A 72,089-nucleotide genomic window follows, 5' to 3' on the forward strand; every position below is an offset into this window, starting at 1 on the left:
GACAAACAACACCGGAGAACCTCACGGAGAAATACTAGGGCGAATAAATCCTCTGTCCAATAGTTCCTGGAGTTGGACCTTTAGCTCGTCCAGCTCTTTCGTTGCCATACGATATGGAGCTTTCGATGCTAGCGCGGTCCCCTTAAGCAGCTCAATAGCAAATTCCACTTGCCTTCGGGGAGACAAGTCTGGTAGCTCATCTGGAAATGTATCCGGATATTCTCGGACCACTACCCGAAGTGACTAAGGGCATTGCAGGATACAAGATTGCAACAGGCCTAGCATATATGTGCTGGATACACCAGGTGTCCTGGTGCCTAGCATTCCAGATATAGAGACAGGTTTGAGACTTGCTTTAACAGGGGAAATCAAATACTCAGTAATTGGTGAAGAACGAATTGCACAATATTTATTAGCAGTTTTCAACAGTAGAAGAACACCTTTATATTGGGATCACTTGGCTAATGAACGAATTCGATCAGCACCTGAGTTGGATAAAACCCATGCGGATGTTTTTCCTGATTCAACTGCAAGGAAGAGACGACAATTGGATACGTCTGATGTGTTGTACATCAAGGTGTTTTCTCTTTCAATCCTATGACATTTTAGTTGATTTTAGTGCAACGTTTATGACTCATCTCTGAAACTCTTAAATATCTGTTAAAACATATTACTTTTCGTTTTGTTGAAAGATCTCATTATGTGATCTATCCTCAATCTACCCATGTCATGTGTCGTCATTGTCGTCTTGTAATAACTATGTCAAAGTTAGACCACCCTCTATAGCCTCAAATCTGATTTTGTTCATCTCTGTGTCTCTTCTTGGATATTATGCCATTCTCCAAATCTTTAGTGTCAAATTAAATTTCTAAAATTTGCTTGTACATAAACCACGAAGATCAACCTAACCCTAAATTGAACTAACGTATCTAGATTATTATTATTATTATATATATATATATAAAAGGCAGTGCCAACGCCAATTCAACTGATAGAAATATATGATCCTAGGGGATTTGCAATTTTTTTTACCATGGTTACAAATTCTAAAGGGCAGGTTAGATGTAACATTTAAACCTTTTCTAGACTAGAGTCATCTAATAATTTGGTAGTGTTGATGATTAAATGAACAAGTAGTTGAACCATTGCAAACTATGAGTCAAAAATTTTGGAATAACGACTCTCATGCATAGAACCTTATGACTAGAAGGCATCAAGAAATCATGAATAACAGTGATAGGAAAATTTCAATACCTAGTTAAGAGTTTGGTAGTCAGTCAGCACAAGCGTTATGTAAGTTGTGTACTAAAACTTAGGGCAACTAACATTAGCCCAATTTTTACTTCCTCCAAGCATCTATATGCACCTCCTGTGTTGCCCTTAGAGCAGGTGAAGATTTGAACAATTCCTACGCTCTATCATTCTAGAAAAACTACTATCCTAAAGTTAAGATCAGATTAAGCGTGCGGTAAAATCCACTAAAAATATCTGTTAAATTATTACGTAAATATTACTACAAATATCAAAATTCTAAAAATTAACATTTTACTTATTTGCCATCAGGAGAAGTTCCGTCGCTGTCCAGTCCCCAGTTATGACCTCGGAACTCCGAAATGAGAAAATTGATGGAAATCCATACAAATCCAAAACGGAATTATGAAACATGAATATAACGGAAATCCGTATAAATTTGAAAAATACCCAAATTGACTCGCAAACTGGGCTTTGATACCAAAAATATTGGTATTAGATTAACTCAAAAATCCAAAATGAAAAGCAAGGATCGTATATCTCGCTCTGATACCAAATAAATTATCACGCCCCGGGTAGTTCCTGCCAGAAGAAATTTCAACAGCATCTCCCCTGTACGGATGACAATATGAAACTTCTCTACAAAGCCTCTGGGGCCACATATACCTCGGCCAACATGGCCGGAATAATAATAATAAAATACAACAAAGCAACCACGCAGTTTATATATTTCAGCCTCTGGCTGACACAACCACGCAGTTTATATTTGAAAACCACCTACTACACTACTACGACGAAAAATTTAAAACCACAACAGAAAAAACAGCGCAGCGGAAAACATAAGTAGTAGACCAAAACTCGATAAAAGATCCTCGAGTACAATTCTACATCACCATTATATATAAATACATAACAAGGAACCAAAAGTCCAAAGAGTATAAAACCGTCGCGAAGCAAAATGGTGGGGGACTAGCGACTGGAACCTCCCAACGACATCAACCTGAAATGGTAATATCAACGGGGGTGAGTCAACTCCTCAGCGGATACCAAGTTAACATGCATACCAAACTATAACTAATAGTAATAAATATGCATACAGTCTCCTGAGATAATATACAATGCAAAACTGAAAAAAAAAAAAAAAAAAAAAAAAGGAGAAGTTGTACTCACCAGGGCCTCCTATCAGGATAGGTCATCTGACCGAAAATAACATATCCCTGTATGCATGTCAATCATATGCATCCATCCAATATGCAGCAAATAAGTACAGCAAACACAAGCAATAAATGCAATAATGCATATGATGCAAATGACATGGTCACCCTTAATGCCAGTCAGCCATCTCACACACGATGGTGAGACCGAGTAGGTAGGGCTATGACAACCATGCACTCTGCCATCACTGCTCCTGATGAGTGACCGAGTGGACGGGATGCTGTCCGATTACACCTATCCTCCTACCCCAAATCATAAGTGGGGGAGCTCAATGTTCTAATTGTTGGAACCCCAAGGTGTTTTGATGTGATCAAACAAGCTAAGTTAGGTCCTGCGTTTTTTTAACCCTTGTGTCTAAGTGTGCAGGAGCTTAGGAACACAGGAAGTCGAGCGGAAGACGCGGCTAACGAGAAAGACGGCACGGGGAGAGAGCCGACGGGCTCGGTGCGTCCGAGGGACGAGGTGACCGCGGAAGAGTACACCGGCGGACGAGAAGAACGTGCGCGGCGTTCGAGGGACGAGAAACCGGGAAGGAAGGCTGCTCGAGGAGAAGGCCGGAACATGGGTTCGGGTGAGCCCTATTCCGGAAGGCCGAGATCACCCAAGCAAGCGGAGCCGGAGCAGAAGACTCGGGCTGGAAAAAGTCAACTTATGTTGACCTTAGAGGGGCGCCGGAACTTCTAGGGCGCCCGGACCCTCCGAGGCGCCGGAACCCTTCCGGGCGCCTGAATCGACTTTTTCAACAGGATCGAGTTTTGACTCGATCCGACCGTTGGGATAAAATTTATCCCCAGGCGCCCGGAACCCTTCAGGCGCCGGACCAAGACTATAAATATAGCCTTGGTCCAGAACTTGTAATCCAGTGCTTTCATTTGTGTTATTTCTTTCTGTGCTTTCAACGCTGTAAGAGGCTACTCCGCCCAGAGGAGAATCAATTAGTGCGCCTTCTTTGCCTTGGATTAGCAATCCTCTGATTGCAAACCAAGTAATTCCTCTGTGTCTACTTTCTGTCTTAATTAGTCTCTGCCGTTTTAATTACAAGTTCTTTTAAGTTAGTTGAATATCCGAGAAGGGTTTTTGGTTTTAGTTTTGTAGGGCAATTCACCCCTCCCCTCTTGTCGGCCTTCAAAGGGACCTACAAGTGGTATCAGAGTCAGGCGCTTCAGGAGGACTAACCGCCGATCGAAGCAACAAGATGGCCGGACCAAGCATCGTTCCACCAAAATTCGAGGGGAACTTCGCAGACTGGAAGCGTCGTATGGAGGTATTCCTAAAAACAGATTTTGAAATTCGGTTTATTATGAAATATGATTTTGTAGCTCCAATAGATAAAGATGGAAAAGAAAAAGAAGAGAGCGATTGGACAAAGAAGGAGCAGAATGAGTCGGTAGCAAACAGCCGTGCGACCTCACTGAGTGTATTCCACCTCAAGAGGTCAACCGCATCGATGTATACTATCGCTAAAGAACTTTGGGAGAAGTTCTTGGAACTCCACGAAGGAACGTCTGAAGCAAAGCTCGCTAGAAGGGACATCCTCCGCAACAAACTGATGAACATCCATCTGGAGAAAGGTGAGAAAGTAGCCGGTCTACATGCAAAGGTAAAAGAACTAGTTACTAGTCTCGAAAACCTTGGTGAAACGGTAACAAACCGGGACACAATACGCTACGCGCTCAACGCGTTTCCAAGAACTCCGGAGTGGATATCAATCGTCGATGCTTACTACATCTCAAAAGACCTGAAGGTAAGTACTTTAGAAGAGTTGTTTTCTACCCTTGAATTACACGAAGCTAGATGTGCAGAGATATCAAAGGACACAACCCAGACTATGGCGCTGAACGCAACCAATAAGGATGAACCCGAGTCAGACTCTGAAGACGATCAAGAAGCGTACATGGTAAGAAACTTTAAAAAGTTTTTTAGATATAATAAATTTAAAATGCAGAATAAAATGAATCAAAAAGGTAGAAGAAAGGTGCGGTGCTACCAGTGTCAGAAGGAGGGACACCTAAGGGAAGACTGCCCAGAACTCAAGAAGGTCAAAATGAAGACACCCAAGAAACACAACCTAAAAGCAACTTGGGATGACACTTCTTCATCTGAATCAGAAGCTCAAGAATATGCGGGGATTGCACTGATGGCAAGCCACGAAGGACAAAGTACATCAGAACCCAGCATCGATGAAGGGGGAGCGACCTCAGATGGAAGTAGCGAAGCAGGGGGAGATTCAGGCTTCAAGTCTGATATGGTAAGTGAGGTATGCCTCTTACCCCCTGATGAACTTTACTTTGGTATCAAAGCTATGACTAAATCCATGTATAAATTAGAAAATAAAAATGCCAAATTAGAAAATGAAATTTTAGAAACAAAGAGAATTTTGGCAAAATCATGTCTTATAGAGGATTTTGAAAAATTGAAAATGAAAAACTAAAAGAAGAAATAGAAAGATTGAAAAAATCTAATGGTTCAAATATTTCTACTTTTAGAAATTATAGAGGTTTAAATTGGTATTATAGATTTCATCAAAGTCAAATTAGAAATATATCAAAAATCTATATACCTAGGAAATACTTGGTTAATCCTGTAGGTAGGAACCTCTATTGGGTTCCAAAAACCTATTTAATTTAAAATTAAAATCAGACTTAGCATTTTCAGCAAGGAAATTAGACAACTAATTTCTTTATGAGGCTTTGTCTAAGGAAGTGATTGTTGCTCCAATAACCAAGAAGGCCTAGTGCCTCGCCACGACCTGGGAGCCAAGTATCGAAATGAAGAGTTTAATTGACTAACTAAAAAAGCATTAATTTAAATTACTTAATGTTTTAAAAGAGTTATTCAAAACTGACTAACTGAAAAATAAAAAATTTAAATTTTTTTTTAACTTAGAATTTTTTTCTTAGAAATTTTTATGAAAATTGACTTAGAATTTTTTAATTAGAATTTTTTTTTTTGAATGTTGAGATAAGTTTCAAAACTTAAAATTTTTTTTAACACTTATGACTATTTTATCTGAAAAATATTTTACTTAAATTCTGAAAAAAAAAATATTTAAATGTCTTTCGAAAAAAAAAAATTCTGAAGAGTGTCTTTCAATGTTTTACATTAACCCCAATTTTTATGTGATCAAAGGGGGAGAAGTATGTTAAGTCTAGGGGGAGGTACTATAATTTTTCAATTGAAAAATATTTGGACTTATTGGAATAAAAATCGTTTTTATTGCATATGGTTACCCTAACTTAACTTGGGTTGCTCACATCAAAAAGGGGGAGATTGTTGGAACCCCAAGGTGTTTTGATGTGATCAAACAAGCTAAGTTAGGTCCTGCGTTTGTTTAACCCTTGTGTCTAAGTGTGCAGGAGCTTAGGAACACATGAAGTCGAGCGGAAGACACGGCTAACGAGAAGGACGGCACGGGGAGAGAGCCGACGGGCTCGGTGCGTCCGAGGGACGAGGTGACCGCGGAAGAGTACACCACGTTCGAGGGACGAGAAACCGGGAAGGAAGGCTGCTCGAGGAGAAGGCCGGAACATGGGTTCGGGTGAGCCCTATTCCGGAAGGTCGAGATCACCCAAGCAAACGGAGCCGGAGCGAACATACCCGGACCGAGATGAGTTGGATCGAGACGAGCTGAACCGGAGTCGAAAAGTCAACTTATGTTGACCTTAGGGCTCCGGGCGCCCGGAACCGACCAGGGCGCCCGGAACCCTTCCGGGCGCCCGGAACCCTGTTTTGACTCGATCCGACCGTTGGGGGATAAAATTTATCCCCCCCAGGGCGCCCGGAACCCTTCCAGGCGCCCGGACCAAGACTATAAATATAGCCTTGGTCTAGAAGCTTAAACGTAACTACTTGTAATCCAGTGCTTTCATTTGTGTTATTTCTTTCTGTGCTTTCAACGCTGTAAGAGGCTACTCCGCCCAGAGGAGAATCAATTAGTGCGCCTTCTTTGCCTTGGATTAGCAGTCCTCTGATTGCAAACCAAGTAATTCCTCTGTGTCTACTTTCTGTCTTAATTAGTCTCTGCCGTTTTAATTACAAGTTCTTTTAAGTTAGTTGAATATCCGAGAAGGGTTTTTGGTTTTAGTTTTGTAGGGCAATTCACTCCCTCCCCTCTTGCCGGCCTTCAAAGGGACCTACACTAATCTCCTTAAGATAGTCTAGAGGAGGGATCCCTGATGTGCTACCACGCCGCGTCACGCAACCCATGAGTGGACCAGCGGAGCACTGACAGAGCAAATTGCCACACACCCTGCCTGATATACCACTAACCCATGAGTGGTTGTGTGTGCAAATCCATGTAACTGGCAATGAGCTCAACAATAATAGGGCTACCAATTGCACAGCATGTAATCATGCAAGATGGTGCATGACACTAAGCATGCAAATCCTGACTATATCTACCTCCATAAAACATGTACCAAAAATAAATGAATCAAATAAACAGATTTAGGTACACGGGTCAGATATGATAACTAACTAGTCCTATATATCATAAGGCATGGTATGTCACTACCTCTATAACATAAATAATAAATAGGGCATGTATGCAAAATAAGTAGGTAACAAACAAAGCATGCTCAGGAAACAAATAGTGACATATCGATGCAGATATAAACATAATTATTACTACTGGTTAAAATCTACTATGCATATCAAATGACAATATCTAAAGGATAAGTCAACGTACCCGCCTCAAAAAGTGATGATAGTATCCGAAATAGACCCCACTTCGAGATGTCGTCTCGAATCAAAGTCCTGCAATGCATGATAGACAGATTTAGCTAATTACATAAATTAATTAGCTAAATCAAATCCCCACCTAAAATCTAATCCATTGAACAACTAGGGTTAACTTCGTTAAATCTAATCGTTCCACTAATCGATTAGATTAAAATCAACCAAAATCATCCTAAACTCACCTAAATATGAATCTATCATCTAACCACTCATTAACAACCAATTCATCCCTAATTCAATGCATTTACCTAAATTATCATCTATTACTAATTCTATTAACAAATTCCAGATCACATAACAAAACCTCACCTACTGAAACCAATCGAATCAAGAAGGAAATCAAGGATCAACGTGTCCTACACCTTACCTCAATCTCACAACCCTAATTGATCCACAGCTCGATGAGTTTGCTGCCAGAAAAAGATGTAGCTACCGATACCTGTGGCTTCTGTGGCAGTAACACAAACGATTTCCAACTTCAGATCAGCAAACATCAGGAACTAGGGCAGATGACAAATCAAAAGGAAAGGTGATTGAGGTTGGCTTACCCTCGAATCCCCGAACACCTCCTCACGCCGACAATCTAGGGCACGACGTCGACAGGCGTGGAGCCGCACAGGACAGAGGGACGGTGGCGCTGCTCTGGTCGAGAGACGGTAGCGGCGTTAGGGACGACGAGCTCCTCCTCACCTCGATTAGTGATCCAAAAAGGGGACGGGGAACACAGGCCGGCGGAGGAGGAGAGAAGCTTCGGCGTCAAGTTGGCTAGGGCACGGGACAGAGGGGAGGTAGCGGTCAGCAGTGGCTCGAGCTCTAGGGCAGAGGAGCGAAATCGGGCAGAGGCGAAGAGGAAGAGGCTCGGGAGAAGAAGTGCCCTACTTCTCCTTGGCTACTGCTTTTGTTCGCGTGGGAGATGAGTCATCGAGGCGGCGCCGTCGGCTGGAAACAGAAGAGAAGAAGAAGCAGCGCGGGTCGGGGGAGTCGGCGAATGCACGGGTGAGAAAACGGAGGAAAAGAAAGAAAAACAAAAGAAAAAGAAAAAGAAAAAGAAAATTCAACTTTTCCTTGTTAAAATGGGATAGCTCAAACAGGCTTCTCGTGGCCCAATATTTATCCCCATAATCTAAGTCATACGACCTTCAAAAAATTCTCAAAAAATTTTTAAAAATTTCTGAAAATTCCCTTATAGTTATTCGTTCTTTTTCGATATTTTACAGTAATAGTATAATAAAAATAAATAATACAAAAACTAAAAGAAGTGACTCAAATTTTACTTGGTTACAACCGGGGTGGTTGTTAATCCAAGACAATGACAACACTAGAAAACTTATTCATGTAGGCGGAGAAGCCTCTTACAATCTTTGAACGTTCGGACTATTGCTAGGAATTGAATGCTTGAGTTGATTGATTATTTTCTAGCTCCAGGGGCCTTTTTATAAATCCTAGAAATTCTATCTATAGCTTGAGGGCGCCTCCCAAAGGTATGGAGGGCACCTCCAGCGAGGCAGCACGGATAAAACTTTATCCGCTGCGAACGATCAACTTTGGCCAGGTCGAGGGTGCCCTCAAGGCTATGGAGGGCACCCTCAATGCTATGGAGGGTGCCCTCAATCATGGAGTGCCCTTAATCATGGAGGGCGCCCTCTACCTGCAGCGTATAAATAGCTCCAACTTTCCTTTGGATCTTCTGCTACTCCGTTCACTTGGGTGATTGCGGCCAACCGAAATAGGGCTCACCTGAACCTAATTTCCAGTCATCTCCTCGAGCAGGCTTCCACTCCAACTTCTCATCCCTCGAACGTCGCGTACGTTCTTCTCGTCCACTGGTGTACTCTTCCATGGCATCTCGTCCCTCAGACCCACCGAGCCCGTCAACTCTCTCCCGTGTCGTCCTTCTCACTAGTCGCGTCTTCTGCTCGACTTCTTGTGCTCCTAAGTTCCTGCACACCTGGACACAGGGATTAAATCAAAACAGGACTTAACATAACTTAGTTGATCATACCAAAAATAACCTTGGGGATCCAACACCCATTACCAACATCTCCCACTCGCCCAAGTCAAGCCACAAAGACTAGTTCATTCAGGTAAGTCATTAAAACTAGTTAGTCATAAAGATTAAATAAGTCACATTGACTATATAAGAGTTTAGTCACAAATACCATATAAAAACATCCAATCCATATTTAAAGAAAATGGTTTGTGCGACAGCAAGCACACTGAGCGATAGTTGCTAAGAAGATTGTTACACCTTACATAGCTACTCTCAGAGCGATCAATGCTAACAAAGTTGTTATATTTTACTTAGCTGCTCTTCTAAATGAATTAGAGACATACTCATCATGGCACATAACCTCTTTCCTAGCGGTACATATCCATTATCCAAGAAACATCCAATCTCCCGGTGGCACACAACCATTATCTTAGAGATATTCATGTCTTGCTATTTATCCAGATTAAATAATCTTCATTTACATCAATATAAACATCTCTAATCCCCTATCATGACTATTATGTTAAGAGCATATTCCATATTCAATATTCATAATCATTTCTATACATAAAAAAAATGGGCCGACCAGTGAATAACATCAAAAGATATAAATCTATTTAATTTTTCTTTTTTAGCTAGAATCTATTCATTCTAATCAGTTACTTTCCTAGTTATGCTCTATAGACTAAATCATCTATAGTCATAGGATACATGCCAAAGTAGTAGACACTGATTAAAACTTCAAGTAAACAGCTAATTAAATAGTCACTAAGAGTAAAAATTGAGATTAATTTATAATCTCAAATGTCTCATATAATAGAGAAATATGGATTCATTCTCCTACTACTCTTATTGTCGCAATAGCACATGTGGTATGAATCACATGCTACAATGTTATTCTCTTTACTAAAAAGAGTGCATGTTTTTCTCAAATTTAATATTGTATAGATTTTGATCTAAACATACATAGTGTCTAATCCTAAATTCAACATATGAATTCCAATCTGGCTTTCAACAAGTTTAGTAATGGTGAGTTCATTTACTTCGATTATTATTCAACATAAATGGTCTTATATTGACACAACTATAAAAACGACATTAACTTATGGATCTATCTCTATTCACAGCTACATAAGCTGTCAAATAAGTAATGGTCTTATCTCTATTTGTACCTAATAAACAGAGATGATTGTCTATGTAAGTAGACTAATCTCAACTTGTTAACATGCTCACTGAGATCTTATATGAATGTAATAAAATCATATATACTAAATAAATTATGACAAATTACACAATCAAATCACAATATCTAATTGTTATTATAATATTGTTACATTCTACGAAGTCCCAAAGACTTTACATGTTCTTTAAATGACTCTCTAATCATTAGCTTAGTAAAAAGATCTACAAGCATAGTACGTGTAGGGATATACTCAAGAATTAATTTTCTTTTAGCCACAATATCTCTCACAGAGTTATATTTTATGGCTATAAGCTTGCCTTTACTGTGATATTTGAGATTATTGGAAAATGTTATTACAGCTTGACTGCCACAGTAGACAGTTACTGGACTCCCAATATCCTCAGCAATTTTCAAATGCTTCAGAAACCTTCTCAACCATACTGCTTCTTGCATAGCCACTGAACATACAACATATTCAGCTTCTATAGTCGACAAAGCTACACAAGCTTATTTCTTATTATTCCATGAGATGACGCTACCATTTAGCAAAAACACATAGCCTAATGTGAGTTTTCTATCATCCAAGTCTCCAGCCCAATCTGTATCTGAATAACCTTTCAGACTCATATTCAATCCTTGAAAATGGAAACAATAATCTGTTGTCACCTTCAAACATCTGAATATCCTTTTTACCATCTTCTAGTGTCTCGGTCATGGGTTTGACTAGAAGCGATTGACTAAGCCAATAGTATAGCTAATATCGGGACGTGTACATAACATAGTGTACATCAAACTACCAATAGCATTGACATATAGTTTTTTTATTCATCTCAGCTATTTTCTCTAGAGTTTTGGGACATATACTCTTACTTAAAATAGTACATTTCACAATATGTGTATGTTCTACGTTGCAATTAGACATACTAAAATGATGTAACATCTTATTTATGTAAGACTCTTGTGACAGACCCAAAAGTCTTTTAGGACTATCTCTAATGATCTTCACCCCTAAGATGTACTCAGCTTCTGTCATATCCATTGTATTAAATTGTGATGACAACCACTCTTTAACTTCATTCACATACCCTATGTCATTTCCAACTATGAGCATATCATCAACATATAATGATAAAATGACATATTTTCCTTTTTCTCATTTAAGAAAATGCAATGATACTCATTGATCATCTTGAAATCATAAGATAAAATGACTTCGTTAAATCTTATGTTCCATTGTCTTGACACTTGCTTTAGCCCATAAATAGACTTTTTAAGTCTACATACTTTCTCCTCTTGGCCTTCAACAATGAAACTTTCTGACTGAACCATATAAATTTTCTCGTCAAGCTCACCATTAAGGAGAGTGATTTTTACATTCATTTAATGTAATTCCAAGTCATAATGTGCCATAAAGGCCAAAATAACTTATATTGATATAAATTTTATTATGGAAGAAAATGTCTCTTCAAAGTCAATACCCTCCATTTAAATATATCCTTTTACAACTAAGCTTTGTATCTATTAATTGATCCATTAGCTTTCCTCTTTTTTTTTTAGAATTCACTTATTCCCAATAACCTTTTAGCCCAGAGGAAGATCGACTAAGTCCCAAACATGATTTTGATTCATAGACTCCATCTCTTCAAGCATTAGAGCTTTCCACTTTTCTCTACCTCTATATCCTAATGCTTCCTCAATGGATTGAGGTTTGTCATCATCAACTAGAAGTGTTATCAATGCTTCATTCTCAATATTAAACCTCTTCTTAGGTTTGATTTTACTAACACTTCTTCGTAAATTGGGTTGTTGAGAAGTCAACTCATGACTTGGCATATCACTCCCACTTGATTGACTAGACTCAGGCATCCCTTTTGGCACATCTCTTGTTGATAATATCTCATCCTCCTTCAATAGAGGAACTCCTTTATCAACATCACCTCTAGTTGGAAACTCTATTTCGAGAAAAGTCGCATATGTCGAATCTATTTCGGAGATAGTTCCATCAAGTTACTTACCTATGAAAATATAACCTTTAGAGGTCTCATAATATCTAATAAAGATACATTTCTTACCCCTAGGTCCTAATTTTTCATACTTGTGAGAACTATCATGAACATAAGAAGTTAACCCCCAGGTTATCAGATTACTCAAATCCAATTTCTGCTTGTCCAACATTCATATGAGGTAGATGGAATTGCCTTTGAAGGTACTTTGTTAAGTATATAGGTTGTAGTTAGTAATGCATTTCCCCAATAAGAGATAAACAAATTAGCCTGCGCCATCATAAACCTAACCATTTCAAGAAGAGTCTTATTTTTTATTTTAACTACCTCATTTTGCTGTAGAGTTCCAGGAATTGTCAGTTGTCTAATAATCTCTTTATCATTACATATTGTCTTGAATATATCAGACAAAGATTCCGCTCCACGATCAGTACGTAAAGTCTTAACTTTACATTTTGTTTGATTTTCAACTTGATTTATATAACGAATAAAGTAATCCAACGCTTTAGATTTATGAGAAATCAAATACACATGACCGAAACGAGAGAAATAGTCAATAATGTAATGAAATAGGAAGCTCCATGTTTAACCTTCATATTCATTGGACTACAAATATCCAAATAAATTAACTGCAATAGGAAGTTCCAAATAGTTTCCTAGTTGCTTTTCTAATAAGATAATGCTCACATATTGATAAGTGAATCTTAGCCCAAGTGCCCAATAGACCCTTTCTAGCCAACCGAATCATACATTCTTCTCTTATATGTCCTAATCTAACATGTCAAACCTCATCAGTTATATCTGCATCACTAGTTAGAGCAATATTTGAAAAACAACCTTCAATAGTAGAATTGACATCTTGTTCTACATTAAGAATCATAAAACTATTTGTCAAAAAATCATATCTGATTAACACTGATTTAATCTTAAGTTCAGCACATCAACTATAAAAATTAATACAATACCCTAAATCAAGAAGACATGTAACAAAAACAAGATTCTATAGAATTTTAGGAGCATACAAGACATCATGTAGAAACAAAATACTATCACCATGGAGGTTGAGTTTGCAAGTGTCGACTCCTTTGACCTCAATTCTTGTATTGTTTCCTACATAGATCCATTTGTTGCCAGTTGGTACCCGACGGAACTCTACAAATGTAACTCACTCCTAAGTTACATGGTTTGTTGCTCCCAAATCTATAATCCACAAAGGATAAGAATCAACTAACAACACTGAACTAGCAACAAAATGCTCAGAAAAAAGAAAACACACTTGAATTTACCTTTTTCAGCTTAGTGCACTCTCGAGCGAAATGATCCTTTTTGTCGTAGTTAAAGCAAGTCAACTTGCTTTTAGGTTTCATTCCAGTCTTCTTTCCTTTCTTCTTAATTGGGCCCTGTCCCACAGCAGCAGTTTCTCTCTTCTTTCCCTTCTCTTTCTTGAACCATTTCCTTTTCATGGATCTAGATGATTCAATAGAACCAATAATCACATAGGCCAGTCCATAAATCCTTACAGATTCAACTCTCTCTGCCTCCAATTCTACATGGCGTGAAGCATCAGTGAAAGTCTTGATACTTTCACTGTGAGTTAGGGTTTGCTTCATTATCTCCCAAAAATCTGGAAGGGAACGAATAACTATTTGAACTTGTTGTTCATCAGTCAACTCATGACCAACAGTTTTAAGCTCCCAAATCATGTTCGACATCTTCTTGAGGTGTTGAACTATTAAAACATTCGAATGCTTCTTATAGCTGCCAAACTTGATCGTCAGCTTTTGAAGCTTGCTCAGACTTACTCCATTGTATTTTTCTTTAAGGGCTACCCATACTGCATGAGCTGTAAGATACGACTCATACTCAAAAGTTAGGTCATCTGCCATTAAACTAATCAATATGCCCTTTACAGTGGAATCTTTTTTCTTCCATGCCTTGTAGACATCAAGATCTCATTTATTCTGTGTAGTGGGATCATCTACAGGTTCTACTATAATCTGATTTGCAATCTCCAGAACTTATTGTCCTCGAGTACATACTGTATCCTAAGGTGCCTGATCTTATATTTATCCCCTTTAAGTTTTTCACACTTGTTGAGTTCAGCTATGATATTTTTTGGTTGTCATAATCTATCATAAATAAACACATTATTTAATATTCAGTATAATTCATATACATGTAATTTATGATTGACTCAATATTAATTTGAGTTGATTTACAAAATTAAGTATAACTATATTTTCACTCATCATTTGTATGTCCAATCAAATCAACATTGATCAATTCTATTACACACATCCCAATAAATGAATTAATCATTTATTATATCATGATTTCTTTAATTAAATGAACTAATCATTTAATAAAATAAACTAATCATTTATCATGCACCATGTAGAGTAAACAGAATAAATAAACATATGAATGAACATATCATTAACATAAAAATATACTGCATATTGTTAGCATATAACAAACTGACATGAACTAAATGGACTAATACTGTTCATACATAATGACAGTAACAATAACAAAATTCTAATAAACTAGATAGACTAACACCATTCCCACTAGGATAAACACTAGTGCAGTGGCCCACATTATCCCTTTCAACCTAGACTTATTTAAGGCAATCTCAGGTGGAACAGCTTCAGGATTCTCCCAATGCTAACACAAGGATTTACTTGGTATCCACTTCAAGAAGTGACTAATCCAAGGATCCACACGGTGCGCACTCTCCACTATGAACACAAACACCTTCTCGGAACAACCGGAGGTATAGAAACCTCGTACAAGACTCTCACAAGCATACAACTCAAAACAAGAAGTAAATACACGATAATACAAATGAAAACCTTCTGGTTTGATCTCTTGTAGCTTGTAGATGTCTCTTGACTCTGGGAAGTGTAGCAACACTTGTCCCTAAGATGCTTCAAGAACTGGCTGAAGAATCATGAGCTCGGTGGAGAAGATCTCTGTAACCACTGCCTCATTTGAACTCGTTGTTGCCTTAATATTCTGCGATCTAGGGCTCCCAATCGATTGAGCCTCCTCCCAATTGATTACCATATCATATCTCAGTGATCCTAGTCGTCGAAAACCTGCATCCTGCACAACAGTCATATCCCAATCGATTGGGTGTAGATGAATCAATCAGCTGATCGATCTAGAGGCTTTCTGTGCTTTCACAGAAAGCCCCAGAATCGATTGACCAATCGATTCTGACTTTTCCTTGCATCACTATGAGAAATCAAGCCCTAATCGATCGACCGATTGATTGGATCAGCCCAATCGATTAGCTGATCAATTGGGGAGTACCCTACTCTCTTACACGAATAACTTCCAATCGATTGGATGATCGATTGGTGTGACCCCAGTCGATCGGTTGATCGATTAGGAAGAACACTGCTCTCCTGAACGAATAACATCCAATAGATTGGCTAATCGATTGGCGTGACCCCAGTCTACCGGCTGATTGATTGAGCTTTGGTTCAATCGATCAGCTGATCGATTGGCCAACCCTAACTTGACTAACTCAAGTTTAGGGTTCTCATACCCAACATCCGGTCAACTGTGACCTATTGGGTCTGGCCCATGCCTAGCATCTGGTCAACCTTGACCTGTTGGGACTTCGTCACCAAGTGTCCGGTCAATCCTTTGACCCACTTGGACTTTTCTCCTCATGCCAAGTGTTCAGTCAATCCTTTGACCCACTTGGACTTACCATCTTATGTCAAGTGTCTGGTTCTCCATGACCCACTTAGACTTCCAAATACCAGGTGTCCGATCACCCTAGACCCACCTAGATTTCTACGCGCTTGATTTCACTCACCAGGACTTCCTCACTACATAACTTCACTCACTAGGGTTTTCACCTGGCTTCACTCACCAGGATTTCTATCTGCCTAGCTTCATCTAATAGGTCTTTCACCTGACTTCACTCACCAGGATTTCCATCTACCTAACCTCCAATTAGGACTTCCCAATCAAGTATCCAGTCAACCTTGACCTACTTGACTATTCTTCACATTAAACTGGTTAACCTTGACCAATTTCCCCAAACAGATGATTACTCCTGTAATCTCCATACATTGTCAAAACAATCTTCATATATTGTCAAACATCGAAACTCACACATTACGACTCAAGCTTGAGCCAAATCAAGCTTAGTCAACCTGGTCAACCTTGACCTAGGGAAATTGCACTAACAATCTCCCCCCTTTTGATATTTGACAATACATTTAAGTTAGGCTAATCTCATAGTCTCAACTTCTTCTTTATGTCAAAGCATGAATGAGGGTTTTCCTTCATTCTCTCTCTTTCCTAGAAGGCAAACTCCCCCTTTGGGTAATGAAGGCCTAACTTAAACCCTACATTCTCCCCCTTTGGCACACATCAAAAACTCTCCCCCATGTAGAGTTATTCATACGTGTTCACAACCTCACATGTTGTTCACAACATCACAATGAAGATCTCATACCTTTCATTGTCTCCAATGCTCACCCTTGAGCATTAACCCATTTCACAATGCCCATCCTAGAGTATTCACACTTCACAATGAAGATATCCAATCTTCCATTGTTTTCTAATGCTCAACCTTGAACATTTACTATAACAAAGGTTTTACAACCTTCCATGGTTTCATAAATTATTTTTATGTCTTTAAGGAGTAGCTCCCCCTCAAAACATACTCTAAATTTTTATCATTGCACCAACAATGACTTGGAATTTCTAAAAATTTAGGAACCTCAAAATTTAAAGTTTTGAGGTCTAAAATCCAATAATGAAACTAAACTTCATCCTAAACTTCAACTTAGTCTTTTTTTAACCAATCCAGTCTTATTTTCATTAAGAAAACTATCCTTAAATGTTCTAAAAAGAATTTCATAGGGTTTAAGATGGTTAATATGACTAAAAATGGCTTAATGGGATGAAATCAGACCCTTTCAGTCAAAATCAGTCTTTCAATCGATTGACCAATCGATGGGAGCCTTTCAATCGATCCATTGATCGATTCCACGAGCTTCTGTTCGCGAAAAATGCCCTTGAATCGATCACCTGATTGATCCAGGCAAGGTCAATCAATCGACTGATCGATTACGTGAGCTTCTGCTCACGAGAAAACCTAGTTCAATCGATCAGTTGATCGATCGAACTCTCCCAATCGATCGGTTGATTGATTGGGTTTTTGATTTCCTGAAATCAAATTTCAGCCAAAATTTAGAAATGTCTCAATAATTCTATAAAATTCTAAAAATCATGAAAATTCTTATAGACATTATTTAAGACATATACTATCAAGAAAAAATAGTTTTCTAAGAAAACAATTTCTATTTTCAAAGATTGATCCAAAATTGGAAACTCTTGAAAACTTCATTTTCTCTAGTTTGTGTCAAACTTTTCAATGATGATTACTATCAAAAGATAGTCTCCACTAAGGTTTTCTAAAAGTATTTTGAAATAATTTTCAAAACTAATTTCTAAACATGTTCTTTGGGCTAAATGCACATGAGTTGTAAATTAACTTTCCCAATGATTAGATAACACATAACTATGTGTTTTGATGAAGTTAAAACTCAAATGGATGCACTAAATCAACATCTTGAGTCTAGTTCATCATTCTAACATCTCACTTGTATCTAATGTGCACTAAAATACATACAAGTCACGTTATAGTCTTTGTGAGATGTAGACTTTAATTTTGTCCTAAACTAAGGGAGCATGCATATCTATCTAGGCATTATAATCTTGATCATCCACATAGGATGTCACTTGTTGATAAATTCTGTTACCACACTTTTTGGTAAATGTCATTATCCTTAATTACAATAGAATTTTAAAATAATGCATGATGACTTATGATATACATCAAAATGAGTAATTTTTGAAAGAAAAATATACTATAGTTGCATGATGTATGTATGACATGACATGATATGATATTTTTTTTTATATTTTTTATAATAAAATAAATATGAAATATAATGTCATGATATATGATGGGTAAATAATCATGGTAATTTAGCATAAATAAATATACCTAGATTATCTATCTAAGTATCTCTAGATCTTTGCTAACTTGAAATTAATCCTAGATTGTCCTTATTTTCCTAAGAAAATGTCAAAATCTCAACTTGGCATCTTGACTCTTTCCTATTTGTGCCAATTTTAATTAAGTCTAATTCCTCAAAGTTTGACACATTTTACTCTTTTAAGGAGTAATCATTTAATTCTTTTCATTTTCAAGGTGTAACAATACCTTGAAAATGACTTTCAAGTATCAACTTTTTCAAGGTTAGGTTAACTACCCTTCTAATTAAAGTTGACACTCTCTAAACTCATCTAGGGTGTAAAGAATATACTCCTAGGAACCCAAAATCTATTGGTTCTCCTTGAGTATTCTAGGTATTCACTAGGGATAACTTTCCTAGTTACCTTCTTAATAACCTTTCTTGGCTTCTTAGAAGCTTTGGTCATGCTCCTCTCCTGTAGGTCAACTCTAGGGATAGCTTCCCTTATGACCTTCTTAGTGACTTTCTTAGGCTTCTTAGAAGCCTTAGTCACGTTGTTCTTCTCAAGGTTAGTTCTAGAGATGACCTCCCTTGTAACCAAGTCAAGGCTCCTAGACCTAGGGTTAGTTCCATAACTCGTCCTTACTCGCACAACCTAGACCTAGCATTCTAACTTCTTCCGTTAGCCTCGCGTCCCTTGGATGCCTCCCCATCCTTCACACCTTGTCTTCTGGAGCTTCCATCAGTTTTGTCATTATTGTCGGGCCTTCCTTTGCCAAGAGACTGCGCCTCCAGGACTTCATCCATTGTCAAATCAAACTTGGACTTATGTTACCAAGACTACATACTTGGACTTACACCGCCAAGACTTACCCTTGGACTTTTCCTCCTTTGCCAAGATCACACTTGGACTTTCCTAGTTGTACCTATATCCCGCACACTCACAATGCATATCAAATACAATAATAAACCTAACTTAAATATTTACCCAAATATTAAAACCTAGGGTACCCAGATTGCTCCAACAATCTCCCCCTTTTTGATGTTTGGCAATCCGTTTAAGTTAGAGAAATATAAATGTAATAACAATACAAATAAACATGCATATCTACTCATGCATAAGTCATGGAACCTAACCCTAGGCTCCTCCTTCACCTAAGATCCCCTTTGAGTTAGGATTTCTTGCAAAGTTAAACTTCTCCCCCTTTGCCAACAAGTGAGCAATTGCTCCCCCCTTCACCTAAGCTCCCCCTTAAGCTAGGTTTTCTTGCAAGGGTATGTAGGTTTCCCACTTAAACCCAATACTTCTCCCCTTTACCATTCATCAAAAAAGAGCTCTAATAATAACCCAATTATTGGACTCTTTAACCTCTAATGATCATAAACATCATGTATTAATCCCCCATAAGATTATATAAATGTTCACCATCCTTTTGGTCATTTCCTATTGCTAAAGCACATTTTCAGACTGTATCAATCGACTGTCATTAACCCCAGTTGACTGCCCTCTTCAAAACAAACTCACAGAGACATTCTGTGCTCATGAACAGTGTTACCAATCGACTAGTAATTGTATCAGTCGTCTGATACACTATTTCAGCTAAAAAAAATATTTTTGACCCAACTTCAGAAATGCACTAGAAATTCCACAGACCTCAAAAAAATTTCAAATTTTATGGAGATGTTTGTTTTACCAAATCTACTTGGAAAAAATATAAAAAAAATATATTTATCACAAATTCTAAGATTGAAACAAAACTCAAAACTACCTAAATGGTTCAATTGAATCTTGACCTAAAGTCCTAGTTTTGATTTCCTCTTGAGGTATCTGCCTATACTAAATCATAATGCATCTCTGGCATTAGTTTATATGTCATCTATACTTCAAAAACTAATTTTCATACAATATGAACCCAAATCATATTTATATGCATGAAACTCAACCCAATTGTGCTAATTTCTTATATTTGAGACTCAAATCCGTCTCCAAATCACTTTGGCACATTTGATGACCCATCTTGAGTCCCAAGCATGGTTTGCTTGAGATTCATTTACCATATATTCCAAGGACTCTTTGAGCTCCCCCTAGAGCTCTTATTCTTAACCACCTCCCTAGGTGACTTATTCATTATGGCTAGGCCACTTTAGTGCACCTCGAGTGATACTTAGCCTACAAACTTGATTTTTTTTTTAACCTTAGACACCTTATCTTTAATTAATTTCTTCTTGTCCTTAACCTTGGATACCTTATCTTTGTCATAATTATATGCAACCCTAGCATATTTCTTCTCATTGGTTTTGAATAGCACTCCCTTGTCCTTGGTCACTCCTCCCTTACCAATGTCATGTGTCGCCCTATCACTTGACCTCCTTTTGGTCTTGAAGGGACCCAATTTGATATTTTTTAGGTCTTTGACCATCCAAATACATATCAAATCTTCTAGGTCCAATAATAAACCTATTTAGGACTTTCTCTATTTCCTCAAGAATTGCTTTTAAGGCTTGATTTTCCAATTCTAGGGTTCTAACCCTATAATCAACATGCCCACCTTGGACATTCCTAGATCTACCTTTCCTAGGCATATGGTTCCCCTTCTTAGGATTAATGTTTAGGTTTTTTTTCTACCTTTATCTCCTTAGGTAAGGTAAGTTGTTTCTTTTTAGGTCTAACCTTAGTGTATGATTTCCTAAGGTTATCTACTATGTTAATCATATTCCTATCATTATACCTAAATTCATAATTATGCGTGGATACATAATTTTCATTATTCCTAACAATCATAAAGGAATTTGGATTAAACTTCAAATTAGTGATTACCTTCCCTTTTACCTTTGGAGCTCCCCCTTAACTTGAGCTCCTTTTCTTCTCTCATTTCTTCAAGTGCGCCAATTTCTTGAGTTCTCCTTTCCTTAGGCACTTTGTGTGATAGTGACCCCACTCACCACATGTGAAGGATTGAATGTGTCTCTTTTCCTTGGCATCATCCCTACAACCCACGCTAATCGCCAAAAGAACTTTACCGGGTTTAGAGTTTACCTTCTTGAGTGAAAGGCGCCTACTCTTGTAGTGTCCCATCTCCCCGCACTCAAAGCACTTGATGTGGGCTTTAGTGCTCTTCTCGGTGTGTGCGGTTGAAGATTGAGCTTCCAAGATCTTTTCTTCCTTGGATTGCTCTTCTTCTTCTTCCTTCGAAGATGTGGACGATTCCACATCCTCCTCCCTTGAAGATGTGGATGACATTTCCTCATATTCCTTCTCCTCCTCGGATGTTGAGCTTGTTTCAACTTCCAATTGGTCCTTCTCCTTCTCTTAGACCAATGAGTCATTCTCCTTGGATTTCTCCACTCCTTGTGCTTGTGTAGGGTTCTCATGAAGTGCGATTACTTTTCTCCATAACTCATTAGCACACTTGTACTCACTTACATACGACACAATATTAGGAGGTAATAAATTCAATACAATTCTAGTTACCTCCTTATCTGTCTCGGCTTGCTCCCTTTGCTCCTTGGTCCAATACCGTGATCAGAGACACTTCCCTTTCTTGTCTGTCGGAGCTTCGAACGAAACTCCCAATGTGATTCAATGGTCCCAATCCATTTGGAACCAAGTCTCCAACCGCTTTGTCCAGTACTCGAAATCATCTCGATCGTATGGAGGTGTGATTCGGATATCCCATCCTAAAGGTCCTTCAAACTCCATCTTCCTCTAGAGCTTTGCTTTCTCGGCGATTAGTCTGTAGAAGAGTGACCCACTCTAATACCACTTGATGGGACCTTGATGCTCGACTAGAGGGGGGTGAATAGTCGATTACCCAAATCATCGCTTCCTACACTCGTTAGTATGCAGCGGAAATACAAAATAAAATACTAACAAATATAAAGCTAAAACCTAAACGATACACACATTTAGTTACTTGGTTCAAAGATAACTTGTTCCTACTCCACGGCGTGTTCGTAAGGTGAACGAAACCTCAATCCATCGATGGATCAATCCCCGAAAAACCTCCTATTAGCACAATCTCTTTGTGGGTCGAAAAACCTCGCCACAACCTTGATCACGTACACACGGATAACACATAAGAGCTAAGAAAACTATTAATAGGGGTCAACCATCTCTATTTCGTTATCTTCCTCAAGCATCCCGAGCTCCATTAGATAGAGCTCAGATGGAAACATCTAAGTAATGTTTCCGCCACCAGCCAACTAGCTTTCGTGGATTTCGACCGTCATAAGCCAATGACTCGATACCAGTTGACTGCTACAGTAACGTTACAGTAATACTATAGTAACGCTATAATAACTGCTACAGTAATCTAAAATTTTACCCTAAATATAGTCTCTCACTCACTCGTCATTCCCCGCACAACCTAGACCTAGCCTCTTCCATCAGCCTCACGTCCCTCGGATGTCTCCCCATTCTTCACGCCTTGCCTTCTGGAGCTTCCATCGGTCTTGCCATTGTTGTTGGGTCTTCCTTTGCCAAGAGACCGTGCCTCCTGGATTTCATCCATTGTCAAGTCACACTTGGATTTACGTTGTCAAGACTATATGCTTGGACTTACACCTCCAAGACTCATCCTTGGACTTTCCTCCTTTGTTAAGATCATACTTGGACTCTCCTTGTTGTACCTATATTTTGCACACTCACAATACATATCAAATATAATAATAAATATAATTTAAACTTTTATCTAGATATTAAAATTTAGGGTACTTAGATTACTCTAACACCAAAATCGTTCAAAGAAGAAGAAAAAAAAATAAACTTACTATTTTTTTTCTTGTTTCTTCCCGTGCAAAAAAACAAAAATTGTTCACGTTTTATTTTGATTTTTTTTTAATCAACAGAACTTATCTTGCAAATGAAAGAAAAAAAACGTTATTTTATTATTTTATTTGATTTATTAAAATCAAAATTTTTCTGATCACATGCTGTACTTCATGTTTCTTCTTCTCAACGCTTTCTTCGCCGTACGCCACCGACACTGCACGCCACTGCTATCATACAACCACGACAGACATGGTTGTCAGCCACGAAGGCCATCTCCGGCCTACTCGGGCAATCGTTAGTCCTTTCCAGTGCTAGACACCAATCGACTTCGGCCCAATGATGTCACCGATTGCTGTTCTACGTATCCTAACCACTAGCGCATCGTGGCCAGACGGGAAGCCATCGCCGGCTCCATAATGCCATGTCAGCATATCCTTGCTGCCCGAGCCTGGCTCCAATGGAAATTGCGCAACCATCACGATTTTCCAACCTGGTACAGTGCTAATGCCAGCGAGCGACGCTTACCAATGACCCTGTCGCTGGTCTCCCTGTGACCCTACTATCGGCATCCTACTGCCGTGATACAATCGTTGGTGCTCGTCTGCTATGACACCTTAGTCGTGCAAATGGTGACAAGAAATCGTAACTAGGTATAATTCCTAATGCTCTGATACCAATGAAGGAATTATAATTAAAATTTACTGTACAAAACAATAAATCATACCTCGCTGCGGTGAAATTCGAAGGAGTAAAACGTTGGATGGAGGAAGTCGTCTCTTGCCGTCTGCGAAAAGGTTACAGTGACGAACGCTTCCCGATGATTCAACAAACCAAATCTCGTTGCCTAATGAATGTTCTTGTTTTCTCTTTTCTTTCTTTTTCTATCTCTCTCGAAGAAAGACTTGGACACCTTATATAATGGGAATACAAAGGGGTATATTAATAAATTGTCCCATGAAAATTTGGACAATGTGTGTATCATGGGTAGCCCACATTCCAACATTCCCATTACCAACAGGAAATATACCTGAAAATATATCTAGTTGTCGAAAAGCATCTCAAGGATAAAAATAAGTATAAACAAACTATTTTAGAAGGAAGGAAAAAAAATAAAAGAACAAAGTTATAGAGCAGATATGATTATTGGTCTAGATAAAAAAGAAGATCCTAAATTGAAGGGATATATAAAATTAAAAAACTTCTTCCACTTGACCCTATAGATAGATATACATCGATAATTGTTTCAAAAAATATAGGTTCCAGTGGGAGTAAAGTGCTTTGCCAAAAAAATATAAATGCGACTCTTTTCAAAAAGAGAATTCAACAAGGTTCCACAATATATTGGGAGATGAGTTTATGAAAATGGAATCTTGTTCAATGTTGTTTGATAATAACTTCAAGTAGCTAATGGAGGCAATGGGTCAATTTAGACTAGGGTTCATGCCTCCAACTCAATATCAACTTAAGGAGCCATTGTTGAAAGCCGAAGTTGAAAGAACAAGCAACTATTGAAACAACATGAAAAAGAATTGGCAAAGAATAAGTGCTCGATCATGACAGATGCATTCAGTATGCATGAAGTGATAGAAAAAAAAGAAACATCTTAAATTTATATATCAATTGCAGGGAGGGTACTATATTTTTAGAGTCTAAGGAGTCTTCAGAGGAGGCATATACAACTAAATTTATTTTAAAGTATGTTGACAAGTGTGTTGAGTAAGTAGGAGCTTAGAATATTGTTTAGATTATAACAAACAATGCCACGAATAATATAGCTACAACTAAATTAATAAGAGAAAAACAACCTGGGATCTTTTAGAGTTTATGTGTAACTCACACTATTAATCTCATGCTTGAAATTATTGGCAAACTTCCACGATATAAAAAAATTATTGAGAAATCCAAGTCTTTTACTATTTTGATTTATGCTTACAATAAGATTTTATCATTGATGAGAAGTTTCACGAAGAAGAGAAACATAGTTCAGTAGAAGTTATCAGATTTGCATCAAATTTCCTCGCATTGCAAAGTTTGATTGACAAAAAGAATTTATTTTAAGAATTATGCTTACAAGTGATATGTGAGATAAATATAAATGATCAAAAATAAATAAAGAAAAATCGACTTACTCTACTATGATGAACATGAGTTTTTGAAATAGTGTGATATTTTAGTAAGAGTTCTTCATTAGTAGATGGAGACCATCAATGGGGTTTATATGGGGAGCTTCTTCAAGCTAAAAAAGATATGAACAACGTGATTATTCAATCAAAAATGAAAGATAGATTTATACATTATTGCATACCACTGACCCTTCTATTTCTCGTTATAAGGAGGTTGTGACAAGAATTTTTGAATGCATAGAAATTTTGTATGTCAATAAACTAAATCTATAAGATACAGTTATATTAACAAAGAATTTACAAAATAAAAAGACAAGACTGAGTTATTTGAAAAAATATTAGCAACAAAAACATGTGAAAAAAAATAATATACATGTTCTCCGTATGCATGGTAGAGTGATATGAAGCTTATATAACCAACTTGCTAAAAGTGACATTAAGAATACTTTCATTAACTACAGGTTCATCTGAATGTGAAAAAAGTTAGAGTACATTTAAAAGAATAAGCTTTAAATTTTAAATCTTTAATTAAAATAAAATATTAATTTTTAAAATTTATATTCATGTTGCTAACTATAATATTTACTTTTTTTTAAATTCATACATAGAAAAAAAATAAGTTGAATATCAACAGATTGAACAATCTAATATTTATCCAATTTAATACTAGATTGTTGAACAAATAAAAAAATAAAAATAAAAAAATGAATGTTGATGTCCTTACCAAAGATACTTCAAATGCACAAGATTGAATTATGAATAATAGAGAAGATGATAAAGTTGAATTAAATTTTAAACCCACATGGTAAATTATTAATAAAACAAGTGGAGCAAATATAAACCTACAACTCCGAAGAAATTCTAGAATAAGAAAACTTTACAAAAATAATTTTACGTATGAAGAAGATGAGGATTATAATGATGATATTAAATTTATCCAATGAAAAATAAATTATTGAAAACTATGAAGAAGAAATAGAATAAATATATAATATTTTATTAATTATGTAATTTTAAATTTAATATTATTATATTAAAATCATGTATTATACATGATTTATTATGTAATTTATGTTAATACCGAAATATCCGTCTAATGACATACTAATCCCCATCTAAAAAGCTGAGGTGATTTAAGAACCTTGAGAAAGTTTGAAATGTTCATGGCCGTAGTAACATTGCAACATTACACATAGAATGGTAGGTTTACATTGCACACATGTAAATGCTTAATCTCCTTTCCCCCACATAATCCATCCTAGATAATTTAATATAAACACATCATTATTGGAACATGAAACACGCAAAACAGGCCTGAACCCAAGTTTGAAATCCCAAAAGAAAGACATGGTTTGTCTAGTGATCATGATGCTTCTTCTCAAATAGACCATCAGGACCTGGCATCCAAATACAATAAACATCAGCAAAAAAAAGGAAGAAAGCCAAAGGCACACATGCATCAGTGCAAAAATACAGGGCAAATGTACTGTATCATTTTGTGGGTTTTGAGAAATGTTCAAAACAAAGAGAATCTAAACTGTAAATGTTTAACATTCAAATTTCTTATCGAACTGACAGAAAGCAACAAAAATTTCCATATTGTACAGCTAAACCCTGAACATTTGATCAGTATGAAATGAATACACGATCAGTCCAGATCCAAACCGAGGTTCTAATTTAACCACGTACCCAACCAGACTCTATAAAGGAAAATATAAGATAAATAACATTTTGGATGTGGTAAAAGAAAGAAGAATAAATCTCTGAACATGAGTGACTCTCAATGAAGCTCCAAATGATATTCTCACTACAAAGTACAAAACTAGTCACTTTTATTTGGTTCACTAAAACATCATTATGATCTTTGGAAGCAAAAGAAAAGATCAGCCAAGAACAAGAAAACATGAACTGATGGATTGTACCACATCTAGAAATTTCTTACAACCCCAAGCTATAAAACGCTGGGCGGTGTTTATAAAATGGCAATTAACACAAGCAAACTGAATGGCCAAAGTCCTCTTACATAGACTGCTTAACCCAAGCTGTGCATGAACTATCTGAACAAAATGTGCATCCAATTGTGAAAAACTAATTGACAAATAAGAGCAGTATATAAACATTTAATAAAAGGGTTAGTAAAGCACAAATATTTGTCAAGTCTAGATCTTCTTAACATTGATAATATAATCTAAATTGATGAATAACTCAAACTACGTTAAGTTGCATGGCTAACATCATCCCTCTCACATGCTTCAACAATAAGTAAAACAGCAAATAAGACACCCAACAAAAAATTATTTTCCATGTCAATTGTGTTATCTCTGATCAGTATATTATTTTTTATTGACGACATCATTAAACTTCAGTTGACATCCACAAGAATGCTAAAAATGCTTGCAAAGGCTGTACATTGAATATATACACACATGATGGCAGATGAGCATGGGGATGAAAAGGAAGGTTCTTTGGATAAATGGATGAACCTTAGAGTTACTCATTTTCAATTTCTGGATTTGATATGCATAAGAACGCAACTGGCAAGTTACTTTAGTAAATATTCATTTTGTTGATGATAATTGATGCGGTGATTAGGAGGGGTCCCACCGTGCTACCACGGTGGAGGTCAAAGTTAAGAGGGTCAACGGGTGTACGGTGTTAGCCGGTCGAACGAGTCATACGTCGATCAGGAATTAAGCACCGACTCACCATCTTCGGTACAGGGAGCAATCAGACCGACGCTCAAAGGACGCGCAGAAGCCGAGCCGAGAGGAGTCGCTCGGTCTAGCAACAGACTCGACATAAACTGAGCACACAAACGATAAACTACCCATCGAGCGGCTATCCCACTTGGCCTAGCAATCGAGCATGAGGTCAGTGGGCTTCCGGCCGAGTGGCTATCCCGCTCGGCCCGGCAACAGACAACACTTGGACAGTGAACTCTCAACCGAGCGACTATCCTGCTCGACGTGACAGCAGACAACCCAGGGATAGCAAAATTCCGGTCGAACGGCCATTCCGCTCGGCCAAGCAATAGACACAGAAAGATATCTTTCGACATCCTTTTGGGAGCTACTGCCGCTGGCAGGCGGCATGGTCAGACAGAAGATCGTACAATGGAAACTTCCACTATCACTTCAAAGATATGCTCAGCCCGTTAAAGTACTGTGTTAGGGACACTTTAGTACATGTCTTTTCAGGGAAAGCTTCGAGATGCGTGCTCACCTTGGGAAGCGTGCGCGCGTGCTTCCAGATCTCTATATAAAGGAGGTCCAAGCATCGGCGGAGGTATGCTTTTCTTGCGATTTCTACTGTTGCGCTACAATTCTCTTTGCTTCTTCTTGCTTCGCAGAAGACTGACTTGAGCGTCGGAGGGCCATCGTCGGGGACCCCTTCCCTGGCTCGGCACTGACGCTGCTTGTGTTGGATGTCAACAGGAGCGTCACGTCCCCAGCATCCATCTCATCAACTTTCGGACATGATCATATTTGACGTTGTCTGTGGGAACGTCACCTGAATCCGAGCCAAGAAGATGGAATACACTGGACGACTAACCACCGTGACGTTAACTCAAGAGGACCTGGAGATGCTCGTGCAAGCACGGGCAGCAATTATGATATAGCAACAACAACAACAGGCGCTAGCCGATCGGCTAGAGCCGCAACCTGCAACATTGGCGGCCGATAGGCGAGCGGGGCAAGAAGACCGAGCGAAGCAACTCTCCGTATGGGGGCAGAAGCGAAGGCCGACCGGCACCCAAGGGGAAGCGCCGCCCGCGCCAATCCCCTTCCATCGAGCTCTGTTCCAAACCCCCTCGGAGATAGCCCAAGCGCATCAGGAGCGGAGATCATCTTCCGACAATGTGCCCGTTCAAGATGCGTAGAAAGGAAAAGCGCCCCGAAGCGTCGCGTCCCCCGAACGGATCAACAGGCAGTTCTCGGAGGAGATCTTACAAGACACTCTGTCTCGACACTACACCCTATTGACGATCAGGACGTACAACGGATCGACCGACCGAGATGATCATTTGGATCAGTTCAACAATGAGGCTACGCTGCACCAGTACACGGACGGAGTAAAGTGCAGAGTCTTTTTCACGACTCTTTTCGGATCGACGCAACACTGGTTCAGAAGACTGCTAGACGGTTCAATATGAAGCTTCAAAGACTTCCGAGACGCCTTCCAGCACCACTTCGCTAGCAACTGACGTTCCTAGAAGACGAGCGCTAGCATCTTCACCCTTAAACAAGGACCAAAGGAAGCGCTCCGAGCGTACATCCAACGTTTCAACCAAGTGACCATGGGCATCCCCTCGGTCTCATCCGAGATCATGATGAATGCCTTCACCCAGCGGCTCGTCGAGGGAGATTTCTTCCGATCACTCATCCGGAAGCCGCCCAGAGACTTCGACCACATGCTCAAGAAGGCCAACGAGTACATCAACATAGAAGAAGCCCAAGCGGCCAGAAGAAAGAAGGCCCCGACCAAGCATTCGGCGCCGATCGGCTAGCTGCCATCTGTCGCCCAAAGGGTCGAGTTGAAGGAGCACGACCGCACCAGGAGACCAGGGCACATATCGTACAGCATGTGGCGCCCGGTCGGCCCAGGGCATCGAAGGGCAAGGTATGGACATCTATGTTTTGTTCATTCCACCAATCAACGACGCACAACACATGGGACTACCGAGGGCTGACGCTAATCGTCAGTCGATCGACCCCTAGAGGATATCACCGCCGCTCCTTATCTCCTAATCGACGAGATCGTCGTCGCTCGATCGAGCGGCGAGAGGAAGAAAGAAAGGAGCCCGAGCGCCATCGCCATCAGCGAAGGGAGGAAACCGATCCCTCCAGGATCCCAACCGAGCGTAACAAGTCATCCGCCCGGGAAAAGGAAAACAAGAACAACGCTTCCCGAGGAGAGATAGGCATGATCGCAGGAGGGCTGACTGGCGGAGACTCCAACCATGCCAGGAAGTCATACGCTCGACGATTGGAGATCCATGCCGTAGGGTGCAGCAAGGAGAAGGCCAAAGGGCCTCAGATCAACTTCGGCCCCAACAATCTGGAGGGGTCAAGATCCCTCATGACAATGCGCTAATCATCCGAGCGGTGATCGGCAACTACACCATTCACCGGACCTTCGTCGATACGGGGAGTTTGGTGAACATCATTTTTAAGAGGGTATGGACGTCTATGTTTTGGTCATTCGATCAGTTGCAGATCGATCGCATCAAGCTGCTGCCCGTGGCGACCTCGCTTTATGGATTCACAGGCAATGAGGTTTTGCCGATTGGCCAAGCAAGATTGGTTCTCGCTGGGAGAAGAGTCGTTGAGGACCTGGACTACTAACTTCATAGTAGTAGACGCGTCATCGGCTTAAAACGTCATCTTGGGTCGACCGACCCTCAACGAGTTCCGGGCAGTAGTGTTGACCTACTGCCAAAAGATGAAGTTCTCAGTGGACGATCAGGTGGGCGAAGTTAAAGGCGACCAATTGGTTGCTCGGCGTTGCTATGTGGAAATAGTCATGATTGAGGCTAAGACCGCTCGAAAAACTCTACGACTAGATGTAAATGCTATCACCGAAAAACCTCCCACTTTAGTATATGAAGAAAAGGAAGAGGTTCAAATCCGCCCGGGCCGGTCGGAAGCCACGACCTTCGTTGCCGCCGACCTGGAGGAGGAGAAGAAGGCGGAGCTGATCGCCTGCCTCAAACAGAATCACGATGTGTTCGCTTGGTCGACACATGAGCTGCCCAGCATCCCTCGAGCGTGACCCAACAAGAGCTTCACGTCCGACCGGACACTCGACCGGTCAAACAAAGAAAGAGGGATTTCAGCGCAGAGCAGAACATGATCATCCGGGCGGAGATAGAGAATCTATTGGAGGTCGACCATATCAGGGAAGTCCAATTCTCGAGCTGGCTAGCCAATTTGTGTTAGTCTCCAAGCCGGGCAACAAATGACGAGTCTGCATCGACTTCCGCGACCTCAACATGGCCTGCTCGAAGGACTTCTATCCACTACCCAGGATAGATCAAATGATGGACTCGACGACGGACTGCGAACTGATCTGCATGCTCGACGCATATCAAGGATACTACAAGCGTCGCTCGCCCGCGAAGATCAAGAGAAGGTCAGCTTCATTACGGCCGACGGAATATACTGCTACAACGTCATGTCGTTCAGACTAAAGAACGCTGGAACCACCTACCAGAGGCTAATGAATAAAGTGTTCCGACAACAGATCGGCCGTAATATGGAGGTATACGTCGATGACATACTCATTAAATTCCTCTAAGTCGCTGACCTGTGCGCAGATATCAACGAGACTTGCCGGGCGCTAAGGGCATACAGAATAAAGCTGAACCCTAGCAAATGCTTGTTCGGCGCGAAGGGTGACCGCTTCCTAGGCTACATCGTCATCGAACGAGGCATCGAAGCCAATCCAAACAAGGTCCAAGCTTTGCAGAATATGCCTCCGCTTCGAAATTTGAAGAAAGCTTAGAGGCTGACCGGTCGGATCACGGCGCTATCCAGGTTCATATCTAAGTCATCCGATCGAAACCTGTCATTCTTCAAGATACTACACCGAGCTATAAAATTTCAATAGGACGCCAAGTGCGACCGGACGCTGGAGGAGCTGAAAGAGTATCTGAACTCACTGTCTGTGTTAGCCAAGCCAGTCGCGGCTGAGCCGCTCTGGATCTACTTGTCATCTAATGAGCATGCGGTCCGATCAACTCTTGTTAGGCAGAATGGCCCAGAGCAACAACCTGTGTATTTTTTTAGCCACATATTAAAAGATGTTGAGCCCCGCTACACTGGTCTCGAAAAGTTGGCTTATGCATTAGTACTCGCCGCGCGGAGGTTTCTGCCGTACTTCCTAGTGCACTCAATAATAGTGACGACTAACAACGCCTTGGGAAGAGTCCTCCTCAATCCAGAGGCGTCCGAACGGCTAATTAAGTGGACGATAGAGCTCAGTGAGTTCAACATTCAGTATCAACCCCGGTGGGCGATCAAGGCTCAGGCCTTGGCAGATTTTGTCACGGAAGTCCAGAGTGACGAGCCGACGGCAACGTGAAGGATATATGTGGACGGCTCATCCACTCGGCAAGGCAGCGGGATCAGCATATTGCTTATCTCGCCTCGGGAGGACCGGATGCAGCTGTCCGTCCGGCTGGACTACCGAGCCACTAATAACGAAGCAGAGTATGAGGCGTTGGTAGCCGGACTACAGGCAGCTCGACACGTGGGAGCAGTTAAAGTCCTCATCCACTCGGACTCCGAGCTCGCCGCCCAACAGTTATATGGGACCTTCGAGATAAGCAGCACACGGCTGAAACTCTATGCAGAAACTTTTGAGAAGCTAAAGGCCAACTTCTAGTTGGTTGTTATACAAAAGATCCCCCGATCGGAGAACCAAGCGGCGGATGAGTTAACAAAGCTAGCCAGTTTGTTAACGTCGATCATCATAGGTCGGTCGATCGAGCAAGTCTCGCTTGTGGCGCACGTCGACCGAATAGAGAGAATCATCTTCCCGAACGACTAGAGGACGGCCCTGACAGAGTTCCTGCATTCGGAAGTTGCACCTGTCGATCCGGAGGAAGCTCGCTTGCTAAAGAAGAGGGTCGGACAGTTCATGTTGATCGACGACCAGCTCTACAAGAGGGCCTTCTCCCGACCCCTCCTCAACCTCAAGTGCGTCGAACCAGAAGACGTCGAGTACATCCTGAAGGAGATGCACCAAGGCTCTTGTGAAGGTCATCCGGGCGGCCGTGCGTTAGCTCGAAAAATACTTCTGGTCGGATATTTCTAGCCGACCCTCAAGGAGGATGCCGCTCGGACAGTTGCAACTTGCTCGTCCTGCCAGAAGTATCACAGCATGCTGCACCGACCGACCGAGGAAATGAAGACGTCCACGGTATCATGCCCGTTCGATCAATGGGGCATGGACATCGTCAATTCTTTCCCCATAGCGACCGGTCAGCAGAAATTACTACTCGTGGCGGTGGACTACTTCTCGAAGTGGGTAGAAGCCGAGCCGCTAGCAAAAATCACCGAGCAGATGGTCATCGAGTTCGTGTGGCAGAACATCATTTGCCGGTTCAACATCCCACGCCGGCTTGTATCCGACAACTAAAGGCAATTCGTTGGTCGGGGACTCAGAGAATGATGTAAAGGCTATGACATCCAACAAGCCTTCACCTCGGTAGCTTACCCGCAGGGCAACTGGCAGGCCGAAGTCACCAATCGAGGGATCCTCAGAGTCTTGTGGGCTCGACTCGACCACATGGGAGGCAGCTGGGTCGACGAGCTCCCAAGTGTGTTATGGGCTCTCCGCACGACTCCGAAAAAAGCGACCGACGTAACCTCATTCCAGTTGGTGTACGGCAGCGAAACAGTTGCCCCCGTGGAGGTCGGAGTAGAATCCGATCGGGTGCACCTCTACGATGAAAGGAACGTTGAACGAAGGCTGATGGAGCTCGACTTGGTGGATGAAGCAAGGGCAAAAGCCGACGTTCGGCTAATGGCGTACCGGCAGCGAATGAAGCAGAACTACAATCGACGAGTGATTCCGAGGTCCTTCTAGGTCGATGACCTCGTTTGGAAGAAAGTGAAGCCGATCAACGACGTCTCCAAGCTCGAGGCACCGTGGGCAGGACCGTTCAAGGTCGTGCAGAAGCTCCGATCGGGCGCGTACTATCTGGAGGATGAAGAGGGGAGGCAGCTCGAGAGACCACGGAGCGCGAACCATCTTTAACCCTACAGGGTTAGATGAGAGGTGCGCAAGTGAATCTTGTACTTTGTATCTGTTGTGTGTTTGACGAACGCAGGGCTAAGTTTGAATAAAAAAACAAAGGCCTCCAAGTGCATCTCCCTCAACGGTCGAGCGATAACTTTAAACCTGGATGTACGAATTTATATCAACGATCAAGCGGCGACCTTAAACCCGAGTCTTCGTCAAATCGTCGAGCGGCGACGTTAAACGCGAGTCACCACCAAATCGTCGAGTGACGACGTTAAGCCTGAGTCTCCGCCAAATCGTCAAGCGGCGACGTTAAACACGAGTCTCCACCAAATCGTCGAGCGGTGATGTTAAACGCGGATCTACATTAGCGGTCGAGCGACAACCTTAAACTCAAGTTTTCACGAATTCCTCAACAGCGGTCGAGCGGTGACCTTAAACCCAAGCCTTTATCAACAATCGAGCGGCAACTATAAACCCTCGATTCAGAGACCCTCGTGCCGCTCGGCTGGATTTGACATTGCATTCAACTTACGGGCCCGGCATGCGGAACTCACATCTCTCCCGTTCGGAATCAAGTGGTCGGACCGGGCATAAGGGTTTCCTTTTCTTCCCCGTGCGGGGTCAAGTAGTCTTCGGAACAGGGAGATCGTTCGGTGCTATTTTTAAAAATACTTTCTGAGCTGATCGGGAATTAGAAAAATGATGAACAAAACTAAGAGCTTTAGCAAATAAGCAGGATGCGAAGAAACATACAAGGAGATAAAGTTCGTCCGAGCGGACAAGCATGCATTTCAACTTCAGAAATTTTACAAGACTTGAGGACTACACACTACAGGGCTCTGCCTCACTCGAGATAATCTAGTACATCGTCGGGCAGCGCGGTTGTAAGATTGTCCCGGCTTATGACCTTGTTGGTCATAGCGGTCGGCAGGTGGCCCCCCTCGCGAAGCTGATCGATCGTCCCCTCAATCGCCAAGTCGAATAGTCGAAGGGCCCGGTCGGTGACTTTATCGCAGAATATGTCCGAATGGATGTAGGTGTGCTTCATGGCCTCAAACCTACTCCCTTCGGCATACTGAGAAACACTCAATGCCGCCCAGGAGCCCTCCAGCTCATCCTTAGCAAAGGCAATTTGGTCGCGGAGGACGCTTCTTCTGTCCAGCGGCTGTTCCGCTCAACGATCAGGAAATCCTTGGCCTCTTTAAACTTTTGGGCGAGGCCCCGAGCCTCTTTATTCTTCTCGTCCAGGTCGACGATGACCCGGTTCTTCCTCACGTTCGCCGACTCGATCTTGTTATCAAAGGTGACGACCTGCTTATTCAGTCGCTCGAGCATGGTGGCCTGCCGAGCGCTCTTTACTCGTTCGGCCTCAAGCAGCTTCTCGCTCTTCTCCAGAGCGACTTGGAGTCGAGCCACCTCGACGTCAATCTTTTCCTGAGCGGCGAAGGATTTGCCGCTCAACGCCTTCATCTATTTAACTTCCTCCTCCAAAAACACAAGCCTGTGGCACATGGTCAGGCTCTTCACCCAGTACTGCAGACAAGCAAAAAAAGAGTTTGTGAGGGCCGATCGAAGGTAAATTATGAAAATACATTAAAATAATTACTCCAGTGGACATTTGGGTGTGACTGTCTGCGAGCCTGTGGCATTTGGCAGGCGCGAGCGTCCTCCCAGATCTTCGCGAGCGGCCCTTAGATGTGAATCTGGTGCTCGGGGGCCCTAGACTCCGCGCTCAACTTGCGGTACTCTTCGGTCGGCAAATGGAAGATCGTCGTGATATGACGTTGATCGCTTGGGGCTGATTGCGCCGAAGTCGCCCAGCCAGACGATCTGGAGGCGGATGTCGGACGGATGCCAAATTTTTTTACCTTCAAAGGCCTCGAAGGTGGCGGCATAAAGGCCACCGACGGAGCGGCTAGAGTCCCTTGTGGCAGCTCGACAAGGGACGGCGTCCGATCAGACGACGCGGAGGCCACCGTTTGTTGAACCGGAGTTAAGGTCGAAGTCTCGACCCGCTCGGCCGACTGCACCCCCGAGGTGGCGGAGCGCGATGAGGTTCTACTCGCCGCCTCTTGCGCCGGTTCAGGGGCACGTCAGAGGATGCCAAGCCCGATGGCTCCTCGTCAGGAATGATGGGGCATTGCTCGGCCGAAGTCTATGAGCCCGGCGCGACTCCTCCGCTCGGCACGTGGCTAGACTCGCCTTCACCCACCACCACTGGCATCTCCTCGCTTAGGCGGAGCGGATCTTCGTGGGAGCCGATCGGTTGTAAGCCTCGACTCGCTAGTTCTTCAGTGGCCACCGCCTCGATCGCAGAGTCCTTAAGCTTCGCCTTGCCGGCTATACGTGCTTGCATCATGGCTTCGACTGCAAGAGAAAAAGGGAAATCAGTTAGCATCAAAGGAAGAGGTAAAGAAGCTTCATACCTAGGCTGGTAGCAGACGAGTGCGGATCGGACTCAGACCGAAGATGTATAAGACGACCTCTAGCAACAATTTATGGATGTCGTATTTCTGACCAGCTGGCATGGAGGCTGCGTTCAAGTAGTCCGAGCGACTCTTGTAACTTTTCATTGGGGGTTGAGGCGCCACTTCGAGCAGACAGCTAGTCAGGAAATCTGGCCGCTCGGAAAAGCGCATGAAGAAAAAGTATTCCTTCCCATGCTTGTTGGAGGTTGGCAGTTTGTCGAAAAAGACTAGATCAACTCGCTACTGGAAGAGGAAGGTCCCGAGATCGGACAGCTTAGGGAAATAAAAGTAGTGAAAGACCCGGGGATAAGGGGAATGTCGTGCAGGCGGAATAAGATGATGACTCCGCACAACAGCCGAAGAGAGTTCGGCACGAGTTGAGGAAGGGAAATGCGGAAGTATTTACAAACCGCTGGAATGAAAGGATGAAGAGGAAACCACAGACCGACAACAAATTGATCGCGGAAGAAACAAAGACAGTAGGTCGGCGAGAAATTGGGTCGATCGGACGGAGAAGGCAAAATGATCTGATGATTAGAAGGAATTTCAAAAGCCTTGCGCATGTTCTCAGCGTCAACCCCATCAAACCTAGACTCCATGAACGAGTACCAGAGTCTAAGGACAGGAGCAAGCGGTTGAGAGGAGCTGATCATCGCAAAAACAGACGAAAAAAGGAATCTAAGGGAGAAATGAGATCGAAATAGGTAAAAAGGCCACCGGAAAGTCGCTGGAACAGGAAGAAAGGCCGAAGAGTTCAAAAGCAGACTTGATTAGGAAGAAAGCTTACTGGGAGATGGTCGCCAAGGAAGGAGCATGGAGGATCGCAAGAGCAAATCGCACAGAAGTAGAACACGAAGGTCGCCGGGAGCACTCGAGGAAGACGGACGCGTAGAGGAGGCGGTGATGCGACGGGCTTATAAACCCCAGGCTCGGCCGACCGGAGCCGTCGAATCTAGGTCGCGAAAACCCAGGTCAAGATCTCACCGTTGAATTCAAACTGTCAAATGTCACATCACACTTGTCGCGTCAGGTGTGTTGCTGCTGCGGGTGTGAAACGTGGCGCACCATCACAGGTCGGCAATTAAGGAAGACGTGGGAATATGTTCAACCTTAATAAACAAGGATTTGCACGATTCCCAAGAAATCTGGGTGACGTCCGATCGGATCGAGAGAGCGCGCTTATGACCGAGCGGCAAGCTTCAAAAGGCCGATCGACAAGGATCGAGCCTATCCTGATCGGAGTCCATACAGCGACGAGGGTCGATCGGAAGGGAATCAGCTCGCACAATGGTCAAGTCAGTCGGACTACAGCCTCTTTCGACTAGACTTGAAGGAAAGGTTTGTGATGCGATGATTAGGAGGGGCCCCACCGTGCTACCACGATGAAGGTCAAAGTTAAGATAGTTAATGGGTGTAAGATGTTAGTCGATCGGGCGAGTCATACGCCGATCAGGAATTAAGCATCGACCTAGCATCTACGGTACAGGGAATAATCAGACCGACGCTCAAAAGACACGCAAAAGCCGAGCCAAGCGGCTCCTCCGCTCAGTCTAGCACTCGACATCAATTGAACGCACAAACGGTAAACTATCCACTGAGAGGCTATCCCGCTTGGCCCAGCAATCGAGCATGTGGACAGTGGGCTTCCGGCCGAGCGGCTATCCCGCTCGGTCCGGCAACAGACGACACTTGGACAGTGGACTCTCAGCCGAGCGGCTATCCCACTCAACGTGACAACATATAGCGCAGGGATAGCAGAATTCCGGTCGAACGGTCATTCCGCTCGGCCAAGCAATAGACACAGAAGGATATCTTTCGACATCCTTTTGGGAGCTAGTGTCGCTGACAGGCAGCATGGTTAGATAGAAGATCGTACGGCGGAAGCTTCCACTGTCACTTCAGAGATATGCTCGACCGATTAAGGAGCTGTGTCAGGAACACTTTCATGTCTTTTCAAGGAAAGCTTCGAGATGCGTGCTCGTCTTGGGAAGTGTGCACGCACGCTTCCAGAGCTCTATATAAAAGGGATCCAAGCATCGGCGGAGGTATGCTTTTCTCGCGATTTCTACATATGTGCTACAATTCTCTTTGCTTCTTCTTGCTTCGCCGAAGACTGACTTGAGCGTCGGAGGACCATCGTCGGGACCCTTTCTTGGCCGGCACTTATGTTGCTTGTGTTGCAGGCAGGAACGGAGTCCACAGGATGTTAGCAGAAGCACCACGTGCCCAGCATCCATCTCATCGACTTTCGGACAGGATCAATAATATATGTAAGTTGGTAGATCTTTGATAATAAAAAGCATGGTTATCGTAGATTCTAATTAAAATGATGAAACAGTCTAATTGCATGTCATCATAAACATAAATGAGTGTGTATTCAGAAGGATATGAGAGGAAAAGAAAATCAATCAGATATAATGTTCCCAATGCTAATCACGATTTATCATTTTATTTTGTTTGTTTATACATTGTCTTGAACATCCCCTACATATATAACTCTAAAAACTTTTAAAAGAACTTTAATATGCAAGCTAGAAAGACTAAAAAAATCAAAATTATATTTTAAACTTATTTCACAAGGGTATTGCCTTAATCCTGTCTGTCTCTTAGTCATCCCCCATGTTATCTAGGATGTTATGTGTTGCATCCAAAAGATTATGAGCATTTCTAGGTGACTACCCTTCCACTAAGTTATGGAAGACCTAGCATCTTGCTTTCAGAAAATTCTATTGCCAATCAACCTTAACGTTTGCAGCACACCCATCAACTATCATGTATTAGCTTTAACATAATATTGAATGAGCACGTCCCCAATGAAGCAGAGATGAACGTGAAAGAAAATAGTTCAAAAATTTATAGAAGTTTCTGTAACAGTACTTGTAGATATCTGCTTTGAAAGGGGCAAGGAAAAATAATCTTCAGAAAAGACATCATGAAGAACATATATACATGCTAACAAGAAATAATAGGTCATTGAACAATGCAGAGTATGATCATAGAGCTTGTGGCATTTTAGGAGGATAACAATTAAAATCAAGTTGAGCGATACAGAAGAACATGGGAGCAAGGTGAACTTACATGATTCGTCCATGAAAACTCTTCCTGAAAACAACTAAATAAGTGTTTTAGACTAAATTTTTAAAATTTCTGATTACTAAAGTATCCACACATACAAGTCCAATTTGTAAACACAACCATGAACATGATAATCCAATCAGGTAAGAAGTTGAAACAAAAAATCTTACTAAATCAAAGACGTAAAAATTCTTAGAAAAAAAAAGAAATAATCCGAATCACAATTTCAATAAATATAACAATCACCAAAATAGACCCATAGACTAAAAACAGATGAGGATAAAAAAAAAAAGAGTTTTCGAACAGTAATCAAAGTAAGGATACAAACCCCAAGGGAATTCCTTGTTTCGAATGTGCAGATAAGGGTAAGCCTGCAGATGATGATATAAGATCATAAATTAGATCACCATACACTTAGTATTGACATGAAGCGGAGAAAGATGAAATACCGGGGGTTCTTCATGATGAGGATGCCCCTTCCAGAGATTATAGATCGCGAGGATAGTGCATGTAGTAATCCCGGCATAAGTTATCTTCTCCCACTTCGCAGCCTCGCCTGCAAAGATCACGATCAAAAGCAACCGATTTCAAAATCTAAGAATAGAAACAGCACCAAGAACCTTACGAGGAGAATCGAACGTGAGGAGAACCAAAAAGAGAAAGATCAACCAACAAAGACCAAAATGGAATTAGGAAGCCTTACTGGCGTCATCATGTGCCGAAGCAGAGAAACTACGCTTAGCTGAGGCCGCGCCGTTGCCCTTCGCTCCTTGTCTAAGAAGCAAGGACGCAGATCGAAGGCCGAATCTCGCCATTGATGCCGCCATCGTCCCCTCCCTCTCTCGCCAGAAAGCTCGACGGTTTTGCTTCTCGCTAGTCGCTAGGTCAGCCGCCGGTTCAACTCATCAGAACGGTTCAACTCATCAGAAGAAAAGATTCTGGACTTGGCTTTATTTTCCATTTCACCTCTCAAACTTGTCTAAATTGTATGTTACCCTTTGAAATTTATGAAATTGTATTATTTCACCCTCTAAATTTAATATCACCATGATAGAATATGATGGCCGTAGAGAAAATTGAATTTTACCCCTTAATTATCTTTTTTTTTTAATTGTAGGCTTTTGGATTTTAAACTTATCAAAATTTAGAACAAAAACTACAATAATTTACTGAAGCAGTTAGTTAAGTTTTCAAATGCTCAAAACACACATTATATTTACAAAAACTACAATAATTTACTGAAGCAGTTAGTTAAGTTTTCAAATGCTCAAAACACACATTATATTTTTCAAATTATCAAACTATGTATACTAAAAATACCCCTTCAAATGCTTGTTCAATCATTAGCCACTTGAACAGGCAATTGACGCAGCTACAAAAATCGATTTTGTAGCCAGATGCTAGGTTGATTGCAAAATTCATCGAGTGGCTACAATTTTTGAAGTCAGTTCAATATTTGAAAATCTTCAAAGAAAATATGCATAATTTTTTTTACTATGATATGAGTTCTTTGTATTTGACAAGTTAAAAAGAGGTGAACTAGCTTACAAAAGATTAAAGAATATTCCCTAGTGTTTAATCAACTTGTGCCAACAATAATATAATCTATTATAACAACCAAGATGCTATTAGGACATATAATAGCATGTATGATTGAAAATCTTAAGAAAACAAAAAAAAATATTAGTAATTAATTCCTAATGGGATAATATCCATTAACTATGTGAAGTTAAAAAAAACAAATCTTATGTTTGCTATATAAAGATTTTCTTAGAGTTCAAGTATATAACTCATCAAAAGGAATGAGATTAAAACTTCAAAATAAAATCAATAAGCATTAATTCACTCATTGTCATTCACTCTTGGATAGAAAAGGTACAACAAGAAAAATGGTAGAATTAAGCAACAATTTTAAGAAGATTTTGGGTCTATATTTTTTTATTATTCAAAATTCACATTATCTCCTCTTCTCTTTTGTTTTAAGTTTGTTCCTTTTTCTTGATCTTAGAGAACTCCAAATCATTGGCAATTTGTGAGCTTTAAAGATTTGGAACACCTTATCTCTAATCATTGTATCTTAGTGGACAATTGTCATCGACCGTAAACACTTGAGTGCTATTTTGTCAAGAGAAGAAAGTCCAATCCTTCTTGATTCACTTCCAAATTGTTGACCTTTTGTCGAGTCACTAGTTCACTAAGTCGCTTCAGAGTCAAAATGTGTGAGCTCATGACTTTATATTAGGATGACCTAGACACAACCATTAAATAGTTTTAAAATTAACAATGTTTATCACAAACAAATTAAGCTAGTTGGCCTTCTATTATCCTCAACAACCTTAAAGTTTTAATTTTAAACAAGGAGTTGAAGATATAGGATGCATCGAGATGTATATATGGATAAAGAATCTTCTTCAAATTTGATGAATTCGGCAATGCCCAATCTCTCTTAGTTGAAAAATCCTTATATGTTGGATTTGAACCATTAGAACAATTTCACGCACTGACAAAATCAAAGTTGAGATGAAAAAAAAACCCACAAACAAGGTTTCTATTTAAAAATAAATAATATATTCCTCTTTGCAAAGATTCAAACAATTACCATCATTGCTAAATCTCTCCCAAACTTTGGTGAATATTGTTTGGAATATAACAAAGATTTACAAACTAAATAATAAAAAAAAAATCAAGGAATCATTCTAAGATGAGTTCTATATTGTGATCAAATCAAGTTTGTAGAACTAGAGTTTGAGAATGATAAACAAATTCAGACTAATGTTTTGCACATTAGCATGATTTTGTGATTTGTAAAGGCTTGAATTCGGTGCATCTCCACAAATATATCAAATAATTATAAGAATCAGTTCAAACACATATATTATGAAGAGACAAAAAGATTGAGATGTTAATCATGAAATATTCTGACAATATTTGTACAAATTAACACAACAATTTAATATGTTTGCATTAATGTTTCTTGCTTTATTACTTGATCCTCTTTGTTCAAAGGTTATTATCTCAATTCCCTAGAGAAACTTGATGAACACAAAATATATTTGGCATGCATTAAGCCTCTTACTTGAGATCTCTCAGTAAAACTGAATAAACAGGTTCATATTATATTGAGGAGCCACATCCATATTAATTGCTCCCTTTCATTTGCAATGCATGGATCAGAACTAGAAATTAGAATACTACAACACTAGCTAGAGATATGCTTCATTGTGTAGAGAGTAGAAGATCCAACAAAAATTGAACACCCATAAGCACACCACTAGAGGAACAGCTCCATATATGTGTCGGTCGGAACCTAATCCTCCTTTTCACCATGATCATAAACTTTGGAGTTTTCAGTCCTGTCGAAGCTGTTGCTCCTTTCCTGTACCATATGCAACATAGGCAATTTATCAGTAGGCTAGTGGGTGTTGTTCTATCTTACAAGGAACAAGTAGCATTTGTGTTTGGATTTACCACTTCGGAGATCGGAGATAGCTTCTTGCTCTCGGAGGTTGAAGCGATTGTCGTCGAGCAACGAGGATCGCATTTCGCCCACTTTGTTCATGTAGGAGTTAAAGGAAGGAAGGATCGGACTATGAAATTAAAGGAACATGTTTTTATTTGTAGAGAACTCACATTCTTTGCTGCCATGCTAAATGCTTCTCTGTGAGGAATATCAGGCTGAGCAGCTTTGATTCTCTGTATTTCCTCCCTAATTTCATGGCAATGAACATTAGTCATCAGGCAATACCTTTTATCACCAGTTAATGCTTTCTTAATGTATGCTTAAGTTTGAATTGACCTTCTAAATCTTAAAACTAGACCTCATCCCCCAAATTTTGCCAAAGTTGCTCACAAGTTCTTCACTTTGCTAGACAATTATTACTCTCCTGCTCGGCTGCTTGAGTTGTCCTTGTGCAAACTTTATTGATCTTGAATATATATATTTTTTGGCATCTTGAATGCATGGCCTATGAACTAGCGTACGCCATAGCGTAGCATTTAAAGGACTCACCCATGCATGGCATATGTGCTGCTGATTTACTCAATGGCGATTTACTAGTACACAACTAGATATACAAGATCCTCCTAAACTATAACTATTCTGACTAGTAGACGACGACCTAAGCTACAACTAGGATCTCAGTGTTCATTGAGGACGTGCATAGAGATCTTACTTCATGAAGCGATTGTAAGCAGAAGGCATCCTGTGTTTCTTCTCAGGAGCTGTACCATGAATTCATGCAGGCCAAATTATATATATATAGATATATATGAACATATAGAGAGATCTTTAATTTCTAGAATTAATGAACAAAAACTAGAATATAATAGAGCAAGCTTACGTTTCACAACGAAGGGTGGTTTTTGGATCATTGACTCACTGGAGAAGGACGACGACGGCGGTGAAACCCTCAGGCAATCGGAGCAATGAACCTGGAGTTGGCTGGTTGGATGTTCAGCCAGAGTTAAGGGTTGCTGGATGGGCCTAGGGCTAAGGAAGGAGAGATGGTTGCAGTGGCCACACTTGACGGTCACTGTGTCCAGAAGCCTCTTGCATGGAACCCCAACCTGCAGCCAAGAAAAAGAGGTATTAATTCTGTAAAATAAAAAATAAACAAATTCTTTGTTGACCGATCCATTTATCGTGTTCCACTGAATTTTGTAAGAATGCATCAAAGCTCATGAGATCTTACAAGTGTTTTAAGTAGTAAAAAATAACGACTCCTGATCTTAAAACTAAAGCATGGAAACCCTAGCAATCGAGTCTCCTCGTGCATGAAGGAATTGATCTGGATCTTCCATGAGCTTCTTGAAATCTTTCTTTTTTCCAAAAAAAAAAAAAAAAATCCCCTCTTCCAAATCCCAAGGGAGGCTACAGCAAGAACCCTAGAAGGCATGCATCAGAGTATTAAACCTAACAACAACACAAGCAGAAAAGAAAAGAAAAAAAAAAAAAAAAAAAAGAAGAAAGAAAGAAAGAAAGAAAGAAAAAGCAATACTTCTAGTCGATCTTCTGAAAGATCATTCGTAGTTAGAGGCCACGTTTAAAGATCCCAAATCAGGACAAAAGAATCGCGATGAGGGATTGCTTTAATTTAGGCTATAGCTGAAAAAGTTCTGCCACAAAGAAAGAAAAAAAACACACACACAGATACACACTGGAAAAGAAACATGTATGGCAATATAATGGACAATGAGGCTGCGATCGTTCACTAGCTTGTTAATCGTCTCTTCTACTATTGAGGTGCCGTTAATTACCGCAAGAACAGTGTTGCAGTAGGTGCAACGCACGTAGCACAGGTGCTCAGTGGGAGAGACCAAATCCATGAGATCAGCAACAAGACAAGAGCTAGCTGATTAGATTGAAGGAGGATGGAAGAGATCCAAGTAATTGATAGATAGATAGATAGGCGATGGAGCTTGCTCACATGATCATGCAGTCCATGATACCTGCTTAGGGTTTCTATTCTGGCAATAATGCCCGGGCGAGGCAACCCCACTCACCACTCTCAGTGATATCTAGCTAGCTAGCTATATCTTTCTTCTACATACACAGTGGATCCGAGTACATATATGCTCTTTAATTAATTTAATTATATATATTTCTCATGCCACACTTGATTATGATCATGTTCTACATTTTCTAAATAGATAATTTGGTCAAAAGCTGTTATTATATATCCTCGCAAGTGACAAGCTACTACTACATCTACTACATCTGGTAGGATGTCTATATATAGGTATAAGCTTTTAAGCAATTCCCATAATACATAATATATACCTCTAATCTACACACGCTTTCACATCGATTCCCTTTTAATATACAAACGTTTGAAAGAGCTAGCTGCATTAGAATTTGGAGAAGAAGGAGAAGGAAGAATATATAATGTATTGATAGATATATAATATGTAAGGAGGAAGAGGAGAAGGGGGAGGAGGACAGGGAGAGAGATGAGGGTTTCAGTTGTCATTATCGAGGGAGGCCAGTGAGTGCGGGAAGTGATGTGACTATTCCTCGGTTTCCCAACAGGGAAAAAGAAAGGAGGGCCCTCACAGTTGCCCACTTCGTATAAACCCCACCACCATTGCCTTGTCTCCACTCTCCATTAGCCTTCTCCTCCCAACCTCAACTCATCACATCGACCACAGCAACAAGCATAGCCATAGGCTCTGCGGGCAGTAGCTGCCATGGCATATATCTTTGATGGATTTGGCGACGCCGAGTGGGTGTGAGCCAGGCCTGACTTCCTACCATCTTGGGAAAGGTAAGGCATTAGGGCGAGGGCAAAGGCAAGGGAAGGGAATTGGACGTGATTGATTCATTAATGTCTGATATATAGATGTTGGCGTAGATGATGATGGATTGTATTGACTTTCCAAATCCCAAGCTAGCATGCAGATGTATTCATGGTAATTTGTTGCTTGCTTTTTTAACGCAGGGGAAATTATTCCCATCCATCACCCCTACGCGTTCGTCCTCCATCTGCTCGGTCTCGGTGTCAGTGCACCACCAGCCACCCACACCCTCCTCATCAGCTATAGCTGCCGCAGGCCAGAAGAGCTGGCCAGCTTGCGCCAGACGCAACAAGCTAGCCTTTTACCATTTCCAGCCAAAAGAAACAAAGAAAAACCTTCCTCTATTTATATTTATATAGTAAAAATTAATTAATTATTCATCAAATATACTTCTCATTAATTATTGTTCGTGGCTTGTCATCTTGTCGCGGGCATGGGGTGGGAGTGCGATCGAGCACATGCGCCGCTGCAGAAGCTGAGCATTTCCGTGCGTACGCTGTGTGAGGAATGCTTTAATTTGTGGGCTTTAATATTAACCTCGATACCACTGTTTTGTTTTTGTTTTTTTAGAAAAGGGCTGAAGTAATAAATAGGAAAGAAAGAGAGAAAGAAGAAGAGAGGGGGAGAGGGGAGAAAAGAAGATGGAGAAAAGTGTGTTAGATGGAAGGTACCTGGCATTTAATATATTATATGGAAGTTAATTAAAGAGCTGATGGCAAAGGTACGAGACCTAGCTAGAAGTAGATCTTGTGCACAGATCTAGTGAGGGAATTAAGATCCTCCATATGTTGTATTTAATATCTTTTAAGATTGGTTCAAATGTAATTTAAGATTTATGATATGAGACATGTTAAGTGATCTTATAACTTAAAGATTTTTAGAGATCTTGATCTAATTTTTTAGTCTCCAAGATTTTAGGGATCTTGATCTAATTTTTTTCCTTATCGACAAGAATTTTATGGTGTCGTTACCCTCTAATTTCCTTAGAAGATCATCTTCTTTCTTACTCTTCTTCTTCCTTAGGGATCTTTCAGACAACACTAAAAGACAACGATAGTGACTCTTTAATCAAGTTAATTGTCATATTTGGTTTATACTTTATGTTATTATGTCATGTTTTCAACATAACTAGATCCATGTTCATATGTCTTGTATTTTTCTTTGTTTGAGTTCTTATTTCATTACTAAAATTCATACGGTTAAAAGAAAACTCAAATTTTGATAATTGGTATCAAAGTCTTAGCTCTATTTCTTTTATTGCATCGTAATACGATTTGGTTTTAGTTGATCTATCGTTCTTATGCTAGCTAAATTTTTCCTTGTATAAACTATGTTTAATCGTCGAAATCATTTACATAGAAAACCTAGGGAAAACTTGTTTTTTAAGGTTTTCGTGATTATCACCAAGAACATGAATAGTGGTGAACCGTCGTCGTCTTCGAAAAGAAGCGTTGCGTTTAACTTAATTTTAGGTCAAATTATGATAGTTCAATTGATTGGTTTGGTCGGTCAATCGATTATCAAATTAACAGAATCATATCAATTGACTTAATCTATTAGTTTGCCCTAATTGATTGCGTTAGTTTGGAAATTAATTGACTCAACGAAGATTGAATACGCGATTTATTTTAATCAATTACAGGTTTGATCATGGTTGCCTAATTGATGATTTTTATCAATCGATGAAATGCTTTAAAATTAAACACAGAAATGATTAGAAATGATCGATCAATCGATTAAAGTTATCATGATTGATTGAAATTTTTTTTCAATCGATTACCATTCTTAAATTACAAGAGGATGAATTACCAATGAATTAAACTTTTTTCCAATCAATTAGAATTATTTCTACATGAAACAGTAGATGAAACAAACTATTAAAGAGCATTAAATAATTTTTTAATGCGTGATTGTTCAAGAATGAGATTACGGAGCATTAAATAATGATTCATTAGAGAACTTCAAAGAAGTTTTGAGTGGATTCTATATAATCGTATAATATAGTAGGTTTTTAAATTGATTGTGCAAATTAATTGAATAAAATCAATCCATTAGCATATAATATTAATTAATTAATAAGTTTGATTTTGAGCTATTAACGTGGATTAAGTGATTATTTATTTGGTTAAAGTTACTAAGATTTTCTTAGACATATCTACACATATGCTATTATATTAAACTAATGTGTCGGTCCAAAGGAAGACATTTTAGATAGTTTTACTAGATTTTATATTGGTAGACGTATATCTATGATAAAAATAATTAACCCAAAAGGGAAATTATATTTATATCAAATATATGTTCAAGATAATCTACAATTATAGTATTGGTGTAATTTCTCCTGGGTTGAAGTTACCAATTAGACTAAGTTTGAGTTAGCTCAATCTTGAGTCTTGATACTTGAGTTTCGATGTTTGATAATATATGGAAATTGTTGGTGCAATTGTCCATATGGAAAATTGACAGTCAAAGATTGACTAGAAGAGTCAAGTAGGTCAAAGTTGACCGGATACTTAACTGGGAAAGTCCTAACTGGAACTTAGGTAAGGGCAAGACCAACGAGAAGGTTGATAGAAGAAGGAAATCCAAGTGGGTCAGTGTTGACCGGACACTTGGTATTGGAAGTCCTAGTGAGTGAATCCATGTAGATTGAAAAGTCCCGTTGAGTGAAGCCAGACAGCTGGAAAGTCTTGGTGAGTGAAACCAAGCAGTTGGAAAGTTCTCGTGAGTGAAGCCAGAGATATAGAAATCTAGGTGGGTTAAGGTTGATCGAATACCTGGTCTTTGGAAGTCCAAGTGGATCATGAAGGACTGGACACTTGGCACGAGATGGTAAGTCAAAGTGGGTCAAGGTTGATCGGACACTTGGCACGGGGAGAAAAGTCCAAGTGGGTCAAAAGATTGACCGGATACTTGGCGATGAAGTCCCAATAGGTCAAGGTTGACTAGATGTTAGGCATGAGGAAGTCCTAAAAGGTCACAGTTGATTGGATGTTGAGATTGGGAACCCTAGACTTGAGTTAAGAAAGTTAAAGTTGGTCAATCAATCAGGTGATCGATTGAGCCATCGATCGCTAAGAAACATGGTGAATCACTCAGTTGATCGATTATGAGCACCACGATTTGACACAGAGCGCTACCCAGCTGATCGATTGGGCTACTCCAATCGATCGATTGGCATCAGGTTTTAGCTAAGCACAATACACACTGTGTTGGATCGATTGGGAGAGAGTCCAATTGATTCTGGGGTTTTCCACGAGCGCACAGTGGCATTCTGGATCAATCGATTAGGTGATCGATTGGAATATGACTGTTGCAAACTGTGGGATAAAAAGCGCTCAAAGATAAAAATGGCTACAACTCTTCTTCTCACCAATTCTCATAGATTTCTCTCCAACATTCACCACCAAAGTTCTTGAAGACTTAGAGGGAAGTGGTTGCATTTCCAAGTTGATCAAGAGGTGGACAAGCAAGAAGACGCAAGCTAGGGTTTCATTGGTGTAAATCTTGTAAGATTTCATTTGTATTAGCTTCTCTTATCTTCTTGTTGTATTAGATTCTTATAAGAAATTTGCCCACCTCTGGAGTGTTTCTGAAGAGTGTATTTGATAGTGCATATGTGAGAGAGGGCTGGATCCTTGGATTAGTTACCTCTTTGAGGTCGATACTAAGTAAATCCCTTGTGTTAGCATTGAGAAGTTCACTTCGAGTATTTCTGCTCCCCCCCCCCTCTATCTTCCGGAGTGTCCCAACATATAGAACATAATTTATTTTGTTCAAATCATGCACAAAACGTGTTAGCTCAAAGGAAAGCATATTGTATGACAAATTAAAGTTATTGTAAACTATGGACCAATTTATAACTCATATAAAGTATCGAATTATTCTCATAATGGGGCAGTCCAAAAGAAGGCTCATTATGTGACTAATTAAATTTTGAGCTATATTAGAGAGTACTACTAATAAATTATATTTTAGTGCACAGAGTAAAAATGTAATATTATATTTGGTATCTCATAAAGAGTCTATTTATATACATTTAAAATTTTATTTTATTTACATAATTTTATTCATATTCTTGGCTTTAAATAAATCGTGAATTTATATAATCTATATGTTGGTGCAACATCCCTCAGGTCAAGGTTGACCTGGTTGACCAAGCTGAGTCTTGGTTTGAGTTTAGATGTTTGACAATAAGTTGTTAATTGAAGAAAAGTCAAGTAGGTCAAGGTTGACCGAATACTTGACTGGGAAGTCCTAACTGGGATGTTAGGCAGAAGGAAAATCCTGGTGAGTGAAGCCAGGTGAAAGTCCTGGTGAGTGAAGCCAGGCAGAAGGAAAGTCCTAGTGAGTGAAGCTAGGCAGATGGAAAACCCTAGTGAGTGAAGCTAGGTGAAAGTCCTGGTGAGTGAAGCCAGGTGAAAGACCTAGTGAGTGAAGCTAGGCAGATGGAAAACCCTAGTGAGTGAAGCTAGGTGAAAGTCCTGGTGAGTGAAGCCAGGCAAGGGAAAATCCAGATGGATCAAGGATGATCGGACATCTGGTGTTGGGAAGTCCAAGTAGGTCAAAGGATTGACTGGATACTTGGCACGAGGAAATACAGATAGGTCAAAGGGATTGACCAGACATCTGAATAGAAAAGTCCAAGTAGGTCAAGGGAGTGACCAGATACTTGGCATGACGAGAAAAGTCCAAGTGGGTCAAAGGAATTGACCGGACACTTGGTGGGGAGTCCTGGCAGGTCAAGGGAGTGACCAGATGCCAGACATAATGTTCCAACAGGTCAAGGTTGACCGGATGTTGGTTAGGGAGGTTTGGGACTTGGTTTTGGGCAAAAACCAAGTGCTGGATCGATCAGTGGATCGATTCAGGCTCTAGATCGATCCGTGCATCGATTCAGACCTTACCCAGCGAACAGAGAGCTTCTGGATCGATCAGTGAATCGATCCAGAGGTCCCAATCGATCAGTAGATCGATTGGGACGCGGCTGCTTCGCGCGATAAGCGCTGGATCGATCCGTGGATCGATCCAGGCGTTTTTTCCAGAGCACAGAGGCGCTCTGGATCGATCCAAAGCCTCCCCGATCGATTCGAATCGATCGGGATCCGACCGTTGCGTCGGGTTTATAGCCGCAGGCGGACGTTGTCTTCGGCATCGCTTCTCCGATTCACTCCAGATCTTTCGCCAACTCCTCCACAGCGCTCTCAAAGATCAGATCGCCAGTTCTTGAAGGATCTTGGAAGCTTTCCAAGTCAAGAGGCGGATCAAAGGCAAGAAGAGAAGCTAGGGTTAGGGTTTTCTGTACTCATTGTAAGCTTTGCGCTTGTATTTTGTTTCCCTTTCCTTTCTTCTTGTACTGAGAGTCTTGTAGGGCTTCTCCGCCCTCGGTAGTTACCGAAAAGGAGTGTTTTCATAGTGGAGGGTGCGTGCGTGGTGTGGATCCTTGGATTAGTCACCTCTTGTGAGGTGGATACCAAGTAAACCAACCGTGTTAGCGTTGTGTGATTTGTTTCTGTATTTTCCGCTGCACATCTTAGAAGAAACAAGCAACGCCAAGCAACGAGCACGCGACGAGCTATTCACCCCCCTCTAGCTACTTTTGGTCCTAACAAGTGGTATCAGAGCGAGGCCGCTCTTCACCGGAATCATCGCCGGAAGGGTCAAGCGTATCAAGAAAAGCTAGAGGGTGAAGAAGTTGGAGCAAATTCTTCAAGTTCAAGACTTTATCAAGCTCAACTTCAAGATGCAATTCCAAGATAGGCTTGGATTTGACACAAGGGTGGCTCCACCATACACTTCTACGAGTTTCGATTCTTGGAAATCAAGAATCAAAAATTTTCTTATGATGGAGATAGAGCAATGGTTTGCTCTAATGGAAGGCTTCAAGGCTCCAAGAAATTCAAAGGGAAAAGTTCTAAAGAAAAGCAAATGGAGCCCGGAGCAAGTCCAAAGGTGCGAGGCAAATGACAAAGTGACCAAGCTTTTGGTCAATTTATTGCCAAGCACCATCCTTTGCAAAATTGGAGAATTTGAAGATGCAAAGGAATTATGGAGCAAATTGGCCAAGCTTCATGAAGAGATCCCCTCCACTGTACAAGAGCAAGAATTATCCAGAGAGGGTGACTCTTTGGAGCAAGACCAAGAGGAGGACTCCGAGGTTGAGAGATGCTCAACCTCCGAAGAAGAGGAAATCCAAGAAGCTTCATCCTCAAGGGAATGCAACGAAGGGAACAAGGAGGGAGCATACTCCTTGTTTCATATTCAAGATGGTGAAGCCTCCACCTCTAGGATTGAGGGGGAGCAATCCTTGGTGACGCCGGATCAAGAAGAAGGAGAAGCTTCTATATCCGGGTCAAGAGACGAAGAGGAGGAAGAAGATTCTATCTCCACAAGTCAAGAAAAATCAAATGGCGGAGAATCAAGGTCCGATCAAGAGGAAGCTTCTACCTCCGGATCCAAAGGAAAAGATGCCACCCCTATAAGCAAAGGTATAAATATTTCAATTAATAATAAAAATCATATTATATGCTTTGAGTGTAGGGAACATGGGCACTACAAGAGCAAGTGCCCTAAATTGGCCAAGAACAAGGGCCAAGTGGCACAAAAAGGCAAGGTGAAGCCCAAGGAGATCATCCCCAACACAAAGAAGAGCAAGGAGCATATTATATGCTTCTCTTGCAATCGAAAGGGGCATTACCGAAGTCAATGCCCCAAGGGGAAGAAGGTGGTCAAGGCTCAAAGAGGCACTAGTCAAGGGGGAGCCTCCAAGATAAAGAGGAAGGTATCTTTTATTGAGTCTACCCCTTTACATTATGGTAAAAAACATGATAGTTCTAATTTTTATCATTTTAATGCGATTTACCATAAGAATAGGAAGCATGAGGGCTTTAAGGAAAAGCATGTGGCCCTACATGCCAAAACTACTACACCTAAGGCTAGGAATGTAGGTAAAAGTATAGGCAAGAACTCTAAGGATTGTAGCTACAAGCCTAGAAACAAAAATGCTCATGGACTTAATGGAAAACCAAAAACTAAGGACTTAGTGATGGAAAATCAAGTCTTGAGGTCAAGACTTGATAAAATGGAAAAGACCCTAAAAAGGATGGAAAATATCCTATTAGGGCAAAAGGAGCATAACCTAGGTTTAGGGGTACAAAAGCCATCCAATGGCCATAGAGGTTTGGGATACAAACCAAAGGCTAAGAAGGATGTGCCCTCTTACCATAGAGTTCCATATAGTTATGGAACAAACCCTAGGTCTAGTGGTCAAACCAAAAATACTAGGGAAGTCATCCCTAAGAGTATTTTTGCAATAAATGTGACTAAGGCTTCTAAGAAGTCTAAGAAAGTCACAAACAAGGTCACAAGGGAGGCTATCCCTAGAGTTGACCTAGAAAGTGTGACCAAGGCCTCCAAGAAGCCAAACAAGGTCACTAGGAAGGTATCTAGGGAAGTTATCCCTAGTGAATACCTAGAGCATCCAAGGAGCACCAATAGGTGTTGGGTTCCTAGGAGCATCTTCTCTACCCCATAGATGGGTTAGAGAGTGTCAACTCCGATTAGAAGGGTAGTTAACCCAACTTTGAGGAAATTGACACTCAAGGAGCATTTTCAAGGTTTTTGTTAACCTTTGAAAAATGAAATGGAATTATCATTTACTCATTGAAAGAGTAAAATGTGCCTAATGGTGGAAAAATTGATTTTAATCTTAAATGGCACATATTGGGAAATTCATAAGAACTACCAAGTTGGGATTTTGGTATGTTCTTAGGAAATTTAAGGCACTCCGGGCCTTGATTTAAGTGCTACTCTTGTGGAAAAATTAAATATGCCAACATTTGAGGATATGCTTAATTTCGACTGACATAAATTAATCAAGGGAATTAGAAATGCCAATTTAGGCTTTGGCATTTTCTTGAAGCACTTTAGGGCAATCTAGGTTTAAGTTGTAAGTTTAGCTAAGGTTTTAAGGATACTTAGATAGTTAATCTAGGAATACTTTATTTATGCTAAATCTTGCCATGATTGTTTGCCCATCATATGCCATGACATCATGTCTATTTTTGCATTCATGTTTTATTATGCAAAATCCAAAAATACCATGTCATGACATTCATACATCATGTAGTTATAGGAATCTTTCTTTTGAAAGTTATTTTATTTTGATGTATGCCATAACACTATCATGCATTAGTTTATTTCCTTGTAATTAAGGAAAAATGACATTTAACAACAATTATTGACAAGTGACATCCTAGGTGGATGTCTAATATCTCTAGAATGCCTAGATAGATATGCATGATCCCTAGATTAGGGCAAAACCAAAATCTCACATCTCACAAGGACTATAAGGTGACTTGTACGTGTTTTAGTGTACATTAGATACAAGTGAGATGTTAGGAAGATGAACAAAACTCAAGATGTTGATTTAGTGCATTCTTTTGAGTTTTAGGTTCATCAAAACACATAGTTATGTGTTTTCCCATCATTGGGAAAGCTAATGTACAAGTCATGTGCATTATGCCCAAGGAACATGATGGGATATTGGTTTTGAAAATGTTTTTAAATGTTTTTGGAAAACCTTGGTGAAGGCTGTCGTTTGATAGTAATCACCATTGAATAGTTAGACACAAACTTGAAGAAAACACTAAAGTTTTTGTAAGTTTTCAAGTTTGTGTCAATCTTTGAAAATATGATGTATTTTCATAGAAAACTATTTTTCCATGATTAAGTATGCCCTAAATAATGTCTACACGAAATTTCATGATTTTTGGATTTTTGTAGAATTCTCTAGGGGTTTCTGAAGTTGACTGAAATGGAATTTCAGCAACTATCAGAGCTCCGATCGATCCATGGATCGATTGGAGTGCCAGAATCGATCCGTGGATCGATTCAGAAGGCAATTCTCCCGCGAGCAGAAGCTCGTTGGATCGATCAGCCGATCGATCCAGGTAGTCTGAATCGATCAGTGGATCGATTCAGAAAGGTTCAATCGATTGCAACCCAACTCCAATCGATCCAAGTTGCTGATTTTGGCTGGGAAGACCTGATTTCAGCATATTTTGTAAAATACCGGAAAAATGACGAATGTTAGTAAGGGAATTTTCCGGAATTTTTGGACATTTTTCGGGAATTTTTCGGAACTCGTACGGACGAGTTGACGGGGATAAAAAAACGGGGCCTAGAAAAAGCCTGTTTGGGTTACCCCATTTAAGCGAGGAATTGTTTCTTTTATAAATTCCTTATTTCCTTTTCTTTTTCATTTATTTTTTTTCCCATGCCTATATTTCCTTCTCTCCCGAGCCTCACTCGGCCCCGACGCCGATTCTTCTCGCGCCGAAGCCCTAATCGCCGGCGTGCACTAACCGCCGGCCACTCGGCGGTTTCCTCTTCCTTCTCCTCTTCCTTTCACGGCACAAACCACTCGCGGAGCATCTCAACGCGACCACAGAAGCCGACGCCGACCTCAATCGCTGGTGCCCTAGCCCTGCCCCGACTCCAGTGACGCTGATTCTCCTCTCCTCTGCCGACAGTCGCCCTCACGGAGTGATCCCGACGCCGCCATCTCCGAGCAGCAGTGTCGCTGGCGACTCCTCCGAGGAGTGCCCTAGGTGCCGACGCCGCACCTCTCTTCCTCTTCTCCTTTCGGCATTTGAGCCCTAGCAGCGGCCGACTCTCTGTGCCAGCACCCGAGCCCTAGTGCCGTCGCTGTGCTATAGCGAGCCCGACGCCACTCCTTGCCACTGCCGCTGCACACTTTGCCCCAGTGCCGAAACCGACCCTTTCTTCTGCCCTAGCCGAGCCTCACATTGGCGTGAGTTGCTGCCCTGGATTCTACCGAGCTTTGGCATTAGGGTAAGTTGTTGGTTTAGAACTGTGGAGGTAAGGTTAGGGTTTAATTCATAGAGGTCGATGTATTGACTACAAATTTTGGTGTTTGATGTGTAGATCAGTGGCTCACTCTAGTTACGACCACGGTTCCAGAAACAGGTGTTCCATCGACAAATTAGCGACGAAGAATACGAATTTGGGTGAGCGTGGATTGAGGTAATGCGTTGTTGCGCGTATAATTGATTTAGGTCTTGATGCGGATAAGTTAATTGATTATCAGTTAAGGTTGATCAATAATTAGGGTTTTCCTAATTGAGTGAGTAGTTTGATTTAGTTATTTAATATATGTTGAGTAACTAAATTATATGTGTTAAATTAGGTAGGTTGATGATTATGACTCAGGGTTTTGCCCTAAATTGTGTTGAGAATTTTATTTAGCCATTCATTTGAATTTTAGCTAAATAAAATATCTGTGTATTGGTATTTCAGGACTTTGACGCGAGACGAGTATCTTGGAGTCAGGATTTGGACCATTTTATCGGAGGCGGGTACTTTTGACTTATTGTCTTTGATATGCTTAGTAATGAAAATAATATGTTGCATTAATTGTGTTTCCTATTTATTGCGGTTAATCACTGCCCAATACATGTTACCTGTTTGATTGATTGTTTGATTGCATCTCGTATTGGTCTTGTACCTGATCTATCATGCTCATGGGTAGTGATATAACCACGTTTCACATGTTCAGGACCTAGGTTTGCTACCTTATTGATCAGTATATCTTGATATGATTTATTCGCTTTCGTGCACATTATGATATGTCCAGAGGTTGGATTAGTATATTACCATGCTTAGTGACATGCACCATTTGCATGATCGCATTCTGTGCGATAGATTGCTCCATTATTGTCGAGCACATTGCCAGTTTCATCATTGTTCGGTGCTCCGTTGTGACGCTCATGGGTAGCGAGATACAGCGTGGTAGCACGTCAGTTTGACTCTTCCGGTGCTCCGTTGATCCGCTCAGGGGTAGTGTGACGCAGCGTGTAGCACGTTAGAGATTCCTCCCCGTCATAGCGTACCGGGAGTTGAGAGCATTGCGCTCCCCCATTTATGATTTGGGGTAGGAGTACGTATGTACTCCGACAGCATCCCGTCCACTCGATCACTCATCGAGTAGTGTTGCGAGTGCACGGTTGTCACCCTACCCACTCGGTCCCATTGTTGTTGTGAGCTGGCGTCCGGGGTGACCATGACATTGGCATCATATGCATGATGCATTTCTTGTGTTTGTGTTTGTTGCACTTATATGCCGCATTGCTTGGATACCTTGATTGACATGCATACGGTCTTCTATACCTTTCGGACTGTTTGTCCTGTCCTGGTTAGTACAGATTCTCTCCTGTCTTCTTGGTTTGTAGTTACCTTTATCTTTATCGGAGACTGTACGCATGATTAGTGCTAGGTGTTATTTCTTTACTTTGCATATCAATTGTACTGAGTGTTGGACTCACCCCGCCTCCATTGTTGATATTTTCAAGTTTTGTCAGGAGAGAGTTCCAGTTGTTGGTCCCTGCAGACCTCGAGGATGTGATTGGTTTTCGTTTGGTTTCCTTTTCTGTTCTAGACTGTTTGCACTTGTTATGTTCTGGATTTATTTGCTTATGGACATGATATAGATTTTATTATATCGATGGATTTGGATTTGGTTTTATTCTACTACATGCTTGCCTGGACGTCGTCGGATTTGAGTTTCACGAGTGTAGTGGAGTAGGGTGGATTTGAGTCGAGTATTATTTCATTGCTATTATTAGCTGCGTGGTTGTGACAGCCAGAGGATAGATTATATATAACTGCGTGGTGATGTTTTATTTTATTATTATTATTCCGGGTGAGGTATTTGTGAGATGTAGAAAGTTTGGATTGTCCACCGGGGAGATCTGCCAAATTTTTTGACGGGGACTCCTACGGGCGTGACAATTTAGTGGTATCGGAGCGAGGTTTTACGATCTTTTGTTTTGTATTTTGGATTTTCGGATTTAGTGATACCAATTTATTATTTGTATCGAGCGGGTTATGATACACCTTTTGGTGTTCGAGATTTATCGGATACATTGTGGGTATTCGGATATTTGGGTTAGCAGTTTGCAGTCAAACCGGCATTATTGATTTTCGATATGGTTATGTTTGGATTTCCGTTTCGGATTTATTTGGATTTGTACGGAATTTTGAGGTCAAATTGGGGATTGGACATCTCTAGACAGCAAGTAGGTATGTTGTTATTTTATGTTTGTTATATTGGTATTGATATCTGTAATTTAATTTAACAGATATGAGACGATCTACTCGTATTGCTGCGAGACGTGGTGCTGGACGACCACGTGGGAGGACCACGGGATCTCTGGATATGCCAGAGATGCCCACTGTTAGTGAGCCTGTCAGTCAGGGACAGACTCAGGATGCAGCGGGAGCATCGGGCTCTCAAATTCCGATAGCTCCTGTAGAGATACCTACTTTGGCCACACCGACGGTATCCACGCCTACCCTGTTTACCGTACCATCAGGAGTACCATTGGTGTACCCGACATCTGCTCCAGTGCAGCCTACGACGTTTTCAGTGCCACCACCACTTGGATCTACAGTGTATCCTATATCAGTGGCACCAGTGCCCCCAATGCCTACAGTAGCAGCAGCTGCACCATATCCGGTACCTTATTCTACCGTACCTCCAGTTGCCACCACTTTTATTCCCCAGGCAGTACCACCGACGACCTATGCTCCGGTATATACAGCAGCACCGGGAGTTCTTCCTCCGGTTTATTCCGCGGTACCACCGGTAGTATCAGCTCCAGTGTTTCCGCCAGTTCCTGCAGCCGTCCCAACACAGATCACTGATATTATCGCTGCACGAGCTAGGATTCCAGCACTGGCCGAGTCGATGAAGACTCGTTTCACTCTTTTTCGCGGAGATCTCGATCCGAGTATGGCTCTGTCATGGATAGAGACTATGGAGCAGACTTTCTTCTATATGGCTTGCTCCGAGTGGGAGAAAGCTGCTTACCATTTACGGGATGAAGCTAATACCGTGGGTTACTCAGCGTGCTATTATTGGTGAGCGCAACGTGGACCAGGTTCAGAGAGGCTTTTGAGAGTCGTTTCTTTCCGTCCTATCGGATGGCTCGTGATTTATGAGTCGAGGCGGAATAATCGCTCGGACCGAGTATATCTTGAATTTCTCGGTTGGCTCGTTTTGTCGAGTTAGTTGCGGAGGACGAACTCGCATGATCACGATTTATCTGAGATTGGATGGTTATCTACATATACTTGCGGATTAGGGATTACATCTTACTCGATACATTGAATCGAGCTTTGATGATAGAGTTAGCTCGGCAGACAGCATATCCGGACAGGAAAAGAAAGCATACGGGTCAGACATCGAGGCAGGTCCAGCAGACAGATCAGGTCAGAGTTCTTCAGGGTTCTCGTAGGCCTCGAAGTCGGGACAGTTTTCCTCAGGACGTTTCCGGTCTCCTCGGCAGGATCGAAACAGTCCACCAGCGATATACTGATGTTTCGATGTGGTTCCAGAGACCACATCACTTCAGCTTCTGGAACAGTCGGTTTGCTTTTATTGCAAACGGGCACCAGAGCCGAGATTGTCGGTGAAGGCTCGGGCCGGAGGGTCGGCAGAGGGGCAGTCTAGTCGATCGGTGTCTCGGCGAGGAGGCGGAGATTCACACCTCACGGCGTCGGGAGCAGCTCCCTCCGCGGCATTTGGCATGCTTGGGCAGAGTACTCCAGTGCTTCCCCAGAGTTTTGCTCCAGGACCTTATTATCCGACTCGGGGGCAGTATCAGACTCAGTCTCAGCCTCAGCCAGCTGCAAACAGCCGCTGGCAGCGCTACCACCTCCTCCTCCGCCGAGACCGGTCGTGTTCATGCTATTACGAGAGGATGCTCGGTGGGCGGCGGATCCGTTTTTGACGATTTCCATTTATGCATTTACGCTGATATTTTGATTGATATTGGTAGTTCGCATTCTTTTATATCCCGTACTTTTATGCGGAGATTACCTACTGTTAGGTTGAGGCGATTGACTGTCTCCCTACCGTCGGGTGATACTTTAGACGTCACCCAGGAGATCAGAGGTTGCCCATTAGACTTTGACAACATGATACTTACGGTAGATCTTCTAGTATTGGAGATGATCGAGTTTGATGTCATTCTTGGCATGGATTGGCTATCGATATATCATGCTACCGTTGATTGCCGACGGGTGGTCACCTTCCCTCGAACCAACCTCGTGGAGTTTCACCGCATCAAAGGCGGCATCTCGATTATTTCGCGATTCAGCGCATCTCACGGTTGTCATGGTTTTGTTGTCGTTGATCGATCGATGCGATTCGCGACTCTCGAGCGTTCACGTAGTCCGTGAGTACCGGATGTATTTCGGATGAGCTACGGGTTTGCCTCGAAGGCGGTGGAGTTCGCTATTGAGTGATTCCGCGCCGACATCGAAAGCTCCGTATCGTATGGCACCAAAAGAGTTGAACGAGTGAAGGTTCAACTCCTGGAGCTTTGATAGGGGATTTATTCGCCCTTCACCATGGGGTTCTCCAGTTCTGTTTGTCAAGAAAAGGATGGTACTATGAGGTTGTGTATTGACTATAGGCAGTGAATGCAGTTACCATAATAAATGTCCATTACCGCGGATCGAGGATTTGTTTGATCAGCTGAGAGTCCGTGTATTCTAAGATTGATCTGCGATCCGGATATCATCGGTTGAGAGTCGAGATTACGATATCCGAAGAGACATTCCGCACGGATACGGTCATTATGAGTTTTGGTAATGCCATTTGGGCTTACCAATGCTCAAGGATGTTTATGGACTTGATGAACCGCATTTTTCTGAGTATCTGGATCAGTTTGTTATCGTTTTCATTGATGACATATTGGTCTACTCTCGTTCGGAGGAGGAGCATACGATCTTGGAGATTCTTGACGACATCACCGATGAGTTCGCAAGTGTGCATTCGCTATCCTCGCTTGGGTTTCGGACACGTGGTTTCTAGCGGGGTATTTGATTGATCCTCGAAGATCGAGGTCACGGTTGGGAGCACCAAGTCGCCGAGAGATCCGCAGCTCGATTGGCGGATATTATCGACGCTTTTGTCGAGGGATTCTCGCGTATTGCTATGCCACTGTCTTAACCGGAAAGGCGTGAAGTTCATATGGTCCGAGGATTGCGAGACCAGCTTTCGTGAAGCGGAGATTAGTGTCGGCTCGAGTTTTCGCTGGAGAGGATGGATTTGTACTTTATACCGACGCATCTCTTCAGGGTTTGGGCGCTGTTCGATGCAGCACGACATAGTAGTCTCTTATGCTTCTCGTCGGTGAAGGAGCATGAGAAGAACTATCCAGCTCATGACACGAGTTAGCCGCCATCATCTTTGCTTTGAAGCTTTGGCGTCATCATTTATACGGTATCACATTTGAGATTCTCACGATCATAAGAGTCTCAAATACATTTTCACTGAAGGAGCTTAATCTCCGACGGAGGAGATGGATGGAGTTCTGAAGGACTACGATTGTACCATTAGCTACCACCGGGAAAGCTAATGTGGTTGCGAAGGGAAGTCCAGAGGACTTTGGCTTGTCAGGACTTGATCACGGATTTGATTCGAGTTTCTGAGTTAGATCTTGAGGCGAGGACCAAGCAGGCGGTATTCGTTACCATGGTTGCTCGATCGTCGATCAGACGAGGATCCGAGAGGCACAGGCTGATGATCAGCATTTGCGGTTTATTAGCAGCCAGACAGCAGACCGAGTTTACACGAGACGAGGAGGGTGTTATATACTTCCGAGGCAGATTATGCGTACCTCAGTCTCATCCGGTCTTACAGGAGCTACTACAGGAGGCACACCGTTCTCGATTTGCGATCCATCCAGGTGGGACTCGTATGTATCGAGACTTGAGACGTTCCTACTGGTGGAACGACATGAAGAAAGACATCGCGGATTTTGTAGCTAGATGTCTTGTCTGTCACCAGAGACCTGCAGGGTTACTTCAGCGGATTCCTATTCCTGAGTGGAAGTGGGATCACATTACCATGGACTTTGTGGTAGGGTTGCCGAGGACACGACGAGGTCATGACGCGATTTGGGTAATCGTTGATCGATTAACCAAATCCGCGCACTTTTTAGCGATTCGGAGGACTGATTCCCTTGATCGATTAGCAGATTTGTATTGTCGAGAGATTATCAGACTACATGGTGTTCCGTTGAGTATCATTTCGGATAGAGATCCACGGTTTACGTCTCGTTTCTGGCAGAGTCTGCAGCAGGCCTTAGGCACACAGCTCCGTTTTAGCTTTCCATCCACAGACAGATGGACAGTCAGAGCGGACCATTCAGACTTTAGAGGACCTGCTGAGGTCATGTGTTATGGATTTCGGAGGCAGTTGGGAGGACCATCTGCCGTTGGTAGAGTTTGCCTACAACAACAGCTTCCATTCGGCTATCCAGATGGCACCGTTTGAGGCGTTGTATGGTAGACCTTGTCGGACACCCGTCCTTTGGGATGAGGTTGGAGAGGCTCAGTTGTTGGGACCTCATAGAGTTCAGCAGGATGCAGAGTTGGTCCGTACTATCAGACGGAGGATGTCAGAGGCGCAGGATCGCCAGAAGAGTTATGCTGATCGGAGACGCAGACCACTAGAGTTCTCTGTTGGCGACCATGTATTTCTGCGAGTTTCACCCACGAAAGGGGTGAAGAGATTTGGCCTCAGAGGTAAGCTAGCTCCGCGGTATATTGGTCCTTTCGAGATCTTGGAGAGGATCGGAGCAGTAGCTTACCGACTGGCACTACCACCGTCCCTGTCAGGCGTTCACGATGTATTTCACGTATCCATGCTGAGGAGATATGTACCCGATCCGACGCATGTGCTGGCAGATATCCCAGTTCAGCCTGACATTACGTATGAGGAGGTTCCGGTACGGATTCTCGACCGGAAGGAGCGTCAGTTGCGGAACAAGACTATCCGGCTGGTTAAAGTCGGATGGCAGCATCATTCGGACGAGGAGGCTACTTGGGAGCTCGAGGACACTATCCGAGCTCGATATCCCCATCTTTTCACTTGAGGTATGTGATTTATTTACCATTCAGCATTTATACTCTATTATCTGTTATTAGTACTTGCTGGTGGTAGATAACGAAATTTGGGGACCAAATTTTTTTATTAGTGGGGGAGAATGTAAAATACCGGAAAAATGACGAATGTTAGTAAGGGAATTTTCCGGAATTTTTGGACATTTTTCGGGAATTTTTCGGAACTCGTACGGACGAGTTGACGGGGATAAAAAAACGGGGCCTAGAAAAAGCCTGTTTGGGTTACCCCATTTAAGCGAGGAATTGTTTCTTTTATAAATTCCTTATTTCCTTTTCTTTTTCATTTATTTTTTTTCCCGTGCCTATATTTCCTTCTCTCCCGAGCCTCACTCGGCCCCGACGCCGATTCTTCTCGCGCCGAAGCCCTAACCGCCGGCGTGCACTAACCGCCGGCCACTCGGCGGTTTCCTCTTCCTTCTCCTCTTCTTCCTCATTCCCTGCCCCTCACGACGACAGCGTTCTCAGCCCTAGCACCGTCGCCCGACCGCCTGCCCTAGCCCTGCCCCGACTCCAGTGACGCTGATTCTCCTCTCCTCTGCCGACAGCCGCCCTCACGGAGTGATCCCGACGCCGCCGTCTCCAAGCAGCAGTGTCGCTGGCGACTCCTCCGAGGAGTGCCCTAGGTGCCGACGCCGCACCTCTCTTCCTCTTCTCCTTTCGGCATTTGAGCCCTAGCAGCGGCCGACTCTCTGTGCCAGCACCCGAGCCCTAGTGCCGTCGCTGTGCTATAGCGAGCCCGACGCCACTCCTTGCCACTGCCGCTGCACACTTTGCCCCAGTGCCGAACCGACCCTTTCTTCTGCCCTAGCCGAGCCTCACATTGGCGTGAGTTGCTGCCCTGGATTCTACCGAGCTTTGGCATTAGGGTAAGTTGTTGGTTTAGAACTGTGGAGGTAAGGTTAGGGTTTAATTCATAGAGGTCGATGTATTGACTACAAATTTTGGTGTTTGATGTGTAGATCAGTGGCTCACTCTAGTTACGACCACGGTTCCAGAAACAGGTGTTCCATCGACAAATTAGCGACGAAGAATACGAATTTGGGTGAGCGTGGATTGAGGTAATGCGTTGTTGCGCGTATAATTGATTTAGGTCTTGATGCGGATAAGTTAATTGATTATCAGTTAAGGTTGATCAATAATTAGGGTTTTCCTAATTGAGTGAGTAGTTTGATTTAGTTATTTAATATATGTTGAGTAACTAAATTATATGTGTTAAATTAGGTAGGTTGATGATTATGACTCAGGATTTTGCCCTAAATTGTGTTGAGAATTTTATTTAGCCATTCATTTGAATTTTAGCTAAATAAAATATCTGTGTATTGGTATTTCAGGACTTTGACGCGAGACGAGTATCTCGGAGTCAGGATTTGGACCATTTTATCGGAGGCGGGTACTTTTGACTTATTGTCTTTGATATGCTTAGTAATGAAAATAATATGTTGCATTAATTGTGTTTCCTATTTATTGCGGTTAATCACTGCCCAATACATGCTACCTGTTTGATTGATTGTTTGATTGCATCTCGTATTGGTCTTGTACCTGATCTATCATGCTCATGGGTAGTGATATAACCACGTTTCACATGTTCAGGACCTAGGTTTGCTACCTTATTGATCAGTATATCTTGATATGATTTATTCGCTTTCGTGCACATTATGATATGTCCAGAGGTTGGATTAGTATATTACCATGCTTAGTGACATGCACCATTTGCATGATCGCATGCTGTGCGATAGATTGCTCCATTATTGTCGAGCACATTGCCAGTTTCATCACTGTTCGGTGCTCCGTTGTGACGCTCATGGGTAGCGAGATACAGCGTGGTAGCACGTCAGTTTGACTCTTCCGGTGCTCCGTTGATCCGCTCAGGGGTAGTGTGACGCAGCGTGTAGCACGTTAGAGATTCCTCCCCGTCATAGCGTACCGGGAGTTGAGAGCATTGCGCTCCCCCATTTATGATTTGGGGTAGGAGTACGTATGTACTCCGACAGCATCCCGTCCACTCGATCACTCATCAGGAGTAGTGTTGCAGAGTGCACGGTTGTCACAGCCCTACCCACTCGGTCCCACTGTTGTTGTGAGTCGGCTGACTGGCGTCAGGGGTGACCATGACATTGGCATCATATGCATGATGCATTTATTGTTTGTGTTTGTTGCACTTATATGCTGCACATTGCTTGGATACCTTGATTGACATGCATACAGGTCTTCTATACCTTTCGGACTGTTTGTCCTTTTACCGGGTCCTGGTTAGTACAGATTCTCTCCTGTCTTCTTCGGTTTGTAGTTACCTTTATCTTTATCAGGAGACTGTACGCATGATTAGTGCTAGGTGTTATTTCTTTACTTTGCATATCAATTGTACCTGCTGAGTGTTGGACTCACCCCGCCTCCATTGTTGATATTTTCAGGTTGATGCTGTCAGGAGAGAGTTCCAGTTGCTGGTCCCTGCAGACCTCGAGGATGTGATTGGTTTTCTTTGGTTTCTTTCTGTTCTAGACTGTTTGCACTTGTTATGTTCTGGATTTATTTGCTTATGGACATGATATAGATTTTATTATATCGATGGATTTGGATTTGGTTTTTATTCTACTACATGCCTGCCTGGACGGCAGAAGAGGTGAGTTCGTCGGATTTGAGTTTTACGAGTGTAGTGGAGTAGGGTGGATTTCGAGTCAGAGTATTATTTTACTGTTTGATTATCTTAACTGCGTGGTTGTGACAGCCAGAGGCTGAATAGATTATATATAACTGCGTGGTGATGTTTTATTTTATTATTATTATTCCAGCCGCCTGTGGCTGAGGTATTTGTGAGATGTAGAAAAGTTTCAGATTGTCCACCGTACAGGGGAGATGCTGCCGAAATTTTTTCGGACAGGGACTCCTTTGGGGCGTGACATATTTGAACCTCTTTGAGTCTAGGTAACCATTCCAAACTCCTAAAAATACATTTGTATACATAAAACGGGTGTTTTCGTGTGGAAAACAAGGATGGATTGGTTAAGGAAGGCTAAGTTGAAGTTTAGGTTGAGGTTTGTTTCAAATTTTGAATATTTGAACCTCAAAACTTCTAAATTTGGGTTTCCTAAAGGTTTAGGGATTCCAAGTCATTGTTGGTGCAATGACAGAAGTTACCACCATGTCTTTAGGGGGAGGGACTCTTTAAAGACATGAAAAATTATTTTTTTTTCATGAACCTTGGAAGGTGGTTAACCTTCTTTTAAGGAAAATGCTCATGTATGAGTTTTTGAACTTGAAATGGGGAGTGGATATCTTCATTAGTTCAAGTGGGAACTCCCGTGGTTAGAAAATGCTTAGGGTTGAGTATTTGTCTACAATGAGGGAGAAGTTAAGGATAAATGAAGGGTATGGGACCTTCTTTATCGTGTTGATCACAACGAGTGATGTTGTGAACAACGATGAGCAACTCTTCAGGGGGAGAGTCTTTCAACAATGGATTTGTTGAAGTATACCCGAAATTGAGGCATGGGTTGATGTGTGCCTAAAGATGGGTTGAGTGTGCCCTACAGGGGAGTTTGATGTGTGCCAATAGGGGGAGAATGAAAAGACTAGTGAAAGGGAGTAAGTTAGGCTTTCATTATCTAAGAGGGAGTTTGTCCTCTTAGAGGGAGAATGAAGAGCTTAACTTATGCTTTCATTACCTAGTGGCATGAAGAATGAGGCTATGGGATTAGCCTAACTTACATGTGGTATTGTAAGTGTTATTGTGGTATTGTCAAACATCAAAAAGGGGGAGTTTGTTGGTGCAACATCCCTCAGGTCAAGGTTGACCTGGTTGACCAAGCTGAGTCTTGGTTTGAGTTTAGATGTTTGACAATAAGTTGTTAATTGAAGAAAAGTCAAGTAGGTCAAGGTTGACCGAATACTTGACTGGGAAGTCCTAACTGGGATGTTAGGCAGAAGGAAAATCCTGGTGAGTGAAGCCAGGTGAAAGTCCTGGTGAGTGAAGCCAGGCAGAAGGAAAGTCCTAGTGAGTGAAGCTAGGCAGATGGAAAACTCTAGTGAGTGAAGCTAGGTGAAAGTCCTGGTGAGTGAAGCCAGGTGAAAGACCTAGTGAGTGAAGCTAGGCAGATGGAAAACCCTAGTGAGTGAAGCTAGGTGAAAGTCCTGGTGAGTGAAGCCAGGCAAGGGAAAATCCAGATGGATCAAGGATGATCGGACATCTGGTGTTGGGAAGTCCAAGTAGGTCAAAGGATTGACTGGATACTTGGCACGAGGAAATACATATAGGTCAAAGGGATTGACCAGACATCTGAATAGAAAAGTCCAAGTAGGTCAAGGGAGTGACCAGATACTTGGCATGACGAGAAAAGTCCAAGTGGGTCAAAGGAATTGACCGGACACTTGGTGGGGAGTCCTGGCAGGTCAAGGGAGTGACCAGATGCCAGGCATAATGTTCCAACAGGTCAAGGTTGACCGGATGTTGGTTAGGGAGGTTTGGGACTTGGTTTTGGGCAAAAACCAAGTGCTGGATCGATTAGTGAATCGATTCAGGCTCTGGATCGATCCGTGCATCGATTCAGACCTTACCCAGCGAACAGAGAGCTTCTGGATCGATCAGTGAATCGATCCAGAGGTCCCAATCGATCAGTAGATCGATTGGGACGCGGCTGCTTCGCGCGATAAGCGCTGGATCGATCCGTGGATCGATCCAGGCGTTTTTTCCAGAGCACAGAGGCGCTCTGGATCGATCCATGGATCGATCCAAAGCCTCCCCGATCGATTGGGAACATTCGAATCGATCGGGATCCGACCGTTGCGTCGGGTTTATAGCCGCAGGCGGACGTTGTCTTCGGCATCGCTTCTCCGATTCACTCCAGATCTTTCGCCAACTCCTCCACAGCGCTCTCAAAGATCAGATCGCCAGTTCTTGAAGGATCTTGGAAGCTTTCCAAGTCAAGAGGCGGATCAAAGGCAAGAAGAGAAGCTAGGGTTAGGGTTTTCTGTACTCATTGTAAGCTTTGCGCTTGTATTTTATTTCCCTTTCCTTTCTTCTTGTACTGAGAGCTTGTAGGGCTTCTCCGCCCTCGGTAGTTACCGAAAAGGAGTGTTTTCATAGTGGAGGGTGCGTGCGTGGTGTGGATCCTTGGATTAGTCACCTCTTGTGAGGTGGATACCAAGTAAACCAACCGTGTTAGCGTTGTGTGATTTGTTTCTGTATTTTCCGCTGCACATCTTAGAAGAAACAAGCAACGCCAAGCAATGAGCACGCGACGAGCTATTCACCCCCCCTCTAGCTACTTTTGGTCCTAACAAGACTCTTTTAATTTTAGTACAATCTATTACTGCCAGTATTAATAACATCCTCACACTAACTGATTTTAATTTTGTTGAATGGAAAAAGTATGTTATCGTAGTCTTAGGTTGCATGGACATAGACTATGCATTAAGACATGGTCATCTCACACCCCTGACCAGTGCTAGAGTACTATAGAGTAGAGGAAGAATTTGAAAAATAGGAGCGATCAAACCGTATATGTTAAGTATCATGAGGCTTTTCATTCCAACACAAATTAAAAGTTTGATAATTGAGGAAGAGGATGTGAGGAGTTTCCTTAGTCAATTAGCATATTGTTTCATGGCAAACAAAAAGGTCAAGACTATCATACTTCTTTCGAAGTTGATAACTATGTGGTATAACGACAAAAGAAACATCATGGAGTACATTATGGAGATGTTCAATATTGTCACAAGTCTGAGAGACTTAAACTTAATATATCTGAATTTATATTAGTGCATTTCTTCTGGATGTCTCTATCTGCATGGTTTACTACTTTTAAGATTTTATATAATACTCAAAAGGAAAAGTAGATATTAAATGAGCTTATAGTTCTGTGCATGCAAGAGGAGGAAATACTAAGGTGTGAGATATCTGAAAGTACTTACCTAGTATCTAGTTCCTAAGGTTCAGGCAAGAAGAGAAAGAGGATCAATAAAGGAAAGAGAAATCAAACTGTAGATTATGGGAATTTTGGCCATAAGGAGCAAAAGAAGTAAGATAAGGAGTTCACTTATTTCTTCTGTCATTTGAAGAAAGATTGCCATAAATACACCAACGGACATGTAAAGAAAGGTATACTTTTCAAATTTATTAGTTTAGAAGTCAATTTTGTTGGGGCATTTCAGAACTAGAAGGGGGGGATGAATAGCTCATCTTACTAGCTCTCTTGCTTCGTAAATGTTGTTGCAGTGGATAAACTCGAAGCAAAGCTCCCCAATACTAATACAAGGATTTACTTAGTATCCACCTCAAGATGAAGTAACTAATCCAAGGATCCGAGCTTCTCTCATACATCCACTATCAAAACACTCCTTCTCGGAAATAATCCAGAGGTGGAGAAGCCTCGTAAAAGCTCACACACAAAGTAATACAAGAAGAAAGAAATGAGAAACTAATACAAATGAAATCTTACAAGATTACACAATGAAACCCTAGATTGCTCTTTTTCTTACTTGGAAACACCTCTTGATTAGCTTGGAAGTGTAATAACACTCCTCTCTAAGCCTCCAAAAGCATATGCGTGTTAGTGAGAAATGTGGACGAGAGAGAGCTTGAAACAGTGCATGCCAAAACCCTTTTTTAGGACTCTTCGGGAGCCTTAATCACTTAAGCTTACTCTTAAGTGATTACTGTGGTTACCATGTCAGCAACTTGCTTCAAACGACTATATTTTTGAAGCTTAATCAACTAACCCAATCAATTACACATGCCTAGTTGACTAGTCTAATCGATTAGGCATGCTTCTATTTGTGCGAGAATAACCCATAAGTGATTAAGCTTCCCTGCTTAATCGCTTACCGTAGCTATTGTTTTCCACATAAATAGCCTTAATCTATTCGTCCAATAGATTAAGGCTTGCTAAATTGATTATCGTAATTGATTCAACTTCATTCTGTTTCTCGCGATAATGAGGTTAATCGATTAGGGTAATCACTTAAGCTATGGTAATTGATTGGCCTAATCGATTACCGAACCCTAACTTCCAAACCTAAGTCTAGGGTTCCTTTACCCAACATCTGGTCAACCATGACCTATTACGACTCTTTCTTGCCTAGCATCCAGTCAATCTTAACCTGCTGGAACTTCTTCACCAAGTGTTCGGCCAGTCCTTTGATCCACTTAGATTTTTTTACTCATGCTAAGTGTCTGGCCAATCTTTTGACTCACTTAGACTTTCCTATCACGAGATGTCTGATCAACCATTGACCTATCTGGACTTTCTATCTCGTACCAAGTGTCTGATCATCCATGACCCACTTGGACTTCCACTCACCAGATGTCTAGTCAATCTTGACCTACCTGGATTTTAACTGTCTGGTTTTACTCACTAAGACTTCCTTATTGCCTAGTTTCACTAATTAGGACTTTCCCACTTACCTAACTTCACTTACTAGAGATTTCCAACTGTCTGGTTTGACTCATTAGGACTTTTCAATCTGCATGGCTTTACTCATCAAGATTTTCACACTGTCTAGCTTCACTCACTAGAGCTTTTCACTTGGCTTCACTCACGAGGACTTTTCATATCTACCTTGCTTCACTCACTAGGGCTTTTCATCACCTAACTTCACTCACTAGGATTTTTCAATCTGTTCGGTTTCACTCACTAGGACTTTCCATACAAAGTGTCAGATCAATACTGACCCACTTGAATTTTCTTCTTCTACTAACCTTCTCGTTGGACTTGGCCTTGCCTAACCTCTAGTTAGGACTTTTAGTCAAGTATTTGGTCAATCTTGACCTACTTGACTCTTCTACACATTAAACTAGTCAACTCTTGACTAAAAGGGAATTGTACTAATAATCTCCTCAAATGGACAATTGCACCAGTAATCTCTGAAACACATATCATCAATTATCTGGTTAGTCATAACCTATTTGACTCCTTCCTCTCATATTATCAGACATCAAAACCCAAGCTCAGCTAATTTGAGCTTAGTCAACTTGGTCAATATTGACCTAGGGAAATTACACCAACACTCTTCCCATTTTTTATGTTTGACAATATGTTTAATTTAGGCTCATCCACTAGACTCAACTTCTTTGTCATGCTAAAGCATGAATGAGGGTTTCCTTCATTCTCCCCTTGCATGAGGATTTCCTAACTTAAATCCTACATTTTCCCCTTTTGACACACATAAAAAAACTCTTCTCCTAAAGAGTTATTCACATGTTATTCACAACCTCACTTGTTGTTCACAACATTACAACTAAGGTCTCATATCCTTCATTGTACCTTATGCTTATCCTTGAGCATACACAACATGACAAGGAAGATTTCTCATCTCCCATTATTTTCCAATGCTCAACCTTAAGCATTAATAATGAAGGTTTCCATCTTCCATTGTTTCATTGTTTAAAAATAATATTTAAATCATGTCTTTAAGGAGTAGTTTCCCCGTAAAACATGCTATAATTTTCTATCATTTCACCAACAATAACTTGGAATTTCTAAACCTTTAGGAAACCTAAAATTTGAAGTTATAAGGTTTAAAATTTTAACTTTGAGACTAAATCTCATCCTAAACTCCAACTTAGTCTTCTTTAACCATTCCTCTCTTGTTTAATCAATAAAACTACCCTTAAATACATATAAATGTATTTTGTAGGGTGAGGGATGGTTAGCATGATTAAACATGGCTTAATGTGCTAGTGCAATTTCCCTAGGTCAAGGTTGATCAGGTTGACTAAGCTTGAATTGACTCAAGCTTGAGTCATAATGTGCAAGTTTCGATGTTTGACAATATATGATAATTGTTTTGACAATGTATGAAGATTGTAGGAGCAATCATCCGTTTGGGGAGATTGGTTAAGGTTGTCCAGTTTAATATGAAGAAGAGTCAAGTAGGTTAAAGTTGAATGGATACTTAACTAGGAAATCCTAATTGGAGGTTAGACAAAGGAAGTCCAACGGGAAGGTTGGTAGAAGATGAAAATCCAAGTGGCTCAGTATTTGATCAGACACTTGGTGGGAAAGTCCTGGTGAGTGAAGTCAGGCAGAAGAAAAGTCCTAGTGAGTGAAGCCAGACATATGGAAATCCTGGTGAGTGAAGCTAGGTGAAAGATCTAGTGAGTAAAGCTAGGCAGATGGAAATCTTGGTGAGTGAAGCCAGATGAAAGCCCTAGTGAGTGAAGTTAGGCAGTGAGGAAGTCTTGGTGAGTGAAGCTAGATGCGTGGAAATCCATGTGGGTCCAGG

General features: G+C 41.5%; 2 protein-coding genes across 4 annotated transcripts; both read right to left on the reverse strand.

Annotated features, from left to right (window-relative positions):
- Positions 1-26,413: 26,413 nt before the first annotated feature.
- LOC122006124 (cytochrome c oxidase subunit 6a, mitochondrial-like) lies at positions 26,414-40,499 on the reverse strand. The gene is made up of 4 exons (XM_042561484.1): positions 40,282-40,499; positions 40,028-40,134; positions 39,907-39,949; positions 26,414-26,681 (listed from the first exon to the last, which is right to left on the reverse strand). The coding sequence occupies exons 1-4, from the start codon at positions 40,403-40,405 to the stop codon at positions 26,641-26,643; spliced, it is 315 nt and encodes a 104-aa protein (XP_042417418.1). The 5' UTR covers positions 40,406-40,499; the 3' UTR covers positions 26,414-26,640.
- Positions 40,500-42,615: 2,116 nt separating this feature from the next.
- On the reverse strand, positions 42,616-45,088 carry LOC122006125 (protein DROOPING LEAF-like). Of its 3 annotated transcripts, XM_042561485.1 has the most exons (7): positions 44,576-44,784; positions 44,270-44,462; positions 43,919-44,144; positions 43,751-43,799; positions 43,209-43,284; positions 43,047-43,127; positions 42,616-42,954 (listed from the first exon to the last, which is right to left on the reverse strand). In XM_042561485.1, exons 2-7 carry the CDS (start codon positions 44,351-44,353, stop codon positions 42,886-42,888), a joined length of 585 nt encoding a protein of 194 aa, XP_042417419.1. In that variant the 5' UTR covers positions 44,354-44,462; positions 44,576-44,784; the 3' UTR covers positions 42,616-42,885. The 3 variants fall into 3 exon arrangements, with proteins under 3 accessions (XP_042417419.1, XP_042417420.1, XP_042417421.1); XM_042561486.1 differs by lacking the exons at positions 44,270-44,462; positions 44,576-44,784 and adding an exon at positions 44,835-45,088; XM_042561487.1 differs by having other exon boundaries at positions 43,919-44,462; positions 44,576-44,781.
- Between the last annotated feature and the right edge of the window lie 27,001 nt (positions 45,089-72,089).

This window comes from Zingiber officinale, chromosome 7B (assembly GCF_018446385.1).
Source record: "Zingiber officinale cultivar Zhangliang chromosome 7B, Zo_v1.1, whole genome shotgun sequence".
NCBI lineage: Eukaryota > Viridiplantae > Streptophyta > Magnoliopsida > Zingiberales > Zingiberaceae > Zingiber > Zingiber officinale.

Coding starts and splice junctions, on each gene's coding strand:
- LOC122006124 (XM_042561484.1), bottom strand. CDS start 40,405: ATGGCGGCATCAATGGCGAGATTCGGCCTTCGATCTGCGTCCTTGCTT. Junction 40,135..40,281: donor TTCGGCACATGATGACGCCA/GTAAGGCTTCCT, acceptor TGATCTTTGCAG/GCGAGGCTGCGAAGTGGGAG. Junction 26,682..39,906: donor AAACAAGGAATTCCCTTGGG/GTTTGTATCCTT, acceptor TTTGGATGCCAG/GTCCTGATGGTCTATTTGAG.
- LOC122006125 (XM_042561487.1), bottom strand. CDS start 44,249: ATGCATTCTTACAAAATTCAGTGGAACACGATAAATGGATCGGTCAAC. Junction 43,285..43,750: donor GCTTACAATCGCTTCATGAA/GTAAGATCTCTA, acceptor CCATGAAATTAG/GGAGGAAATACAGAGAATCA. Junction 43,128..43,208: donor TTAGCATGGCAGCAAAGAAT/GTGAGTTCTCTA, acceptor ACATGAACAAAG/TGGGCGAAATGCGATCCTCG.